Here is a 63,884-nt window from a genome sequence, read left to right as displayed (position 1 = left end):
TAGTTCTAGTAAAAAAAAAAAAAAAACAAAAAAATTCTTGATTTACATATTAGTATAGATAGAAATGAATCTGAAAGAATTCTGTATTTTGTTTTTACTTATTTATTACATTGACTTCTGACATATGTCAAAAATACTTACATATAATTATATACGTAATTTATATTATGTAAGGTTAATATTTCAAAACTATCTAAAATTGTAATCTATACTAGCTTTCTTTCTTGTTCAACATGAAAGAAATTTCAGTTTTTGCAAATAGTCAGAATAAATACTTGTAATTTTGATACTAATTAATGTATTTAACACATTAACTCAAGATTCTTCAGGTATTATTTTTCATATACTCAAAATTTTCTGAACTTAAACCTTTAAAATTTTATATAAACATCTCAATATCCTGATATATATTAATAATAGACCAACCAACGGCCGAATTAATCGGGCAGGAATTGAGTTACAAATATTTGTAGCTTAATTCCTGCCTGATAAATAAAATTCAACATCATATAAAAACTAAAAAGATTATGATTTCAAGTCAAAATCAAAAAGAAACATAATGTTATGCTCACAAATTCAGTCCTTGTCGTCACTTATTATAGTTGTTGGAGAATGTTTGACTGGCCTTATTTCAAGATCTGAGCTCGTTTCATCAAGTTCCACTGCACTTATGTGATCCATGGCGAATTTTCTGTTATGTGAAAGATAATTCGTTTCTAAATACCCTAAACTGTGCTGTAAAAGTACTGCGTTGTAAGAAAATTTCCGCGTTTTTCCAACCGCGTTGGAGCGAAAACACGTTGTAAAGGTACCGCATTATAGGAGGCCTACCTGTATATACAAATAAACTATTCTTCAATTTTAACTTATTGATATTATTCCTTCCTATTCCAGTTTTCCTGGCTAGTCACAAATCTAGTATAAACCCTTTCCTTGTACCTTATTGTATTCACATAGACTCTATGACTAAAATAGTATTATTGACATGGAACAAAATTACCAATAACCTTCACAAAGACTGGTAAATATTGAAATGCTGTTATATTATGAATATATGGATTTTCTCTAAGGAAAAAAGAAGTTTAATAAAATCCGGTTATTTAAAAAATTTAATTATATATTATTTTTGAATTGAAGAATTAGCTCAAAGTAAGAATGAAAAATGTTTTAAAAATATTCTGAATAAATATTAAAGTTTTTTAAAATGAAAATATTAAATCAACTTTTCATTATATTTGATGCAATAGACTAGATCATTAATTCACTGATTTAATAATTATATGATTAATATTTTGTATGTTGATGTAACATTTAACAAATTGTGGAATATAATTTATAATAATAATGAGTTTTGGAAAGGATTCAGTTAGTTATAATTTAGCATCTCTGATATAAATTCTATGATGTATTTAATTTTTATCTTTTAATTAAAAAATTCAATTGTTTGTATTATATATTAGAATAAAAATACACTGTATTAGTATAAATATTGCTAGTGAACATTGGATGTAGTTAGAATGCTTCTTAGTTTTACTGTGGTACAAATAAACTTGTAAATGTTTGATAATTTTAAAATGTCACAATAAAATTCTTTTCACACCATTCAGTGTGATTGACAGATAAGAATATTTAAGCACTTATTATTTTCAATTTATATTTTGCTACACTGTATGTAACAATTGTACGAAGGTGGATCCAAAAAAAAAGGTTACAAGGGTAATAAAAAATTATTAATAATAGACAGAAAATACAAAAGGGAATTAAGAGGCGTATTTGCCAATTACTTTTCCACATAATCACCAAATCTATTTAGGCATTTATCTGAATGCAGGACCAACTTGTATAACCCGGCTTGGTAGAAATCACGTCCCTGCCTGTTGAGCCAGTTCTCGGCAGCTGTTTTCACATTCAAACCTTGTTCCAGATAAGTGTTTCTTCAATTTTGAAAAAAGGAAATAGTCACTGGGTGCCAAATCTGGGCTGTATGGAGGGTGGCTCTCGACTTCCCACTCGAACTTTTGCGGCAATTGTTGTGTTTTGCAAGCAGTACGGGGCCTGGCATTGTCATGCAGGAGGATGACACCATCGCTCAGCATGCCAGGACGTTTCCATCAGATGCCCATAAGAAACAAATCACAGTTTGCATCTCCAAGCAAGACCACTTTTCTAAACATCTTGTCATTTCAATCGTTCTGATGCGTCAGCAAACTTACATTACCTATCCACACAACCTCTGTAAGACAATACCATCTGTCTCCACTCTGGGGAAAAATATTCCCTCCACATTAATTACTTTTCAAATGCTGCTGCTTGTAACCTTTTTTGGATCTACCTACATATAATTCTTGTAAATTTTTATACATTTGTAGACACAAAAATGAAAAGTTACAAATACACAAATTTATACTATCCAAATGCCAAATTGTTTACAGTTATTCATTTTTAATAAGAATTTTATTATTACTATTATTATTATTATTTATTTATAAATAATGTAAAATAACCTTTCTAATTTTATTTTAATATTGGCATATAGTTAGAAATCCAAATAAAATTGCAAGATAAACTTAAAGATACTCTTATAAATCTATCAGTCTATTTTACTGATTATTATTAAGCTTTTTAACTATTATTTTTTAATTTATTGAATCTAAATATTAATCTTTACAAAATATGCAGTATCTTTATAAAAATGAAGTATTTATTTATCCAGCTTCTGTTTAAAGATTATTATTAGAACAATGAACTGAATTATTTTTATCGCCAAATTTACATCAGAGATGTTAAAGTATCAATAACTAAATAAACAATTGTTTTTCAGAACTTAGAAACTATAATTCCATGATAGCCAAACTGTGTGGCACTTCTAAATCTTTTCTGTGGCTCCTGTATACTTATGCAATTTCTGTTTATAAACTTTGTACATACTATTTACACATATGTAATATTTTTGTATATTTTCTATTATGTAGTGTGATATACACATTGATTTGTAAGTGTAACTTGCAACTTAACTGTGGAGACATATTTCTAAAATAATGCAACATGCTCCTTACTATCTATATTTGGAACCACATGTAGTTGCAAATCATTATATTCAACTGTGAAAGTTACTAAATCTAAATATCATTTGCAATTAACAAGTCAATTCCAAAAGGAATTAATATGCAATGAAATTACAAAACACAAACCAAATTTTAAACAGTTAATATCCTAACTACAAAACCATAAACCCAGTAAGTAATGAAAAAGAAACATTGATATGTACTGTACAGGTATACCTCGACTTACGTCGGTAATTGGTTCCAGGAGAGGCGACGTAAGTCGAATTTACTTGTGTAGTTACGACGTAAGTTGTAGTTTCGACTTACGTCATAACTAAATGCCAATAATGGAGGAAACGCCAATAATGGGCACTTAAAGACTGCTAAATAAGACGACAACACAGAAACACAGATGTTTTCATGGTTCGTTCCCTAGGATTTATGATGATTGTATTAATATTTACTGTAAATGCACATATTTTAATATGATTTTATGTGCTTTCAACGCTTTTCTAGAGATATTACGACTTCAATGTTTATGGTGGACGGATTTAAAGTCGAATAAACTGACTTAAACTTGATTTTTATTTTTCCATATACTTTTTTGACAAACGACGTAAAATCGGGAACAACGTAACTCGAGAGGGACGTAGTCGAGGTATACCTGTATTTAGATACAAAAGAAAAGAAATTAATTTTTTAATAAATATATAAACTTACTTTCTCAGTTTTTTAGATTGCCTTTCGAACCCAAATGCAAAGAATACATACCCAAATGCATGTATTCTTAACATAACTGATATTTATTATACAACAGTTATAGCTAGAGAATTTATATATATATATGTATAATTTCAATTACATTACAACACAGGATTCAGTATGCAAATATTTTTGATAGGCAATGTATGGCTCCTATCATGACAAGTGCCCCTACTATATGCCACAATGGAAAATAATAGTGAAACGTCGAGTTACAGAGTTATAGCTTTATTTTAATAGTAATTTAATGATATCTATAGTTTTTCTCTGTTGACTATTTACATATCTAAGTGCTTGAAATGCAATATTTAATTAATAAAGTCACAGTACATACAAAAAAACTATATAAATCATAACAACAGTCATTAAAAATATTTAAATGAAAGAATGTTTGCTTTAATGAAAAATAAGATCCCAAGCTAGCAAGATTTTATTTCTGTGGGCATTCTACAGAAATCTTTAGAGGGGAATGCAGGAAGGAATCTATGTGTCTTATTAAATGTTTTACTACCTGAGATACTACCTGGCTTTGCTTGCTAGTTTTTACCGAGTAAAACCTCAGATGGGGGATGCAGCTGCATTCAGCACATCCTTAAATTTGCCCCTGCTTATAAAATATATTGCCAACATGAAGTTTTTTGTTGATATGTACAAAATTGATGCTGCAGAGTATGCTGTACATCATTATTCTTTTTTGTTTTTTGCTTATATAAAAGTAATTACAATGTTAGCTAAGTGTCAGTGATACTCAGAGGATAAATTCTTGCCCCTTAACCATTATTATTATAGAATCTGTTACATATGAACGGGTATTTAACATACTAAGTATATAGTATGGATATATTTCAAAAATGTATATTTCACTTTATACAAAAAGTATTATTAAATATGTTATTTACATAAGAGCTATTATGAGTGGTTTTTATATTTATTACTGTGATATTTAAATGTGTCAACAATACCTCATTTAAAAGTAAACTCATCCTATCTTTAATAAGAATCCCAATTAATTCTTTAAACTTTAATTTATTTTTATTATAAATAATAGCTACATAAAATTTATTTTGTCATTAACAAATGTTAAATTCTTAACTTGAATATATCTGAAGCTAATTATTAAAAGCTCAGGAATTTATTTTCTCTTCTCTCTATTTTTTAAAATTCTTGTTGTAAAAAAGCAGGATAATATTCAAAACTATTATTAGGATAATCATCAAGGTTGCTGTAAGCAAAACAGTGGCAGCTGCCATAAAGCACAGAATAAATATAACCCGGTTACACGTACAGTACGTGCCGTAGTCGTACAGTACGTATAGCTTATGTGAATCGATACTAATTTTTACATCACAGCTGGATCAATACCTTTACCTGTGAACAACCACATTTGTTTAGTGATGTCATGGGTTTTGTGTGTGACATCATACCGTAACGATTGGACGCTTTGGAGTAACCACACCTCCTCTCGAATCCCAAGGTCATTTGAAGGTCGATGCGGCACAACTATGTCAATCAGCTCTTGTTCAGGGTCGGAAAGCGCTGTCTTCACGGTCGCCATCTCAGTTCAAGGACGAACCTCGATGCTTCTTCCGTGTAGCGGCCTTGGATCGAAAACCTTTGTTCGCTCGTTGCGGATGCCATGCAACCACGTTCTAAATATTGGTAGCGTCGAAACTTTATCGATTCGTTCTAGTCTACCTCCATGTTTAAATGTTAAATGCCGTCGCGCGGATAAATAAAGCACACGAAAACCAACCAATACCGTTAGAGAATTTTAAATTCAAAATTTCTTATCCTCAGCGGGCATGCGGAGACTTCCTTAGCATTGTGAACGAGATTGCGAAGACAGAAAATATTACTTTTTACAATACCCCCGAACAAGATGGCTTCACTACGCATTTGGGGAGCATTGCTGGTCTGCATCGTACACTAAGTGGGTCATCGTCGATACATATTTAAAATAAATAACAACGAATTAAACTTAATTAGAAAATCGATCAGATTATTTTCTACTTCGGGTTTTGTTATTAATAAGGTTAAATAAACACAAACAAAAAGGCAAAATAAATTTTTCTATGCGTGTAATTTGCGTCGCCCTTTGCTTTATGGGTTATTATGTCTGTAGGTCGTTACTGGTAAATAAAACGTATCTGTGTCATGTTCGCCATTACAGAAATGTCGATTGGAGGTCAAATAAGGGAAAACGAGAACGCTAGTATTTCTAATTGGTACACATTACCTTTACACAAGGTTATGTTTCGTACAAATGTAGCACAATCCATTTAGATTTAGGTTGATTCCGACACAAAGTTTTGGTTTTATGAAGGACACAAACACGCCTGATTGATATCGTATCTAATTTTCCATTTTTCCTCATTTAATTATTACTTAAGAAGAGTTTTTATTCTACGAGACGGCGCGAGTAAATTTAACTTTTCTTTTTCTCTTTTAAATTTCATTTGAGTGAACTTTTATATGCGGCATTTACATTTCTGCATTATTGAAACAATTTATTTCATTTTTCCCCATTGAAGAAGCAAAACTTTCTGGAATTCTGTATAGTTTTAAATTATTTAAAGGCGGATTTTTTCTAGAAAATTCGTAAATCGGTAAATCAAAAAGCATTTTTTAAAATGGTGATACTGTATTGTATTTAAATTATATTTTTAAAATGCAATGATTATTCCATTTCGCCTCAATCTACAAAACAAGCAGCAGAACACCAGTAGCAATGGGCTTATAGATCCATTAACACTGCTCCTCATACTTCTATACACAAAAATTTGTATATTTTTGCGATATAATTTGCCAAATAAAATATTTAATGATTCTTAATTTTAATATAATATAATTATGCAAATTTTAAAAAATTTTAAAAAATTTATAACAAAAACAATTCTTTTCCGATTAGGATCAATCTGCGATTCATCACAGTAAAACTCCAATTATCCGAATTAATTGGAACTCCGGGCCATCCGAATAAGTGAATGTTTGCTTAAAATAATCAATTTTTTTAAATTTAAACACCCAGTTATGTATTGTACAGTACGTGTGTACATAATTAGACTATGTACAGTACACGTGTGTATAACAAAGTCGGAGGGAACTCCGGATAACTGGAGTTTTATTGTACTTTAAAATAAAATTTTTGCTTGTTTTTTTAGATTAAAATCTCTAGAAATCCCCGAGTAATCCACTGAGAAACTGAGTCCCAAAACAAAGGGGATAAACTGTAGAATAAAAATATACCGACGAGATAATGCAGGTGTCTATTGAACTTCTCTCCCCCCTCCTCCATTCTGCAAGCAGGAAAAACATCGTAGCATTGCTCATAATATATTAATTCCGAAATAATTATAAATTTAGTTGGCATACAAGGTTAAAGTATCACCGCACTCTTATCGAAAACAATTAGAATAAGCACTTAAACCCACTTCCCTCTTTTTAATATAAAAATATGCCACTGAATTTGAAATGGGAGAGTTCATTTTACTTCAAAGGATGGGGAAAGTGAAGTCAATTTTCCCCCAAAAATAAAATTGAGATAAAAATCTCTCTTTTTTTATACGTTAATATTGAAAAAGGAAACGTTTAAAGTCGATAACCTTTGTCCTTGAACCTGCTGATAATATAATTACGCCTTCTAATGAAACCAGTTTAACAGGTCATAAACTTGATTACATCACATTGAAAATGGTATGTCACACGACACCAAGTAAACACTGTGTAGCGAATATCTAGTCTCTTTTTTCTGTGCGTTTATTATTAATTAATAATAATATTTAAAAAGTCGAAACGAAACAATAATTAAAGCTTTTTATTTAAATTATTTAGATGGTTGAAAAATAAGTTTTACATGCTTTACAGAACAATTTTATTGGCATTAAACAATGTCAAGAGATTAAAAACACCACTGCGCTCTCTCTTCTAAACAGAGCGGCAGAAAATAAAATTTGACGGGCCAGAAATCTTTTTATCACAGTGTTTTTAAACGACATTTAAACATTGGAAACCGAGATAATTTTACGTTGACATAAACTGAAAGAGCTGAATACTATTTACAAAAGCGGCTGTGACATGATTATTGTCAAATTGACTTGATTTGGATGTTCGAATTACTCGTCTTTTCCGGTGGTCAGGAGTAATAAGGCCTTTTGTAAATTATCTATTGCTGTTGATACATCTTCATACTGTAAGGCACTGCCAGCCCATTTGCAGTACTTCTGAGCTTTGTGAAAATCTTCGGGACAAAGCACTATGCCATCTGAATGAGATAATGACAACCAATTACTAAAAAATAATTAAATATTTACAAACGGAACAAATAAATTTTAATCTCAGATAGTTTAACATGCTTCTCTAGCAACAGTTACTTCATTCTGGAGAACAATTAAGCTCAATCCAGTTCTGATTTGGCTAACTTTCGTCATGCATAAATATAATTCTTTTAATGTTTTAAGAATACAACAAAGATATACATACTAGGAGTTTTAGTTGGTGTGTAACTACTCCCTCCTGACGGAGACGGCAGAGTTGAACCACTAGGTGTAGACGGAGGTGCGTGTACTCCTGGTGCTGGAGTGAGTAGAGAATTAGGAACACCGGAATTAGGAGTAGGTAATGCAGGAGGAGACACGTAATTAGTTGGCTGATTCCATTCACTTGTTGATGGATTGTTCCAGGATTGTTCTTGTGTATCTTCTGAGAATTCATCTGAGTCTAAAATAAATATCAGACTTTAAAAAATTGGTTTATATCTCTAAAATACAAAAGCAAAGTAAAAAAAAAAGTTCTACAGACAAATGACAAATTGATAACAGAACAAATTAAAAGCAATGAATGCACTTACATAATTTTAGTACAGAACTCTTAATAAAAAAAATAATTAAAATGTAAATAAAATTTATTTTATAGTTTCTGCATTTTATTTGATCCAAAAAATAAATTACTATAAATATTTCTAATACTTTATTTTAATTTGAAATAATATATTGCATACAAATGCATACAAAATGACAGACAAGCTAGTGTTCACTCTCACCTCTTCAGAGCTACAAAAGCAAAATTTAGGAAAGTGTTGACAACCCAACAAATTGAAATAAGAAATTGGTATAAGAAATCGAAAATGCAGAGGGAGTCAGGAAATAAATATTTATCATGCAGTGGGCAAATTAAACAAACTGTAAAGCCCCCAAATAAGGGGAAAATCATTACACATTCATTTGTATGAGGTGCAAAATTATGCACATGATTATGCTGATAATGCTGTTTTCTGTTGATTTAGGGAAAAGTCTGCAACAACATTTGCAGAAAGGCTGGCTGTAACATGTTGTATTTGCAGAAAATTAAATTGTTCAAAGATTTTAAGCATTTATACACAATCAGCAAACATGCTGCATCAATGGAATCTGTTCCAATCACAAAGAGGCAGAGAAAATTCAACTTCAGGTATGATTATTGTTTACTCTATTATCTCATGACTGCATTTTTGCAAGTTTGTCATAACAATATTCAAAACAGTGATACAATCATACATACTGTAGTTTCACATAAGTACATCAATAACTTGCATGTTGCAGATAGTGTAAACGTCAATGCTGAGTAGCAAGAAGTTTACCAAAAAAACTGACATATTTTCTGTTATGCAAAGACATCTGCAGACTATACAGCAAAAATTAACTTCTGGTGCTAATCTCAGTGACAAGAGGGGTACTCATTTGAATTGACCTCACATCATAAAAGATGAAATAAAAGATGCAATCAGCTTGAGAAACATTACTCTCATCGTAAGTGTGCTACAGATCAGTTCTACTTGACACCTGACCTGCTGCTTTCACAAATGCATGATAATTTTAAGAAAAATGTGAACCCCAATGTAAGTATTTAATATAATTTTAAAGATAAATAGCTTAAATAAACATCACTAAGCCCAATGAGTATATAATGAAATACCAATGATTGCCTTAAAACTTGGGCTATAAATTGGCTAATTAAATGATTGGTATAAAGTAATTTGTTACTAGAGGTAGATGTTAGGCACCATCTCTTATCTGTCTACCTCTAGTAACAAATTACTTTATACCAATCATTTAATTAGCCAATTTATAGCCCAAGTTTTAAGGCAATCATTGGTATTCCATTATATACTCGTTGGGCTTAGTGATGTTATTTATATTATATATATATATATATATATATATACCTTGCCGGGGAGTATGTTGGCTGGCTGAGTGCTGTTGTGGAGTTGTTCTTAGGCCATGGACGTAGGAGTCGTCCCCAGCCAGCTGTATTTAACCAGTAAGGTTATATCTAAATTAATATACTTCTGGAAGTGAAGACTTGCTTGGGGTCCAGGTGGTGTAACTGGCAAGTGCACCGCACGGCAAATGGAGCTTGCGGGTTCAAGCCCCACCCTGGGTCAGTTCTTTTATTCCAGAAGGTTCTAAATTTATTTAATATTTACTTAAATTATAATTATTAACTTACATAAGAGATGGCGCTTAATGTCTACCACTAGTAACAAATTACTTTATATCAATCATTTAATTAGCCAATTTATAGCCCGATTTTTAAGGCTATCGTTGGTATTTCATGATAAATAGCTTTTCTATTTAGTAAAGATTAAAGGTAAAATACTGGCTCTAACAACACATTTTCCTGTCTGAATTTAATCTAAAGTTTGGTCCAACACATGTAGAAAATGCGATGATATGAAATTAAAAGCAGCTAACTCTGAATAGAATGAAGAAAAAATAAGAAAAGAAAGTGAAGAACATCATGTCAAAGCTAACACAATGCTAAGAAAAACTTAAGAATGATACAAAATTTTCACAGCAGAAAGAAAACGCAATAGTTTTGCATGCAGATATGCAGAAAGTCCTATTTACACCACATTCTGAGATGTTTTACCTCCGGCAGTATTCATGTGATAATTTTCGTGTCAATCAGCCTACCATAGGAAACAGCACTATGTACTGTACAGTACAGTACCTGTGGCATGAATCTATAGGTAAAAGGGGTTCAACAGAAATAGCTTCTTTTATTATTGATTTATTATTAATGGCTTCTTTGAATTTTATAACATCCAAATATGAAAAACAATGATTTGAGGATAAAAGTTTATCTTATGGTCATACTGTTATATTGAACAAAACAATAACTGGACAATGGTTGCAATGGTGCTTTACTCATCAAACAAAGTTTTGCTCCATAGTAGAGCAAAAATTTCTGTCTACAGGGCACAGCTTTCTGCCATGTAACAGAGATTTTGCTCACATTGAGGAAAAAAAGTATGTTTTAGCACCAATGATGCCATCAGACTGGTTCACTATTATCAAAGACAGTCAAGTGGCTAATCCTTTCCCCATCAACAAGATAGCTCAGGATGACAAAGGGGCTCAGTACCTTAGAAAATGTTTCGTGAAAATGTCTGAAAATTACCGCAGCAGTGGGTTCAGATTAAGTCCAATAAACTTACTGTCATTAAAATAAGAGCTTCCATGATGTTTTGCAACTATGCAATGCATTTTTCTTATTGTCATTGAACAAAGGTCATGCACACAGGCAAGTTCTGGATCTCTTTAATGGACTGCAGATTATCCATCTGCCATCAGTAAACTGCTTCCAATAAAAAGTGCAAAGAAGAAAGAAACTTACACATAGATAATAGGTCTGAGTCCAGAAAAAGCAGACTTTTATAGATCTCTGAAGTCTGGTAATAAAAATGATAATACTGACTAAATCCAAATAAAGCATAACTTTCGTTTTGACAATCTGTGCTTTCATTAAAGATATTTATAGGTTTGGCTAGCAAGAGCTATTATGTCACAAGCAATGTTTTTCCATTAGCACATCTTTTTTGTTAAGTACTCGAAAACATTCAGCTTTTAAAATGCTGTGGCATAAATAAGGAAGTAGACATCAGTTACAAGAAAAATAGGTACTTTAAAGGCAGAACCTCATGTTGAAACCAAAATATATTAAACTTTTAAAATGTGTGCAAAATGAGCATATGCAATTTTTTATTACACAGGATAATTATTACACAGGATAGAAAAGACAATAAAAGCAAACTATTTTGCAATGAAACTGACCCAATTTTCTGCAGCATTGTTGTTCCTACATCTTTAATTGTAATCAATCATTGTTTTAACTGCTCCAGTAAAGTTTAGGGTATTTTTGGTTTTTCTCATTTTTCTGGAAATGCTACTTTGGCATTTGAAACATTATTTGACACAAGCCTTCAATTAACACTTGTAATGTTCAGAATGACAAAGGACCTCAGACTGTTTGTTTACCAACTTAGTTTACTGACTCTGCTATACTGTGGTGAAGTCGGTAAATTAAAAAGTCCAACTCAAACTCCAGCAAATTTGCAATGTGCAACTCAAACCTTACTCTTTTTTAAAATGTGACATTATGACTCCTTTTATAGGAAAGATAAAAATATTCAGGTACTCAGTGTTATCTAAAATTTCTCTATAAAAAGTCATACTAAAATTGATGGTGAGAATCAAAAAGTGGATATGAATTTATCTTGAAAAAACTTAAATACGGTAAGACCTCTTTTAGCGCTTACGATACGTTCCTAGGCGACAAAGCACTAAATGAAACAGCATCAACAAGATTGTTTTAACACATAGTAAATAAGAAAAGGAAAACATGACCAAAATTAAATAGATTTTACTTTAATTTTAAGTTAATTTTATATTAATTTGCATAATAATATATGTTGCATAACAAACATATGGACACAGAAATATAAAGTTCATTTTTGTCTTGAAGGTCCTGGCTCTTCTGAAATTCTTGATTTTTTTGCAATGAAGTCATCTAGTGTCATTTGTCACTTTCTTTTTTTTTTTGTTAAGCAAATGTCAGTAGCAGGAGATTGCATTCAAAATGCCTCATCTTACTTTTGCACTCCTTTCAAAACCTGGATCATTCGCTATAATTTGATCAACGATTTCGGTTATTGTTACCAAACTTTTACTAAGGAAATCTGTAGCAAGTTCTTTGGATTCTTGGTCAATGATAAGCTCTTCTCATTGATAATCCTTGGATACTCCAGCCATATCTTCCACACTCTGTACATTCATTTATCATTTAATTCTTGCCAAGTGAAGGCGATATTGCCCATGGCATCCATGACATTATATTTTTTCCAAAACTGCACCAAACAAACACAGATTTAGGGGAAGTACAACGCTACATTGAATTGCCACCTTTTGCTGATTGGTTCATGTTTGGGAATAATCGTATTAAATACAAATCAATGAAATGCTGTGATAATTTGAATCAGTATAAAATTTTGAGCTTTCTTTTTTAGGTTTTGAACACTGATTCAATATAATGAGCAATTTTAGCTCATTATATTTAATCAACGTTAATCGAGGAAGTGCTAGTGCGTACATAGAGAAATGCACTTCATCTTAATAGCCAAAAGAATTCCACATTTATTAGTTATATGAAAAACTGATTTAAATTTATTTCATAATTTTTCATAGTTTCAAGAAAAAATTAAATACAATAAAATGCAAATAATAACAATTTGATGAATAATGTAATAAATTAGTCCATAAAACAGTTTCTCCCACTCCAGCTACAACAGGAATAATTAATTTCCTCCTGACAGTTGACTAAACTGAAGTATACAATAGGATTTTATAATATGAAATTTGGAAAAAAAATCAAATGTCTTGAACCAACGGGTGCAATCGTGCCGCAAGAACCAGTGAATAATAAGCTGAAACAATCCTATTAATTACATTTTTCAGTTTTCTCTCCCTCTTTTAGTTTGTTGCAGTTAGATTCTGATCTTGGTTTTACTTTTTTCATTGTATTGATTATTGATTGTTTTAAGAGCAAATTATGTTATCAAAGCTATAATAAATAGCCATAAGTAACTCAAAACCAATAGAAGGGTAGTGTGAAAAAAATTAGTTAGTTCAATTAATAATAAAAAAAAAAAAAAATTGATATCCAAAGAAAAACATGAGATGTAAAAATTATGACACCCAAAATGGAAGTCAAATTTTTTTCTTGGGAGTTTTTCTTTGGTAAAAGGTAAGCTTGGTGCTTTGAAATGATACCATAAGCATTTATGTTCCAAGTGCAATCCCATGACTAACTACAAGTGTTCATTAGTTTTATCCATTTGGCCACTGGTGGGCCTTAAATTAATAAATCTATTTCCTGAAAGTACAGAGCGTCATGTGAGATATGCATAACATTTTGCTATGAAATAGCCTTCATTAGGTTAATATCATTTTGATAGAAAATGGACATGTCAATAAATTTAGATAAGAAATTTCTTTAGACACTAATTAATTAAAAAGTATTTTTCTTACTTCACATTTTACCAATAGTAAACTTTTGAGATCAGAGTCACTAGAGTTGAGAGAATTTTACCAACTGATCAAAAACATCAGACTCTGGTGACTCCACAACACTGTTTGTAAATGATAAAATTTTGTAAAGATGCAAATAAATTAAAAGCTTAAATGAATTTGAAACCATGCTTAATAAATTACTGTATCAACCACATCACAATTGTATCTTTTACCACTAAACAATGCTTCATGTGAGAACATTTAGCAGAGAAAATTGGACAAAATGTTCTCAACAAAGCTGCTTGAAACAGGATAAACTAAAGCCTTGGTATCATCTAAAATGGCCCATTAATTGTTCGGTTTCCAAATGCAAAACTATTGAAGTATTTGATTGTATGAAAGAGAAGAAACAATATAAAAAAATTATTTCTAACATTCTCTTATCTTATACTCTCAAATCTGTTTTTTGCACAATTTGTTTTGTGCAATTTTTTTGTGCAGTATACCAATTTGATTGAAATTCATATACCGCACAAAAACAGATTTGAGTGTACTTTAATACTGTATTTGTATTATTTTAAGTATAAATATTTAATTATATGAATTCAATGACTCAGGAAATAAATTTTTTAAATTTGACTTAACTCACATTTCTATGATCCAAAAGTCAAAATGACTCAATAGTTTAGGTGTAGTGCAAGCTGTATAATGATCAACTATTAATACTGCAATGTCTAAATATTAATTTGTATGATGTAATTTGTAATTTGTGGGATAATGTACAATTTATTAATTTGATATTTCTTAATACTTAAATGAATTTATTAACTAAAATCAGCTAATTTGATTATGTTACATATTATACAGTATTAGCTATTATAAATATACATTTCATCTTATTTCATGTAAATATTACGTGTCTATGTAAATGTAAAATTTTATAAATTTAAAAATAATCATTTTAATAGTGATCATCTCAAAATATAATTTAAAAAAAGTATTATTTTTAGTTTACATTTATATTTAATAGCATAATTTTATATTAAATACATATTTTACCTTGATTAGCAGGACCAGGTATAGGAGTTTCCCCATTTTTCAAACAGTTGTGAATATATGTAGCTTTCCATTTGGCATATTTCCTATTGTGTGTAGCCTGTTAAATTAAAACAATAAATAATTAAATTTTATCAAAACAATTTTGATAAAATTTTTAAAAAATGTATTGTTTTATATACAATTTCACTAAGCAATAATTGCATCTCAATCTTCATCAGCTATGATATAGCTTTTGCACAAAGTTTTACTTTTAAACATAAAGATTTAGTCAATAACATGATTAACTTTCCATAAATAATACACTCAGAATTTTCAGAGATTGCAATATATTATTATCTACCAATAACATAACTAAAATTATTCATTAATAAATCAACCAAAATCAATACCATTATATATATTTTTCAAAATTTATTAATTTTTTGATATCTAAAATAGCCAATTATCCTGGAGTTTGATTAGCTGTTTTGCATGGCAATGAGTCCTATTTTAATATATGTTTTGCTTGCTCCCACAATTTCAGCAAATCATTTAATTATTGATAGTTTTATTGCCATTAATGATAAAAAAATTTACATAATTAAAAAATACAAAAATTCATATTGAAAAGTTTACAATACAACAAAAGGTAGAGAGAAAAAACATGACAGAATATTAAAATCATGTATAATAGTTATTCCATTATATGTGGGGAGATCAATAAGTTAGTTTCAGCAGTTTGGTACAATAACAAGAATTTATTTACAAGAATATGAGATACACAGAATGATAGTCCCCAACAAACCTGATACATAGCAATAATGATAGTCCCAATTCTATTTTTAAACATATCCACCACCATCTCTAACCAAACATTTGTTCATTTGTTCCACTGGTATACCAGTACCTCAAATCCCCTTGTGAAAAAGATTGTATCCAGAGCATGCAACATGTGCCTTACCTTGCTCACAACTTCAACATTGTTCTGAAAGTAATTTCCTTGCAATTTCTTCTACAGTGTATGGAACAAGTGAAAATCATTTGACACCAGGTCCGCACTGTAAGGCAGAAGTTGAAATCATCCCAACCCAGTTGCTGAAGACATTCTCATATGGCCATGGCAGTGTGTGGGCTTGTGTTATCGACCAACAAAATGACACCTCACTCAGAGACCTGGATGTTTTCACTTGATGGCTGATTTCAGCTTGTGGAGGGTTGCTTAATAATGAGCACATTGACAGTTGATCCATGTTCAAGAAAACAGTCAAGATGACATTTCCTTGCCCTTGGCATCCCAGAGAACAGTTAAGAAGACCTTTCTTGAAGAAACTGTCATTTTAAAAACTTTCTTCAGAGAAGAATTTGTGCACCTCCACTCCATGGATGCAACTTTTGATTCAGAGTCCAGAAAGGCATTTCCATCCATCTGATAATGAACGAGGTATTCCAAACATAATTCCATTTCCATCAATCATAATGATTCAAGCTGTGAATTGGCAAGGCAGCCATCTTACAGCAGTGGAAAAGCTTTTCAGTACCCTAGTGTTTTCTAAATGATAATGTTAGGACTGCCAAAGGATATTTCAAACTATTCAGCCAGTTCATGCACTTTGATCCTTTTATTTTCTTGAATCAAAGAATTCACACATTCAGCATTTTCTTTCTCAGAAGACAGATGGCTGGTTTGATATTCATTGCACAAATTTGTTTGCCCAGTGGAGAACTCAACACCATTTTCTGCACAGTCTGTTCAGACATTACAGCTTCAACCTTCTGTGAATTTCACTTCTGGATTGACCTCTAGCCCATTTGTACCAAATTACTGCCTACACCTCCTCACTAGTCCAGTTCTCTAACACTTGAATTCCCACCATCTCTTCCTGCCAACAATACAGTAGACAGTAGACTTGAAATGGCTAAAACTTCCAAAAGATGTCTGCTGTGCATGACCAAGACATGACAAACAACCCATTTAGATGACAAATACTGCTACTTGGAAATATAGTTGCATTTTTATGAATCACTAAATGTAGATATACCAGATCAGTAAAACTTATTTATTGATCTTCCCTTGTTGAATGAAACAACTGATGCCTAAAACACACTACTGTAATAAGTTAGAATAACCTAATATGTTTTGAATGTATTTATGTTATCAAGGACAAGTGACAAGACATGAAGAAAACTAAGTTAATTTGACATTATACAAATATTTTTATCTAAGTGATCTTTGCACTATCTGATTGTTATCTAGCTCTAAAATACATAACAAAAATAATGTTACTTTTCTCATTTTTTAAGAATCCATTTTTGCACAGAAACTCATTATAATTATAGCAGTCAGTAATCAACAATCAATTAAATGTATTTGAAAGATGTGTGTTTAAATTTGTAGCTATCAGGTTGGCCAACTGAAAATATTACATCTATGTGTTCTAGTTAAAAAAGTTATTAACTTATTCTCTTAGAATAATAATTAAATACAACAAATATTAAGTGGTACAAAAATATTTGTGGTATAAGTGGTATAAAGACCCCTGATATTTAAAAAAACTTTTGAAAAAGTATGTGTGGAAAAAAAGTGTTTCATCACATCTAGGCATTGAGAAGATCTAAAAGAACAAATATATATTAATAAATTGCCAAAGTTTTACATTCAGAGAATCAATAAATAATTGCAAGTATGTGCTGCCTGGGTGCAATTTATACCTGCTTAATAAACAAAACATTAATGAGTGTTACAATTATCTGAAATTCTTTTTTCTCAATGTATTTTTCATGTTTAATTTGGCATCCCTCAATATACTGTAGTTGTATGAGCCTGCCATTTTACATCAGGATGATACCAGTCAGTTGTTTGAAAATTGGTAAACTCAGTTTTATGTCCATGTTTTTAATCTCTTTCCATGATCATGTGTATGACAGGGATGGCAAACCTGTGGCACGTAAGAGAAATCATCTGTCATGTAATGTATCATATGATTTCTGTCTTTTTCAATCATTCTTTCTGTTTATCACCTGATCATCTTTTTTTTCAATCAGATTTTTTACGTTTATTCAAATTAAAGCATATTCGTTTAATTTCTTTAAATATCATTATTTGAAGTCTAAGACATTGGCACGCATTAACATCTTTAAAGCTAAGTATGCTTACAATATGGCACGCGGTCTCAAAAAGGCCATTCCTGGTGTATAACCATAGAGGAATGAGACTAATCTTTGCTTTCTATTCTGATAAAATTTATTTATTTTAAATTCAATAATTCAGAATTCAAAATTTTAATTCTTAACTTGATTTCCATTTTGGCAAAAAGAAGTACTAATAATTCAGCTTTATCAACTGAAAAGGCAGTATTAAGGTTATTCAAAATGTCATTGTAATTTATAAAAAGTCTTGATTTGATAGAATTTCAATAATTTCTAATTCAAAAATTATGCATTTTTAATCCATATCATATAATTCATTGAGCATTTCATTTATAATACTGACAATTATAACTGAAATTACTTACCAGAAATAATTTTAATTTATTTTTTAGCAGAAATAAAATATGTAGAGTGAGCTTGAGTGACTACAGTTTGGACTGTTGTTTTGAAGGGTAAAGTACAACCAACTGTATTGTGGTAAAAGGGTTAAGCAAATCAAAAAATATTTAAAAAAATACTTTAATTGCTGTTTTGAATACCAAACATTAAAAATTAATTGTATAAACTGTACCAAAATATGATATTTTAACTTGCAAAACATAAGAAAAATAATATATTGGGTACTGACTGAAATGATATACTGGAAAAAATTCCCTCTCTATTCATTTAATATAATTGCATTTAATTTATTTTCCAATTTTAATGTAATGTATAATTATATAAAACAGCACAAAAATATTGTTATCTGGATCATCAAAAATATCATTTTACTCACCTCATCAGTCAATTCACCAAATACTGCAAGAACGTCAAACAAAAGCCCAGCAGTATAGAATGCTTTCACAACATTTCTAAAACAAATTGATTAAATACTAATTAAATTTACATAAATATTAAATCTTATCTAAATAATGTTAAAATCCTAAAATTACATATTAAATAATATATAAACATAAAATATTACCGTAAAAATATAAAATATCAACATCTTAAATATTCAGTATGTTGTCAAAAACTTATATATTTTATGGTGAGCTTTAAAATACTGAATAATATAAAAATTCTGAATTGTAATGTGTCACATTCAACACTAATAAATAAATTAACATAATCTTTCACTAAATTTTAAAATTTTTGTTAAGTATATCACAAATAATTGCAATTAAAAAGATGTCATCCATTAAAAATTTTTAATAGAACATTCACTTCTATTTTTGTGCATATATCCTTCAAATTTTTTGTATTGAAAAAGATAATTTGAAGGGGATATACTTTATATGAAGGGGCATGTTATATGCTGATCTTACATTACAAGTACAAACTTTCATTATGAAGCAATAGCTTCTCCATTAGGTACCATGTTTATGTTGAAGTCATGTGAAGATATTTTGTTCTAGCAGTCTTCTACTAGTTATACACATTCACTGCAATCCCATCTTTGGAGAATATTCTACAGAACTGTAGCTCTTTTTGAACTTAAGGGTTGGTTGGAGTTGAGTTTGTGGCACAAGGGCCTAGATAGGCCAAAGAGTGCCAGGTCTAGCCAGTTTTGTTGCCAGGTTTTTTAGGTTTTAATATGTATGAGGATCATTCTAAAAAAAAAGAACATTTTGATCTGATGAGCCGCACAGTTCTGCATGCTGCTGTGTTGAAAAAGAACTTACTTCAGCAGTTTAAGTGGGAAGTTTTTAAACTTCTTCCTTATAGCCTGGACTTGGCTCTGAATGATTACCATCTTTTCCCAAAATTAAAGGATATTTTGGCCGGGAATCACTAGGGAAGTGACAACGAACTGAAAAGAAGCCGTTAATGATTAATTCAAAAACTTGGCAGTAACTGAGTGTGTACAAGGCATAGAAAAGCTGGTGATAAGCTATGACAAATGTTTAAATTTGTATGGCGACTATGTAGAAAAATAACTAAGGTATCATATGTGTTGTAAAATAAGTTTTGTTTCATTATCTTAAATAAAAATATCTAGAGAAACAAACATTCTTTACTATTAGAATGACCTTTGTATGTTCTAGAGTTCTGTATATAAGTTTATTGCCTTCAGATATGTCATTGTAGGTTGAATTTGTCCATTATCATCTAGTATAGCTTGGTCATCTAAAAATATATGTTGTCATAGTACTCGCTGTTCTGTACTGAGGGCATGTTAGTATGTCAAATAGTATATGGGGTTTGGCAAGCTGAGCATATCAGTTGAGTATCCTTTGTTATAGATAGTTATGTGTTAATCTTGTGTGTTCAGTTTTCAGATGGGTGCAAGTACTATTTCTTCTTTCCAGTTTTTCTGGTGGCTAGTGTCCATTTTATTAACTCTGATTTGATAGTGTGTAGTTTATTGTTTAGTTGTTTGTTCCAGTCCTCTTGTCATTTGTTGTATATGTATTTGTTGATACAGCTGTATAGGTCTTTATAGTATGGTCTGAAAGTTCCTGCTTGGTTTCTGTTGTCTTGTTTTGCAAGTTTGTGTGCAGTTTCATTTCCTTGGAGTCCAGTATGTCCAGGTAGATATAATCATCTATGGCTGAGTGTCATGTTGGAGTAGGCCAATGGACATTGAATATATCCCCAGTTGGCATCATGGGTAACTGTTGGATGATTATATCTATAGTTTAAATGTGTCTGGAAGGGAAAAATTGCTCAGAGGTCTTGGTGGTGTAATTGGTCAGTGCACCAATGGTAAGCAAAGGTTGTGGGTTTGACTCCTGCTCTGGACTGATTCTTCTTTTCTTCCAGACTATTCTAAAATTAAATTATAGTTACTACTTTCATTAAGAGATGGTGCCTAAAGTTTACCTCTAATTTTCTAATCATGTAATTTCTAATTAATATTTGTAGCATAATTCTGCCCAAATAATTTGGCTGATGGTTGGATGATTATTAATACATAGAGTTCTTGGGAAGTTTATATATATACAGACTATTAACATAGACATAATCAAATAGCAAATATAATACACCAAGAGTTGCACAAAAAAACAAATTATTAAACACCCAGGTATCAACTCTACCAGGTACTACACAGGTACTACTAGGTCATTTTCTAAAACTCCACAGGCAGTTTTAGAAAATAACACATACACAAACTATACTAGGACAAAACCATAATCACAGATAAAACAATTGATCACAATAGACCTGACATCACTCTCATTGATAAATACAGTAAGATCACTTATATAATAGACATCTGTGTTCCAAACATTCATAACATAAAAATTGCTCAAACTGAAAAAAATCAAGTACAGAACACTCCATTCACTCAAAAAATAAGACAGATGTAGAGGATGTATTTATTGTACTTGTTATCCTCTCTTCTACTAGTGTTATACCACGTGTATGTGGTATAACACTAGTAGAAGAAAGGATAACAAGTCTAAAAACATTAAACCTTAATAAAAACATACATGGAACTACAGAAAGTTTCAATATTAAACATGTGTCACATTGTTAGGAAGTTTCTAGATGTTGAAACACGTATCAATAACACAGCTCAATGTTACACTTGCCTTGACTTTAGTCTGGCATAGCACTTGGCACCAGTATTGGCTGAGCATGACATTCACAGTATAATAATAATAATAATAAGACATAATCAAGTAGCAAATATAATACACCAAGAGCTTGCAAAGAAACACAAATTAGTAGACATTCACGAACCATACTACAAATACATTCCACAGACAGTATTGGAAAACAACATGCACAAAATGTACTACGACAGAGCCATAATCACAGATAAAACAATTTACCACAACAGACCAGACATCACACTCATTGACAAACACAATAAAATCACATACATTATAGACATATCCATTCCAAACACTCACAATATACAAAACACATGCACTGAAAAAATTAGCAAGTACACAGAACTCGCCCAGGAAATAAGGCATCTGTGGAGGATGGATAGGGTGCTTATTGTACCTGTTGTTCTCTCCTCTACAGGTGTCATACCACACACACTACACAAAAGCCTGGGGACATTACAATTGAATAGAAACACATACATCACACTACAGAAGGCCACTATATTGAATACATGTCATATTGTGAGAAAATTCCTGAATACAGACACACACACTGATACACTTCTTTAATTTCTGTTTTGGTTACTATGCCTTGACTTTGGTCCGGCATGGTACACAGCCACCGGTGTTAACCGAGTATATCTCACTTAACCCAACATAATAATAATAATAACTCTCCTGTGGTCACTACCTGGTCGTGGTGGGAGAGCCCAGTAATTTTACTGATCCATAGGGCAATGCAGGCTGGAGCACAAGCTCCTGGTAGGGACACCCATGCCAGTAAGGTCTATGGGGAGAAATGAAGCTAAGAGTGACCACACCCACATTCTGTGGTGATATTTATTATGGTAATAACTAGATCAAAGTGTGATACCGACTCGGACGTCGCCCGGGTTAACAAGGTCCGCGTTCGTGGGTTAGGCAGAGGCTCACGTTCGAAAAATAGGCCACAGTCTCCCTTGGTTTCCGGTGGCGAAAGCAGCACCGGCCCAAGCATGGCTACTGCAATGCCCTCAACAGATGTGAGGAACCAACCCAGCCTTGGTGTTTCTGTGGCAATGCATCCACAGACCACAAAGGCTGGAAAACCACGCCAACGGATGAAATGGACAGTAGAAATGAACGAGTTTATCATCCGTACTTACTACACAATCACAAAACTCGAAACAAACATGACAGCATACAGACAACAACTACACCATAGATTCACACAACAGTATCGTCATCTCACTGTCACCGAACAAAGGGTTGTTGATCAAAAAAGAACAATTATACACAACAACCTTATTCCACAAACAACACTTGAACTTATCAAACAACAGGTTGCTGATCAAATACATCAACAGACAGAAACATCTAACATTAATGAAGATCATGTAACCTGTCAGGATAATCCAGCAACAAGCATTAATAATAACACACATACAACAATTACCACTAATGATACTACAGACACTTCCTCATCCATCACTGATAACATAGACATGGATTTAGTTAATACACTCTCACTTATATTTCAGGAAACACTCACTAAATATACAGGCACAGATCCCACACAACGACCACGAATACCAAAAATCAACACGTCAAAAGAAGTAGGAAAAACACTAAATTACGTAAACACTCACTTACTACCACACTACATTCATTCAATTTCTACACTCGCAGACATTCATACATTAGTTTATGCTGGGGCAGTCACAGTAGTGACACACCATGGACTGAAAGTACAATCACAGACAAACACACAGAAAACAAAATTCTATCACAAGCCTGCCTGGCAGAGAAGAATAGAAATACAAATAAATGACATTAGACAGCAATTAGGCAGGCTGACACAATACGCTAAAAGCAACATAACACCCAAATTAAGGAAACAGCTCAAAAACATTTTCAAGAAAATAAAAACACACACAAAACATGAACATCACAACACACACATTACAGAATACATTGATACACTAAAACAAAAACTTGCTGCCAAAGCACGTAGACTCAAACGATACAAAACATGTACACTACGAAAACAACAAAATAAATTATTTACAAACAATGAAAAACTCTTTTACAGACAAATTAATAACAAAGCAAACACTGATACACAGCACAGTGGCACACCAACAGAAGAAGAACTCACAACATATTGGTCTTCTCTTTGGTCCAGTGCTGTCACGCACAATGCTGATGCAGGCTGGATCGAGGAGGAGAACAGAAACTTACACAACATACCAACTATGCCCTGTGCTGAAATAAACATACATGATTTCCAATACACTGTTAACAGAGCACACAACTGGAAGACACCTGGTGTAGACAACATTCACAATTTCTGGTACAAAAAGTTTACATCACTGCACCAGGAACTAGCTAAACATCTAACACACACCATCATCAATCCACAAGACATGCCAAATTTTCTTACTCAGGGCGTCACCTACATGAAACCTAAAAACAACAATACCACAGACCCCACACAATACAGACCAATTACATGTCTTCCAACACACTACAAATTATTGACATCCTGTATCGCAAACAAAATATACAAACATATTGAAGAACACGACATTCTAACAGAAGAACAAAAAGGTTGCCGTAGAAATCACAGGGGATGCAAAGAACAGTTACTCATAGATTCAGTCATTCTACGGCAAGCACACAAACAACACAGAAACATACACATGGCATATATAGACTACAGAAAAGCATTCGACAGCGTTCCACACAGTTGGCTGCTACATATTCTACACATGTACAAAATACATCCATCACTCATTGCATTCTTTCAAAACGCTATGCAGCACTGGAGAACAACACTACATCTCAAAGTTAGTAACACTTCCATACAAACAAAGCAAATTTTTATTAGGCGAGGAATTTTTCAAGGAGATTCCTTGAGTCCTCTCTAGTTCTGCTTAGCCCTGAACCCATTATCCAACATGTTAAACAACACGCAATATGGTTACAATATCAGACATGAAAAAACAACACAGTTTACACTGTCACATCTCATGTACATGGATGACATAAAACTTTATGCATCCACACAAAAACAACTTCATCAACTCCTACAAATCACACATTCATACACCAAGGACATACAAATGGAATTTGGCCTAGATAAATGCAAAACACTTCACATAGAAAAAGGAATCCTGAAGAAAGAAGATTTTGTGCTTGGAAATGGAGACGTTATTGAATCCATGGAAGAGGGCAAGTTCTACAAGTATTTAGGATTCCAACAGGCCAAACTAACAGAACATACACAAATAAAGCAAAGATTAATTAAAGAATACCAAAGTAGGTTAAATGCTATTCTCAGAACACAGTTAAATGCAAAACATACAGTCAAAGCAATAAACACATATGTCATTCCAGTACTCACATATTCTTTTGGAGTTATACATTGGACTCACACAGATCTTGAGCAACTCCAAAGGAAAACAAGAACAACACTTACTAAGCATAAACATCATCATCCTAAATCCGCCACAGAAAGATTAACCCTTCCACGTAAAGATGGCGAACGTGGCCTGATTGACATAGTTAACCTTCACTATAAACAAATACAATCACTGCGAAAGTTTTTCTACAAAAAACAAGAAACATCACAATTACATAAAGCAGTAACTCTAGCAGACTCAAATAACACACCATTAAACTTACACTCACATCATATGGACACAACGCAACATATAAAAAGCACAGACACCATTAAGCAATCGTGGGCTCGAAAGGCACTCCATGGCAGGCATCCTTATGATCTGGCCCAGGATTTTGTTGACAAAACTGCGTCAAACAGCTGGTTAGCACGGGGATGCCTCTTTGGGGAGACGGAAGGATTCATGATCGCCATACAGGATCAGGTCATAAATACTAAAAACTACAGAAAACACATACTCAAAGATACAACACTCACAAATGACACATGCAGAAAATGTCATGTCATGCCAGAAACTATACAACACATCACTTCTGGTTGCAAGCTCTTGGCACAGACAGATTATCTACACAGACATAATCAAGTAGCAAATATAATACACCAAGAGCTTGTAAAGAAACACAAATTAGTAGACATCCACGAACCATACTACAAATACATTCCACAGACAGTATTGGAAAACAACACGCACAAAATGTACTACGACAGAGCCATAATCACAGATAAAACAATTTACCACAACAGACCAGACATCACACTCATTGACAAACACAATAAAATCACATACATTATAGACATATCCATTCCAAACACTCACAATATACAAAACGCATGTGCTGAAAAAATTAGCAAGTACACAGAACTCGCCCAGGAAATAAGGCATCTGTGGAGGATGGATAGGGTGCTTATTGTACCTGTTGTTCTCTCCTCTACAGGTGTCATACCACACACACTACACAAAAGCCTGGGCACATTACAATTGAATAGAAACATATACATCACACTACAGAAGGCCACTATATTGAATACATGTCATATTGTGAGAAAATTCCTGAATACAGACACACACACTGATACACTTCTTTAATTTCTGTTTTGGTTACTATGCCTTGACTTTGGTCTGGCATAGTACACAGCCACCGGTGTTAACCGAGTATCTCTCACTTAACCCAACACAATAATAATAATAATAATAATAACTCTCTCATGGTCACCACCTGGTCGTGGTGGGAGAGCCCAGTAATTTTACTGATCCATAGGACAATGCAGGCTGGAGCACAAGCTCCTGGTAGGGACACCCATGCCAGTAAGGTTTTTGGGGAGAAATGAAGCTAAGAATGATATTTATTATGGTAATAACTAGATCAAAGTGTGATACCGGCTCGGACATCACCCGGGTTAACAAGGTCCGTGTTCGTGGGTTAGGCAGAGGCTCACGTTCGAAAAATAGGCCACAGTCTCTCTTGGTTACTGGTGGCAAAAGCAGCACCGGCCCAAGCATGGCTACTGCAATGCCCTCAACAGATGTGAGGAACCAACCTAGCCTTGGTGTTTCTGTGGCAATGCATCCACAGACCACAAAGGCTGGAAAACCACGCCAACGGATGAAATGGACAGTAGAAATGAACGAGTTTATCATCCGTACTTACTACACAATCACAAAACTCGAAACAAACATGACAGCATACAGGAGAAAATTCCTGAATACAGACACACACACTGATACACTTCTTTAATTTCTGTTTTGGTTTACTATGCCTTGACTTTGGTTCGGCATAGTACACAGCCACCAGTGTTAACCGAGTATATCTCATTTAACCCAACATAATAATAAAATATGAATTCTAAAAATTTCTCTTGTTTTTTATTTACTGAATTAAATTCATAATAATTTACTTATTAAATCTTGCAGATCTATCTTCATTATCTGCCCATAAAAAAAGCTTTAGTGCATAATTTTCCATGTGTGCTTGGGCAACAACTTCGTTAAGTATAGCTTCATTATCAGACTTCTCTTTTTTTACCTAAAAAACACATAAGTATAATATATATAATAAATTTTATTTTTATATTATTTCAATAAAATAAATAAACCATTTTTTAAATATTATGGATTGACATTTATTTTTATTTAAAAAAATAAATAAATTATGTTTATTATTTCAATATAAGTAAGTATTTTTGTTAAAAATATAATTTTTTCTTTAAACATAAACTCGGCACTTAAAATAGTTTGTGATTAATATAAAAAAAATTAACTAAATTTGTCAATAAATTTTGCAATATTAATTTATAAAAATTAAATATCAAATAAAATTTGAATTGCAAAAATTTTAAAGATAGTAGAGAATTATAAGACTGGAATTCTCTAAAAATGTCTCTGAAATAAGAAAAATAATGTCACGAATATTCTTATATCATTTCTCTTTGAAATAAAATCAAACTGTGAAAAATGTTTTATTCAAAATCAACAATTTTCCATTCTAATAAAGACAGCAGAAACTATTCAAAGTCAGGATTGATTAATTATCATCCTTCATTTAAAAAATTAATTACCTTTTCCAACCAATCCAAAGCTGCTGTTAAGAATGCAACACTCTCCTCTGAAGTTTTATCAATTTTCAATGCTGACTGACAAGCATAAAAATAACCTGAAATATAAAATTCATATGATATTTATAAAGCAGAAATCAACATTAATATTGAATACAAACCAATAAATATTCATTAATATTTATATTAAACAATATAAATTTCTATTCATATAAAATTAAATTATACAATAATTACCAATGAATCTCATATTTAAACTATTTTGGTAATTTTACTTAGCTTAAAACAAAGCTAAGATGTTATATTTTATTTACATTTCAACAGCTATACCCTATGTACTGATAATCAGCTAAAAAAATAAAACTTAAAAATATAGCTGATTTCATAAACAACCCTACTAACCCGATACAAAGCAACAACACTCCAACAACTGCCATAAATTCATTTGTGATTTATAATTATTTTATTCCGAATTATAGCTCGATGATTTATGGCAGTTGTTGGTATGTTATAGCTGATTTCAATATGTAATTGATTCGAATACTGTTCAAGGAGTTGTCACATCCACAAACTCTAAAAATACAGGCCATCAATAACTTTATTTTACCCAGATGCATTTCAGAAATTAAATATTTTCCTCCTTAGTGGGCTTTCTTTCATACAGGCTAAACAAGGTACAAACACTTTTTCAATACTTGCATGATTTTTCAATATTCCAACTGTCTTTTACTCATTTCTTTAATAAAATCGTTTTTTCCTTTCTACGTTCTTTTCCTTAATTATAATTTTATCCACAGTTATTGCTGTCATTACCTTCATTCCAACTGACAATAATGATGGCAATTAAAACAATGTAATTAATATTTTATTGTACTAGTATCCTAGAAAAGTAGTGTTTATTATATAACAGGCTATGGTTGTTGATGTTTATGCATAATATGTCTGAACACAAGTTTGGAAAAATGAATCACAAGCAACACTAAGATGCTAGTGGAACGAGTGCTAAACACAGACTGATGGTAACATGCACACAACCTGGGACTTCCCCTCTTCTTGTCACTAGTTAAGCGAGTCATGTTTTTACAATTTGTTTTGCTTGTTATCCGAATTACTCCTTATGAGAGATGCTCATTAAACGAGGTTCCATTGTACGTCACAAATATAAAAGTACAGAACATATACTTCTTCTGGAAAACATTATAGGTAATAGAAAAACAGCAATTGTTATTAATTGGAAAATTGTTAACACCTTGATGTTTCCATAGTGCAAAGATGAACAATGTTACTGAAGTATGTAAGCAACAAAAACTATGGATGAAATCAGAGCTTTTTTCTAACTAGATGAGAAAGACACCCATCTAATTGCTGAAAACAGAAAAATTATTCTTTTTATCAACAGTTGCAGTTCACATTCAATGTTTCTTACTCTGAAAGCTATAATAGTTCAATTTTTATCACCAAATACAACTTCTAAATTGCAGTCTATAAATCAAGGAATCATTCAAAACTTTAAATTATGATACAGAAAGCTTATCATGTGAAAGATGTTCCATGTTATTAAAGATAGATCACATAAAGTTGAAATGAACCTGCTAGATACAATGCTAGTAATCAATAAACTTGGAATGATGTCCCACAAAGCATCATTGCAAATTGTTTTACAAAAGGAGATTCCATTCAACAACTTGTTCATGCTTTAGATAAATCTGAATTTCCATCAGAATCCTTCAGCAACATCAAAGACTGGGAAATCTCGTTATAGAATTGAGTGATGAAATATCATTTGAAGATTTTGTCAACATTGACAACAACATATCTATCTATGAACATTTAACTAAACACAAAATCAATGCAGAAGTAAGGAACCAAATGCAAGAAACAAGCAATGAAGACTAAGTAGATTCAGGCAAAAACAAATATCCTTTATTGTAGTTTCTAGAAAGCTCCTTAAGAGCTTTAGCTTTAAAGGAGCTTTTTAGAAACCACATCATTCAAAAACAAAATGCTTTTGAAATGATCAACTATATCAAAAAATTGTTGGGTACGAAATAATAAATCATCAGTGAACTCTTGTAACAGACTTGTACCAGACAATTATCATTAGTAGGAACTAGAAGAGAAGGCAGAGTAGGTAGAAGAGAGTTAGTATGGGAAATACTGTCCCTTGCCACCCTATGTAGCTACATCCCCGAAATTTTACTTTTTTGAAAATTATAATAAGCTCCAAATGTTATATAGTAGACTGATGTTAACTTTAAGCTGAAGGACAGAAAAATTTTTTAAATAATGAAATTTTGAATTACAGAAGCTATGATTATTTCAATGAGATAATTATCACAATTACAATTATACACAAATGCTGGATAAATCATTTGCAAAACATACAACTATTAACCTTAATTTTTAAATCCAGCAATCTTTAATTAAAGATTGCTGGATTTAAAAATTAAGGTTAATAGTTATAAATATTACAATAGAAATAATATAGTTAGACTTAAATATATATATATATATATATATATATTTAAATACACATGTACAAAATAACAAAACGACACTATTAACGGAAAATCAGTTAGAAGAGTTTAATGATAATTTATTACTTTTTATCCAACAATTTTTTGATGCAGTTGACCATTTCAAAAGCATTTTGTTCTATGAAAGATGTAGTTTCTAGAAAGCCTGAATTCAATCTGAACATTTTTAATATTTTTTTCTCTCTAGAAAATTTTGTGTTAATTATTGATATATAATTATCTTTATCACAAACACAAAAAATGTTTTGATATAACAACAAAATTCTTTCACATTAAGACTTCATCACTTCTTTATTTTCTTGAACAGAACATATTTATTTTATATTACAGATAAGTTCTGTTTTATATTGATATCCTTCTATATCAAATAACTCCTTTTTATTTATCCTACAAAATATTTCTCTTTCATAAAGATATTAGATAGAATTAAAAAGAAACTGCTTTTGGTAAATGATTATATGCAAAATTAATCACAAAATATTATGAACAGTAATTATAAAGACAATCAATGCAACAATAATCTAATGAGTGATTAAATATATATATATATCTCAAGGACAAACCAACAAGAATTCATATAAATCTTTATTCTTAAAGTGACCTGGACTAAAGTTCGTATGTGCATTACTTAGACCCTAGAATCAACACTAAGCTATATAGGGAGATGGACAAGTGAGACATATCGTCAAGCGGGTGCAGCACATATTGGCTGTATTGGCATCAGAATCAGAGTTGCCTTTCAACAAATATGAAGGTCCATCTATTGAGAGACAGATCAGCAGAGAATTTTTGCTAAACAACTTTTGCATCTTACTGTCAGTGATGGTAAATTCACTGATGATTCAGATACTAATTTGATAACACTTACTATGGATTTCTGCAAACTATTGTCATCACCCAGAGATTTGACTGACAATGTCTTTGAAAATATATCTTACAACTATTGGGTTGGCAACTAAGTGATTGCGGATTTTGTCAATAGGTGGCCTTAGCACATTTTTTTGCTTTGTCATCGTGTTCAAAGCATCTAACCTATATTGTTTTCTTGTTGTTTGGACTTCCACCTTTAATTTAGTAAAAAATTGTATCGATTAGTTATTTAGTTTCGTTTTTATCCCAATTTAAAAATGGAAGAACAAGATTTGCATTTCAGACATATTTTATTGTATTATTTCCGAAAAGGCAAGAACGCATCACAAGCACACAAGAAGTTATGTGCCGTATATGGGAATGAAGCCTTGAAAGAAAGGCAGTGTCAAAATTAGTTTGCCAAATTTCGTTCTGGCGATTTTTCACTAAAAATGCTCAATGATCTGGCCGTCCAGTTGAAGTTGATGAGACCCATATCAAGGCCATTATCGATTCAGATCATCATAGCACAACTAGGGATTGCAATCCAGCAGTGTTTTGAATCCAGCTGGATTTTTGCTGGATTGAAATCATCCCAGCTGGATCCAGCGCAGATGTATTTTTGATGCAATAAAGTGTTATCTGTCTCATCTATCTATCCTGCAATTTATGTTTTTTTTTAAATAAAATAAAACATTTTTAAAAAATACTTAAGAAACTTTTATTATTTAGACTGGTCACTATAAATCAGTAAAACTTCTTACACATTTAGGTAGTAAACTTAACTTTGTTTCGGTTTAACACTTGAGATAGAGATAATTAACTTTAAACGTTTAGTTAGATTATAATTATAATGTAATGTGACCATAGGGCCGGTATCTCTTTGATACCACGTCAGGATGACACCACTGTATCCTTAGATTGATACAGAAAATCAATTGCGCGAGCGGTTACGTATGGGTTAGACCCGGAATGAAGCGAGTGGAGAGGATGACGGAAAGAACGCACCCAGAGATTTATATATAAAAATATACCCGTTTATTTTCGCATACATCTAATTAGATACAAACGATTACTTTACAGACGATGATAAGTTACATGACACGCGATCCGCGAACATTAATCTACGCAGATTTGAGAGAGAGAGAGAGAGAGAGCTTACAAATATTCGCGTGTAGGATAAATACCTTAAGATATGTAGTCGGATGTCGATGTAATAATCGATGATATCCTTATAGACGATGATCTTGTAGTAGATCAGTAATCTTTAAGTTAAATAATAGCAAAGGTAATTCTACTAATTAATTTATATTAATTTATTATATTATAATAATGTAAGGAATGATAATCAGTGGCTAAGTAGCTATCAGTCTTACCAGTTTTCATATATAGGATCTACATTTAGTCTGTAGTTATTTATAAGTATATAAAACTATGTACTGGAAGTAGAATAAGTTAAATAAACTACACCTTTATCAATCCAGCAAAATTTAATAAAATAATAACGTTTTCAATTGTTTTTAACGATTTTCCTCGGTTACAAAAAAATAAAACATTAAATATAGAACATAAAATGCGTTCGGAATAAATATAAAAATTAACGGAAAATGCCCAAACGGACAAAATATAGATAAATAAACAAAATAAATAGCGGAAAAAATATATACAGGGTGGTTTTTTTTAAACTGACGGTACTCAGAAACATCTGTAGAACAATCCACCCGTACCGGCAAATTTGGGTACTACTTTTTTCTTCGCAGAATTTCTTTCTCATGTCGTCCTTAGTCACTCTCCCAAATTTGGCGACAGTCCGGCTGTTAGATTGTTCTACAGATGTGTCTGAGTACCGTCAGTTAAAAAAAAAAAAAAAAAAAAAAAAAAACACCCTGTATATAAGATCCAACGAAACCAGCATTGTCCGTTAATAACATTAATTAATGTAAAAGGATCTCCACGTGGTAGACAATGAGTCCGCATCTCTATGGTTTATACAACCAGTTGTCATGTGCGCCTTGCAGATTTCCAATCTCTCAAGATGTTTGACCGTTTGCCTATTCGTCGTCGTTTTTATAATTGCCGCTTGATCCCATTGGACGTTAACATCCTTCTGTCTTGCGTATGATGCCAGCGCAGTGTTGTCAAGGTTCTTACTGATTGTATATTTGTGCTCTTGAGCCTTTGTTTTAAACTGCGCATCGTTGCACCCACATAAACAAGCTTGGAATTGAAACGTTGGTTGTGTAAAGGCACCAAATATATACCCATTGTTGAATTCCGATCCTCTTTCTTTTTATCGTTTCTTAAAAGTTTGAAAACAGTGGGATTACGTCGGTATACAATACGAAAATTATCAGACCTGGCAGTACATCTATGTATCTTGTTTAAAAAAAATGGGATGTAATTGAGAACTATTATTTTTATATTTATTCCAAACACATTTTATGTTCTATAGTTAATGTTGTATTTTTTGTAACTGCGGACGATCGTTAAAAGTGATTGAATACGTTATTATTTTATTAAATTTTGCTGGATTGATTAAGGTATAGTTTATTTATAAGTAATTTAATTATTAGTGTTAGTAAAGTAGTGAGTAAGTAATTAGTAGCAGTCTAGTAGTTAGCAATGCGACAATGTAGACTTTTGCGCAATTATTTAGAAAGTTAATTGAGTATTTGCGGATCTGCAGCGCTGGATCCAGCAGGCCGAAGAATGCACTGGATCCAGCTAGATTGCTGGATGAGAGATCCAGCAATTGCAATCCCTAAGCACAATGCGGGAGATTGCAGAGAAGCTCAATGTATTGCAAACATGTATTCAAAAAAAAATTAAAACAACTTGGCTATGTTAAGAAACTGGATTTATGGGTCCCTCATCAGCTTAAGGAAATTCATTTAACACAACGCATTAGCATCTGCGAATCACTTCTGAAACGCAACAAAATTGATCCATTTCTGAAACGACTGATTACTGGGGATGAAAAGTGGATAGTTTATAACAATGTTAATCGGAATAGATCGTGGGTGATGCAAGATGAACAAGCTCAGACAACACCAAAAACCGAGATTCACCAAAAAAAAGATTATGCTGTCAGTTTGGTGGGATTATAAAGGAATTCTGTACTTTGAACTTTTACCAAGAAACCAAACGATTAATTCAAATGTGTACGTTCAACAACTCGCCAAACTGAGCAATGCAGTTTAAGAAAAGCAGCCAGAATTGGCAAATCATAAGGGTGTTGTTTTCCAGCATGATAATGCAAAGCCCCACACATCTTTGGTCACTCGCCAAAAATTATTGGAACTAGGTTGAGATGTGTTGTCAATCCACCATATAGCCCTGACCTTGCGCCTTCAGATTACCATTTATTTCGTTCCATGTAGAACTCCTTAAATGGTAAAATTTTTAATGACGCTGATGATGTAAAATCACATTTAGTTCAGTTTTTTGCTGGCAAAAATCAGAAGTTTTATGAACATGAAATTATGACACTGTCTGAAAGATGGCAAAACGTCATCGACAAAAATGGACAATACCTAATTGAATAAAGTTATATTTTTAAGCAAAAATTTTGAATTTTCCTTCTTATTTAAAATCCGCAATCACTTAGTTGCCACCCAATACATAAACCATAAATGGATAAACAAAAGAGCAACAGTGGCATTTAAAAAAAAATGAGTTGCTGAACTGAATTCGCATATCCAAGTGCCTGTTGGAGTTTTAAATTCCTTGAAACCAGCTGAACCACAACTCATAACCCAGAACTAAAGGTTGGAGCACCAATAATGCTTTTGTGAAATTTGGATCCACCAAAGTTATGCAATGGGATGAGAATGATCATTAAAAAAAATGATGCTCAATGTCATTGGGGCAAAAATATTAACAGAAAGTGCAGTGAGAGAGGTGTTAATTCCAAGAATACTCTGAGAGAGGTTGCGGCCAAAGTTCAAACTTTAAACTTGTACGGCAAGCAGAAGTACATGTTTAATGTTTGAATTCCAAGCAAAACACGTTGCGTTACACATTTATGTCAAGCATCGATTTATGAGGTATTGTTGAAAAAATGGTGGAAACATTCGAGAGAGATGAAGGTTACCAGCAAAGATAAATAAACATATTAAACTATTTCTAGAATTTACAAACAAATTATGATGTTGATGGTAGAAGATGCCATAAAAGAACAAACCTACTTCTACAGTGTTATGATAAACTATTATGAATACAAATATACAGACACTTCACATCACTTGCAAAAAAATTGAATAATTAAATAATTTCTGGATTAAAATAGTCTGTTTCCTTACAATGTTATTCATAAATGCTTAAATAATCATTATTTTAATAAAATAAATCGCAAATTTTAACCCAAAACACAGTAACATGCAGACATTTAAGCTGAACTTCTACTCGCCATGCCCGACATTCCAAATGCCATTGTCAAACTTTTAGGCTCAACGTTCACGTTTTAGAGATGAAAACTCTGGCCGCAACCTCTCTATTAATTCCCATAGATACACCATTTCAGTTTAAGTGGTCAGATTAGCTTTTGCAACGACTATAAAAAAAGTGCAACAACAATCATCAAAAGCGGGTTGGTGTGAACTCGGAAAGTCCATTTTTTTCTCAAGGCTACCTACACATAATCTTTTATGTTTGTCCTGTTTTACAGGTGCTTTTTCTTAAAGTTTGATGGTATCAGTAAATATCCCGCTAAGCACCAAGATGAGAGCCCCCACCTAAAGAGGAGTCATAATGATGCCCGCAGTTCCAAAAATGAGCCATGATAACTGTTCGCCGACCCTTTGGCTGCAACCGAGGGTTTGCCCGTTATGACCCAACAACAGATGGGTGGGGACCAGGAAGCAGTCTCAATCTTGGCCAAAAAGGCCAACACAGCTCCCTGTTGCATTACAGATTGTAAGCAACTGGCAATAACAAGTCTGTTTTACAGGTGCAACGCCTGGTACATAAGCTATTATCAATATCATTAGTAAAAACTGAAAAAAATCTAAATTTAAGCACATTATCTTCTATCAGTGATAGTGTGTTAACAGTTACGTATCATTTTTCTTTAACTGTTAACACAGTTATATATTATATACTTTTTGAAAGGTATTTTAATATAATCAAATATATAAGCCGATATTATCATCGTAAAACATAAATAATAACGATCAATTTATTTAATAATATAAAATCCAGGTTTACACTTCGCACACAGTTCTGGATACAATTGAATTTAGTGTGTGATTCATTAATTGTACTACGTCACACTGTCTGTTTTGAAAACGTCTTTGAAGCGTTAAGGATACTTACACCAATAGGAAACGACAATATCTCTCTGACGGTGTTCCATAGATGCTCTGATATAAGGTTGAACTGCTTTTAGCGACTCTGGCACTTTAATGTTCGCCATGATGTTTAGTGGTAAACAAGACTGACTGTGACGTCATTCGTGAATTTATTAGCAAAATGTTAATACTTATTTCTAAATTTGTATAAATTTATATTATCAAACTAGAATGTATGAAAATAATTTGTTTAGAAATAAATAAAGTGTGTGTATTTTTATTTTATTTTTTTTTGTTAAAAGAAACTTTATTGCTTATTGGAATCAAAAATATTTGTTTTAATTATTTTTATATTTTGTAAATTGATATGAAATTCTAAAATATTTAATTGCTTAAAAGATGCTAAATATTTTATTACTGTGTAATTTGTTTTTCTATTTTTAACTCAAATTCTGATACACTGGCCCGCAACAACGGCGGCCGGATGGCCGAGCGGTTAAGCTGTCAGCCTACCGCTCTAGAAGACCGGGATCAAAGCCTGATGGTCGAAAAATCCACAGTAGTAAATGATGCATTCGACGTCTTTTTAGTGTTGTTAGCGACAACAGCGGAAAAAAAAATATTTCTAGTAATTGAGGTTATTCACTAATGAACCAGAAAGCAGTAGCGTGCCGTGACATTTGATGACAGGGAAGCTGTGTTTCTGTAAGAAGCCGACTTCCAGGGGCAATCAGTTAATTGCGCGTCAGTAATGGTCTAGGGCAGGGATGGGCAACCTGCGGCCCTCGGGTCACATACAGCCCGCATTCATATATTTTGCGGCCCGCGACGCATAAATTGTGAATAAATATATCAATTTCCCAGCTTCACCCCTTAAGCATCGAGGCTTTGCACTTTTTCCTACAATTAGTATTCGTTTTAGAAATACGAAGTGATTATAAAAGAGTAGCATTGAGAGCTCTCTATAGGAAAAGCTATAAGGCAAATCTCAACCAAATTTGATATAAACTGTCTTGAGTATGCGGTTTCGATGTTCGGGAAAAAACTTTATATTAAAATTCAGCTGTAGGAGATAATTGCGGCTGCTGATCCCTTAATATGAGTATTACGTACGTTTTCTAACTAATTTCGGGCGTTAAAAAAGGAACCGCAACAATTTTGTTTTAATTACAGATGTAAGATATGAATTGACGATTAGAAGATTTTAAAATGTAAGGCACATGACAAAGCACATATCTGTTGAATATTTGTGGAGAATGTCTTAGGAGTCATTTTATAGCCAAAATTGGTTAAGATTTGCCTAAAAGTCCTTTCTACAAAGTTTTGAACATCTCTTTATCTACAATAATACTACAGTATATATATATATATATATATTATATACATTAAATCCTTTCCGCCTTTTCGGTACCGAGAGGGCTTTTATAGGAATGGCCCGACATATTCGGATGGACCAACCCCGATGAATTCCTAAAGTTTCGTGACCTTTCCGGACTTGATTCCGGGTCCTCCAGAGGTGTAAGCATATCAATTGACCGTCAGGCTATTACCCTGTTTATTAACGATTAAAAAATTTTGCACTTTGTAAAATATTTGTTTATACAGTAGACCCCTATAACACGGGTTCATATAACACAGATTTGTATAACATGCAAAAAAATCGCGATCGTGTTCGTATAACACGCTAAAAGAGACTCGTATAACACGGTAAAACGTCATGGTCGACTCATGTCACGACAGGATTGGTCGAATCTGGACCAATAGCGGACGTTGCACAAACTGTGAGTTTAAACGAGCAGCGGACTTACTACAAAACATTTATTATTCAACGGCCATAAAAATTATATTTATATTAATGATGCCTCCAAAGTTCAGCGAATTTTTCGCAAAAAAATAACTTATCAGGAAACACGCGCCCGCCGTTCGATGAGCAGCTCCGCGACGAATACAAGCTTAAACAATGGCGTCGTCAACGGTGCACACTCGGTAAGTAATCCTACAATTTTTTGTTTATAGCATAGCTTATATGGATTATTCCCAAAAAGTTATAAGTGTTTTGGAAATGTTCGAGTCAAATTAGTCTTCAATCGGTTAATTTCATGGAAGAAAACTTTTCAAACAGCCGTAGACCCTAAACTGCACACGTGCCGGGCTGTGATTGGCTCATGTATTTAAGTGACTCGTACAACACGGAACATATGTACAGTACCATGTTATAGGGGCTCTACTGTAATTGACAATACTGTCTTGTTTATAAAATTGTACTGCCTGTTGTTTTAACAGCTTAGAGGTATGAAGGATTACATGTCAGAAATTGCAATTTGGCGCAGAGTATTAGGTGCCCAAATCGCGCGTATAAAAAAAAAAAACTAGATTTGTAATACAGTACTCATGGGACCGAGAACCGAGTCTAAATAAAATACAAAATGGGGGCACTACAAACAGGCAGTAAGGCGAGATTTGCGCATGCGTTGCTGGTTGGGATGTTGGAAATACGAATATTGTGAAATCGAATTTTGACAAACACATGCGTTGGAAAGTTCGAAATGCGAATGTTGCTAAATCGAATTTTCACAAACGAATCTTTGAAAAAACCCATTTACCTGTCCCGTTTTATTCCCCATATATTTCTGGTTGCCACGTGCTAACCTTGACCGATTGACCGGAACTTCATCATCGGAACTTTTTGAAACTAGATGGAGCGTCTTATAATATATATTGATTGATTATAACGAGTAAGTGTACAATGTGCGTGCCGCTAAAACTCAAAAACGAGTCCCGGTACGATCAAGGGAATTATATGGTGTGGTAGCCCTCTATCCCCCATTCACGAAGAAGGTTTCCGTTTTTACCTGAAGGGCGTGCTGTTGAAGATATAAGGGCTGGAAGTTTCGCCCTCTAGAAATTTCTAGAACAGTCCAGAACATTCGAAAGTATTCGAGAGCGTTCCACAACATTCCAGAATGTCCTGGGATGTTCTGGAACGTTCGGAAACATCCCGGAACATCCCAGATAATTGTGGAACATTCCAGAACACTCTCGAATGTTGTGGAATGTTCTGGAACATTGTGGACCATTCGAAGCCTTTTTTGTATGGGTGGGACTACCCATTGGTGGGGTATATAAAGCAAGATCCGTCGTGGGTTCGAACGTCAGTTTCTTATCAGTGACGAAGGGAAGAACCGAAAAAGAAGTGAAAATTCCAAAGTAGTGCAGTGAGTGAATAAAAACAAACAGTGAAGTGTGAGTAGTCAAAGTGATACAGTGACTGAATATAATTCAGTATAAATGCCACGCGTTAAATCGATGTGAAGCCGGTCTCTACATCTGGGTTAATATTTCAGCCGTCGTAAGATTTTTTCTTTATAGGTGATTAGTTTTATGTATTATATTTGCATTTTGTTCGTTTCTTCTTCGGGAATCCGAAAAGAATGTTTCGATTTTATGTATCGTTACAAAGATAAACTTTATTATCGCTTACGAAGACCCACGGGAAACGTTTTTATTTAGAAACAAACATCGAATTTTCAAACGTCGACTCTACGTCCAAGGTAATGGCTGGAAAGGTACGGAAACTCGTTCTTTACGTAAGCGAGAGATTCGTTTATACGGAGTATTATTTACGCCGTAACCGATTGGATGCCAGAGTCTGCGCGTGTGACAATTAACCAGTGTAACCGCTACGACTGGCGTACGCCTTCCCGTAAGAACGTAGCGTATGCGATATATCTGGGCTTGGACGACCCGGGATATAATCTTATAATCGAGATGGGTTGATGATAATAATATTAGTAAGCGCAAAGCCCAAACGGTTGGGAGTTGAAAGTTAAAATTTGGTATGCAGTTACGGTACATCACGAGAATGTACACTAAGAAGAATTTTTGGAAATGCCCCCGCGGGGGAGAGAGAGAGGCTTAAGGATTACCCTAAATAACTCGGCTTCTACTGTACTATTTTAGATGCGGATTTTTGCGGAAAATGAAACATATTTTTAGACCCATCTAAAAATTTTCTAATACGTTTGGGAAGAGAGGTAACCTAATTATTGCACTCGGTAAAAACGGGTAAAATCGGCTATAATGTAATAATCTTAATCATGGCTATGGTTACTTTTTACCCGAGCAACGCCGGGTTCATCCGCTAGTTTTTTATTAAAACTAACTTGCCGTATTTTATGTTGCCGTTTTACTTGATTTTATTTGTTATAGTGGATAACTTTGAATATTTTTCGAAATGTCATTTGGAATTTTCGATTATAATTTATTTTTTAATAAATGTGAAATCTTTCTACGGTAACAAAAATTGTTAACAATGGACAAAATATTGTTTTATGTAACAATGTATTTGCGATTATTGCAAACAAAACTATTGTTAATTCAGGAGATTCTCGACAAAGTAAAAAAGTAAGACGTTTTAAAAATATTCTATTAATTTGTTCTATATTTATCCAGTATTTCTATAGATGTTTCTTTTTAATTCTTAATATAATGATTAAATCGAACATAAATAATTTATATTCGATAGAATGTCAAAGAAATGCAGTAAAAATAGGTTCTGCGAAATAAGTTTGATTTGTTTGATCCAAAATCTGTAAATTTTTAACTTCAACTGACATATATTTTCATTTGGCTCTTAACGACCTTTTGGTTCTAAGAGGGCCTTTTTAACAACGCTTGTCAGGAATCCGACTGGATAGTGAGGGGGCCCGACATACTCGAGACAGACCAACTCTTTCCAAAATTTCTTCGAATGTTCGCCCGAATTCGATTCCGAGTTCGTCAAAGCTGTAGGCAGCTCACTGACAGACCTTAATTACTTATCAATGACATATTTCTTGTAATATTTTATAAAATAATTACTTTAATAGCTGAAAGTTTTAAGTTCGATAGAACAAACCAAAGTATCTTAAAAGATGAATTTGAACTTTCGTACTATTTGATTAGATTAATGGAATAGAAGTACATGGGCTTCCGAAACGTGGGTACCTCCGTCCTCCGAAGAGGGTTTTCTATGAGAAACTGGCCTGTATTTATGTGTCAGACACGCCAAGAAAATCCAAAAAATTCCACGTGTTTAGTCCGTTGGTCAGGAGCAAACCCACATTCAACTACCAAGTGTTCAATAGTCAGCAGTCATTGGTTTTATCCGCTCGGCCATTAGTGAGCAACTTTGTATTAACTAAGAGTATTGGAGTATTCGAGTTTTATTTTAATTTTCTCGATAAGATTTCACTTATTATTAGAAAACTTATATTTTAATTTCAATCTGATAAAAGTTTCTATCAATAATTGCAGCAATTTTAAATTTTTATGTCATATTTCTAATTTTTAATTTGATCTCTGGCGTGTTGAATCGACATAAATTTAAATGGGCTGTAAATACTGTTTTTAAATTTTGTAATACGAATGACATACCTACACATCAAGGCTCTGGAGTTTCGGTGTTTTAGTCGGAGTCGGAGTCGTCAAAAATTTCCCCGATTCCGACTCCTTTTTATTTTTCCAACTTGTTATGTATATAAAAAACGAAAAAGTATTTGAATCGTGTCATATTCGACCCTCTGACTTTTTTGCAAATCTATACGTTTGGAAATATCTCGAACCCCGAAAATGTCAAAACACGGAAAAATTCGCACGTGCATGCGCTTATTTTGGCGTCTAATTTGTTTAATTTCTTTATTCTATTCTGAAAAATTAAACAATACCTCAGAATGAGTAAAGTAACAGAATTTGGCACAGTATCGTGTGTATAAAGGGGGTTAATGCTATTAAATTTTGGTTCTTAATTAAAGGTCGACAGGGTAGAGACATAGAAGGGGTCATGTGTCATATCTAGTGTGGTCGGACTTAATGAATATTTTATTCGTTATTAGCATTCGCATTCTTATAATATAATCGAGATGGGTTAATAATAATAATAATAAGGTCCGAGTTCAAACGGTTAGGAGTTGAAAGTTGAAATTTGGTACACAGTTAGGATACGTTAAATACGATAAATTTTCCTGTATAAAACACGAAGAAATGTTTGACTTTCAAATAACGCAATGGTTTGAAATTTCTTAAAAGTATTTCGTAAGTTCAGAATATACTTTAACGGTCACTTCATTTAAACAGAATATTTTGTTATGATATTAATATTACTGGAGCGTTATCCTGTAAATAAAAAAACCAATTGTCTGGAGTCTCCAGCAGCAAGGAGCGTTAAACTAATCTCTTCCAAAAAATATTTCTACCAAGAAATTACTTCAAAAAAATATGTGAAATCAACACTATACTTGGCCCCCGAATTCAAATTTGCATGGAACCCTTGAAGCTATAACGCGCTATTGAGAAACATTACATTTTTGTTACACGTCTGAGTATTGAGTTACAGTTTGTCATAGATATTTTCATTAAAGACTCTACCAAATGCTCAATTATAAGTATTAATCTCAAGTAAAATTATTATTCATTACTTTCATACAAAGCAGAACACGTTAAATACAAATAATTTCGATTAGCAAATGTTTAAAATCATTTTAATATAATGTTCACTATTATTATACATTCAGAAAGAACACCTAACAAAAAATAATACAAATTAATTAATAATACTAAAAATGGTAAAAGCATGTAATACGATATCATTTCAGGAGTAAGAGTGTTATTTTCAGGTTACGGTGTTACTATCAGGACGTGGTGGGATGGCGAATGGCCTCGCTGTTTCTATAAAATGCCACAAGAGTCCTACGACGGTAACACAACGTGGCGAGATCATGCCGCCACTAAAATAAGCATGAAATCCATCGGACGTGTGCATACTCAGGTAAGAGTGTTATTTTCAGGTTACGGTGTTACTATCAGGACGTGGTGGGATGGCGAATGGCCTCGCTGTTTCTATAAAATGCCACAAGAGTCCTACGACGGTAACACAACGTGGCGAGATCATGCCGCCACTAAAATAAGCATGAAATCCATCGGACGTGTGCATACTCAGGTAAGAGTGTTATTTTCAGGTTACGGTGTTACTATCAGGACGTGGTGGGATGGCGAATGGCCTCGCTGTTTCTATAAAATGCCACAAGAGTCCTACGACGGTAACACAACGTGGCGAGATCATGCCGCCACTAAAATAAGCATGAAATCCATCGGACGTGTGCATACTCAGGTAAGAGTGTTATTTTCAGGTTACGGTGTTACTATCAGGACGTGGTGGGATGGCGAATGGCCTCGCTGTTTCTATAAAATGCCACAAGAGTCCTACGACGGTAACACAACGTGGCGAGATCATGCCGCCACTAAAATAAGCATGAAATCCATCGGACGTGTGCATACTCAGGTAAGAGTGTTATTTTCAGGTTACGGTGTTACTATCAGGACGTGGTGGGATGGCGAATGGCCTCGCTGTTTCTATAAAATGCCACAAGAGTCCTACGACGGTAACACAACGTGGCGAGATCATGCCGCCACTAAAATAAGCATGAAATCCATCGGACGTGTGCATACTCAGGTAAGAGTGTTATTTTCAGGTTACGGTGTTACTATCAGGACGTGGTGGGATGGCGAATGGCCTCGCTGTTTCTATAAAATGCCACAAGAGTCCTACGACGGTAACACAACGTGGCGAGATCATGCCGCCACTAAAATAAGCATGAAATCCATCGGACGTGTGCATACTCAGGTAAGAGTGTTATTTTCAGGTTACGGTGTTACTATCAGGACGTGGTGGGATGGCGAATGGCCTCGCTGTTTCTATAAAATGCCACAAGAGTCCTACGACGGTAACACAACGTGGCGAGATCATGCCGCCACTAAAATAAGCATGAAATCCATCGGACGTGTGCATACTCAGGTAAGAGTGTTATTTTCAGGTTACGGTGTTACTATCAGGACGTGGTGGGATGGCGAATGGCCTCGCTGTTTCTATAAAATGCCACAAGAGTCCTACGACGGTAACACAACGTGGCGAGATCATGCCGCCACTAAAATAAGCATGAAATCCATCGGACGTGTGCATACTCAGGTAAGAGTGTTATTTTCAGGTTACGGTGTTACTATCAGGACGTGGTGGGATGGCGAATGGCCTCGCTGTTTCTATAAAATGCCACAAGAGTCCTACGACGGTAACACAACGTGGCGAGATCATGCCGCCACTAAAATAAGCATGAAATCCATCGGACGTGTGCATACTCAGGTAAGAGTGTTATTTTCAGGTTACGGTGTTACTATCAGGACGTGGTGGGATGGCGAATGGCCTCGCTGTTTCTATAAAATGCCACAAGAGTCCTACGACGGTAACACAACGTGGCGAGATCATGCCGCCACTAAAATAAGCATGAAATCCATCGGACGTGTGCATACTCAGGTAAGAGTGTTATTTTCAGGTTACGGTGTTACTATCAGGACGTGGTGGGATGGCGAATGGCCTCGCTGTTTCTATAAAATGCCACAAGAGTCCTACGACGGTAACACAACGTGGCGAGATCATGCCGCCACTAAAATAAGCATGAAATCCATCGGACGTGTGCATACTCAGGTAAGAGTGTTATTTTCAGGTTACGGTGTTACTATCAGGACGTGGTGGGATGGCGAATGGCCTCGCTGTTTCTATAAAATGCCACAAGAGTCCTACGACGGTAACACAACGTGGCGAGATCATGCCGCCACTAAAATAAGCATGAAATCCATCGGACGTGTGCATACTCAGGTAAGAGTGTTATTTTCAGGTTACGGTGTTACTATCAGGACGTGGTGGGATGGCGAATGGCCTCGCTGTTTCTATAAAATGCCACAAGAGTCCTACGACGGTAACACAACGTGGCGAGATCATGCCGCCACTAAAATAAGCATGAAATCCATCGGACGTGTGCATACTCAGGTAAGAGTGTTATTTTCAGGTTACGGTGTTACTATCAGGACGTGGTGGGATGGCGAATGGCCTCGCTGTTTCTATAAAATGCCACAAGAGTCCTACGACGGTAACACAACGTGGCGAGATCATGCCGCCACTAAAATAAGCATGAAATCCATCGGACGTGTGCATACTCAGGTAAGAGTGTTATTTTCAGGTTACGGTGTTACTATCAGGACGTGGTGGGATGGCGAATGGCCTCGCTGTTTCTATAAAATGCCACAAGAGTCCTACGACGGTAACACAACGTGGCGAGATCATGCCGCCACTAAAATAAGCATGAAATCCATCGGACGTGTGCATACTCAGGTAAGAGTGTTATTTTCAGGTTACGGTGTTACTATCAGGACGTGGTGGGATGGCGAATGGCCTCGCTGTTTCTATAAAATGCCACAAGAGTCCTACGACGGTAACACAACGTGGCGAGTTCATGCCGCCACTAAAATAAGCATGAAATCCATCGGACGTGTGCATACTCAGGTAAGAGTGTTATTTTCAGGTTACGGTGTTACTATCAGGACGTGGTGGGATGGCGAATGGCCTCGCTGTTTCTATAAAATGCCACAAGAGTCCTACGACGGTAACACAACGTGGCGAGATCATGCCGCCACTAAAATAAGCATGAAATCCATCGGACGTGTGCATACTCAGGTAAGAGTGTTATTTTCAGGTTACGGTGTTACTATCAGGACGTGGTGGGATGGCGAATGGCCTCGCTGTTTCTATAAAATGCCACAAGAGTCCTACGACGGTAACACAACGTGGCGAGATCATGCCGCCACTAAAATAAGCATGAAATCCATCGGACGTGTGCATACTCAGGTAAGAGTGTTATTTTCAGGTTACGGTGTTACTATCAGGACGTGGTGGGATGGCGAATGGCCTCGCTGTTTCTATAAAATGCCACAAGAGTCCTACGACGGTAACACAACGTGGCGAGATCATGCCGCCACTAAAATAAGCATGAAATCCATCGGACGTGTGCATACTCAGGTAAGAGTGTTATTTTCAGGTTACGGTGTTACTATCAGGACGTGGTGGGATGGCGAATGGCCTCGCTGTTTCTATAAAATGCCACAAGAGTCCTACGACGGTAACACAACGTGGCGAGATCATGCCGCCACTAAAATAAGCATGAAATCCATCGGACGTGTGCATACTCAGGTAAGAGTGTTATTTTCAGGTTACGGTGTTACTATCAGGACGTGGTGGGATGGCGAATGGCCTCGCTGTTTCTATAAAATGCCACAAGAGTCCTACGACGGTAACACAACGTGGCGAGATCATGCCGCCACTAAAATAAGCATGAAATCCATCGGACGTGTGCATACTCAGGTAAGAGTGTTATTTTCAGGTTACGGTGTTACTATCAGGACGTGGTGGGATGGCGAATGGCCTCGCTGTTTCTATAAAATGCCACAAGAGTCCTACGACGGTAACACAACGTGGCGAGATCATGCCGCCACTAAAATAAGCATGAAATCCATCGGACGTGTGCATACTCAGGTAAGAGTGTTATTTTCAGGTTACGGTGTTACTATCAGGACGTGGTGGGATGGCGAATGGCCTCGCTGTTTCTATAAAATGCCACAAGAGTCCTACGACGGTAACACAACGTGGCGAGATCATGCCGCCACTAAAATAAGCATGAAATCCATCGGACGTGTGCATACTCAGGTAAGAGTGTTATTTTCAGGTTACGGTGTTACTATCAGGACGTGGTGGGATGGCGAATGGCCTCGCTGTTTCTATAAAATGCCACAAGAGTCCTACGACGGTAACACAACGTGGCGAGATCATGCCGCCACTAAAATAAGCATGAAATCCATCGGACGTGTGCATACTCAGGTAAGAGTGTTATTTTCAGGTTACGGTGTTACTATCAGGACGTGGTGGGATGGCGAATGGCCTCGCTGTTTCTATAAAATGCCACAAGAGTCCTACGACGGTAACACGACGTGGCGAGATCATGCCGCCACTAAAATAAGCATGAAATCCATCGGACGTGTGCATACTCAGGTAAGAGTGTTATTTTCAGGTTACGGTGTTACTATCAGGACGTGGTGGGATGGCGAATGGCCTCGCTGTTTCTATAAAATGCCACAAGAGTCCTACGACGGTAACACAACGTGGCGAGATCATGCCGCCACTAAAATAAGCATGAAATCCATCGGACGTGTGCATACTCAGGTAAGAGTGTTATTTTCAGGTTACGGTGTTACTATCAGGACGTGGTGGGATGGCGAATGGCCTCGCTGTTTCTATAAAATGCCACAAGAGTCCTACGACGGTAACACAACGTGGCGAGATCATGCCGCCACTAAAATAAGCATGAAATCCATCGGACGTGTGCATACTCAGGTAAGAGTGTTATTTTCAGGTTACGGTGTTACTATCAGGACGTGGTGGGATGGCGAATGGCCTCGCTGTTTCTATAAAATGCCACAAGAGTCCTACGACGGTAACACAACGTGGCGAGATCATGCCGCCACTAAAATAAGCATGAAATCCATCGGACGTGTGCATACTCAGGTAAGAGTGTTATTTTCAGGTTACGGTGTTACTATCAGGACGTGGTGGGATGGCGAATGGCCTCGCTGTTTCTATAAAATGCCACAAGAGTCCTACGACGGTAACACAACGTGGCGAGTTCATGCCGCCACTAAAATAAGCATGAAATCCATCGGACGTGTGCATACTCAGGTAAGAGTGTTATTTTCAGGTTACGGTGTTACTATCAGGACGTGGTGGGATGGCGAAACTATGAGTTGTTACTATTTGGTGTTTTGTGATAGTTTAGTTATTTGTTGTTTTCCAATAGTTTAAATTTTATTATGTTATTTATTTAGTAATATGAATTTAATTTTAAATTGAATATATCTAGGCTATATATTATACTTATAGAGTATTTTATATATATTTTTTTAATATACTAATACGTTAGTATGAATCATTTATGTTTTGAAACTAATTATATATTCGTTGCTACATTTAGTTTTAAATGACAAATTTGTACTGAGAATTGCGATAAGAACAATTTATTAGAATGACAGGCATTGATTTATTTCGCAAATGATTTCAATTTACTTAATAAATCGAATAGCAACGAATATCCAGTTTTATTCTCTGATTGTTACTCTGTCAAACAATCAGGGTCAGTTTCTGGAAGCTAAAAAACTACCACAAAATGGGTGTCGCCTTGACGTGGCTTTGTGGCTTATTGTATGAACTTTTTATCTGTTTTAAAGGTAAAATTTCACACAGACTAAGAACACCCGACAGAAATTTTGTTTCATAGAAGTTGAGTGTAAGAATGTGTGGTAGATGTGGACTGTTTACAGAACCCAATGATAATTTTACTTACTTTCACAACTTTTCTTAATAAACGAAAGTAGACGAGGATACAAAACAGACTTTCTAGGTATTCGAACTCCGACACTCTATTTGTTGTTCATTCCAGTGGAAAGTTGTGTTAATATGTTTTTAATGGCTAAAAATTATGAATTCAGTTTTTGATATGTTAGAGTTTAGACCTGCTCCGCTTCCGGATTCACTGATTTTGTCTAGTAGATGCTGAAGATTTCTGATAATGTTTGCAGTTTGAAAGTGTCGTCCGCGTACCGCATATGGTGTTGATGCATATGCCATTGATCTTGATACCTAATTCTAACCCGTCCAGAGCTTCTTTGAAAATACGGTCAAAATAAAGATTAAATAGAAGAGGTGAGAGGATGCAGCCCTGACGTACTCTCTCTGTATTTCTATTTCTGATGTTACTATCCTTTCAATTCTGACCTGTGTTTTTTGCTGCCAGTACAGATTTTTTTTATCAATCTGATATCTTTATCGTCCAAACCAGCCTGTTTGAGCATCTGTTTTAGTTTGTCTTGGTTAACCCTGTCGAAGGCTTTTCATAGTGAATAAAACATGTAAATAAATCTCTTTTTTTATCTAGGCATTTTTTAAGTATAATATTAATTCCAAAAAGTGCTTCACGTGTTCCGAATGTTTTTCGGAAGCCAAACTGTGTGGTATCTATGTCTATTTCACACTTTGTTCTAATTCTGGCAGGAAGGTTTTCGGCATATGATTCATGATACTAATTAGGCGGACAGCCGGATGGCCGAGGCAGCCTACCGTTCTGGGCACCCGGGATCTAATCCGGACGGGTCGAAAAATTCTTAGGAATTTTTCGGGTCCGGATATATAGGGGCCCGTTCCTCACCACTCGGCTGCCCCATTGTAGACCAGGCCGAACTCATAATGGACTTGCTGAAAGAGACCCTCTTAGTGCCCACAGGGCGGAGAGTTAAAAAAAAAAAAAAAAGATACTAATTAGGCAGTAGTCATTGACATTTTTAGGATGTTGTTTATTCGGAAGTGCTACAAAGGTTGACTGTAACCAGTCTTCTGGGACCTGTGTTGTACATCTCGATGATCAGGTTTACCAGATCTACGTTGTTTTCATTGATAAGTTTTATTAAACCTTATTTTATAATCCAATCCTTTTTATTCAGAAATTTGCTGAATATTTTTTCACTTTCACCATGTTAAATCACGGGCTTACGGCGCCACATTTCCGAATGCTTCCTTTTTGTAGAACAAAGAAACTCGATGTACTTTTTCATTTGTATTTTATCTGGGCCAACGGCTTTACGATTGCTTGCTATTGCTATTGCTATTGCATGCAATACCTCAGATTTTAAAATTTCAGGACCTTCATAGGTGTCCATTCGCACTTCCGTTCTGGTATCCTTATAATCGAACGTGGGAAAAGTTCGAGGATTCTCAAATTCTCACACCCAACAGAAGTTGTCGCTCGGGTTGTTAACTAAAATTATCTTAACATACTGTCGATTATAAATTCCAGCTGCTCATTGCGAATTTTATCAAAAGTGGATTCGGAAATAAATATTTTACCCCCGTCTGAGGATAAGAGTTCGATTTTCTGAGAACCCATAATTGTGAACAGCTGGAAAAAAGTGCAATTTCAATAACAATTCGTAACAATAAAATTGCCAATTGTTGCAGCTTTTATTATGATGTCGTTTGGAGAGAAAGCGTATTTTCGTAGTAAATTGAAGTTTTTATTATAATTTTTCCGCCTTGTGTTCACTATGAGGGATATTTTATACCATTGTTTTGTAGATTTGTTCAGGCCCACAATCAGAACGGCCCGATATATTTGCAACAAATTACTCGTCAAAAATTCGTGGGGTTACACACACGGATTTTATCACAGATTTTCCATGACAGTAGCTCGAGGTTTTAATTGCCTGGAGTTTTCGTTCGTCTAGCAGCAAACATCTGCATCTGCAACAAATGAATGGTAGAGGCGCCCGAACGTTGAGGCCTTCCTCTTTGTCGTCGGCATCTTCTTTTCTTAAATTCAAAGAAAGCTTTAAGATTTCGTTTTATTTTTAAATTAGTTACTCATTTTTATCACAGTAAACACTTTTACTGATGAAAAAATTATAATAAAAATATTTGTTATTAAACAAAAATTTTTCTATAAAGTCCGTGGAGTATCTAGTGGAAAGAGTTACAAAAAAACGGGATCCCGGCTGTTTTTTAACCCGGGGAATTCTTCTCATCCCGGAAAATCTCCCAAATTTTTTAAAAGTTCACTTTTTTCTTATTTTGTGTTAATGAAGGTTGAAGAAATTTTGCAAATACTAGTTTGGCCTGAAATCGGGTTTGGCCGGTAACATATATATTTTAAAATTATAACGTTTTTTGTAAAAATTACAACTAGTTTATTATTTTGTTAAAATTTTCCAATAGATGGCGTAGGCTACATGTAAAACCGGCAATGAAACGCAGATAGAAATCAATCGATATTGTATGTGTAATTAACTGAAGGATGTGGTAGTCCAGAGTTATAAACGCTGTGTTTGTGATAGATATTTGTGACGTTACTACCGGTCGGAATTTTAATTCCAAAATACTAAATAACTTATTCCTTGGGCATCCCTGGGGTAATCCAATTTTTATTTGCAAATTTCAATTTCGATTTCAAGTTGTTCCTAGCGTACCGCTAGGAACAACTTGAAATCGCGCCTGTTACTCCTGCAAACGCGCGCAGGCAGACAAATCGGTGTAATGCAAGCCTTTACCTGCAACAACATGTGGTAAATTATTTACGGCTGTTTCTCGTTTAATTGTTTGGGTTAACGAAATGAAAATATTACATCAAGGTCAAGCAGATTATGGACGGGATTTTGTTGTATATACCAAATATTTATTTTAATTGGTTGATATTGTAACAGTTTTAGAAAAATAGAAGACATTTATATTTAGCATTTGTCGATTTTAAAGCCGCATTTGATAGTATAAGAACAAGATATGATAATGAGCAAACATTTTTAAAAAATTTGATAATGGATATTTATAGGAAGGCTACTCCAAGGGTAAAAACTATAAATGGATATATATATGTTACAGTAAAAACCCGTTTTTAGTTAAAACGCGTTTTAACTAGTTGAAACTAGTTTTTACTGGATGTCATTGTTATAACTAGAATTTACTGCTAGTCAAAAAAGAATTTTGTCTAGTTAAAACTAGTTTTAACTAGACAAAACGGATCTTAAGAAAATAAATTAGTAAAAACTGTTTCGACCAAGGTCATTCAGCTAACACGTTCCAATAGTGTATGATGAATTTCGTATCGCTTTAACCCTTTTCCCCCGACATCTTGTTTACGTTTATTTTGCGATCCTCCTAAGGCAATATAGGTCAGTCAGGCGATATTATTTTAAAAGTTCACCAAAAATCAAATTATCATTATATCTATATGAAAATAATCACTTACATTTGTTAATATCTTTAGTTTTAAATACGATATTTTTCAATCCATTCTATTAGAAAAATCTATAAGAAAAAAAATAATATATATCAGAACTGACACATAAACTTGATGATTTGTAACATTTTGTGAAAATTAACATTGTCTAGTTACATAGTTGTTTGCTGGCACTGAGCCAGAAAAACGTAGAATATTGTTTTGTACAATTCGATATAACACTTATGCATGTATGTTTATTCGTTGTGAAATTATCGCACATTATATCAAACATTTGTCTGAAATCAAAATTTTATACTGCTATCAACTAATATAATGAATTATTATACTTTATTCACTTCATATCGAACGAGATTATATCTGTTGTTAATAAATCTTACAAAAATCGATATTTACCAAAGTAACGATGAATCGGTACCCTCGAAATTTTGGTTAAAAAGCCAGGTACCGATCGATCGGTGCCTTCAGGGACAAAGGGTTAATTAATGTTAATAACACAGATGTGTGACCAATATTTTCAATAAATATCGTATTAAATAATACAAATGTTTTAATCCCAATCATTACCTCATTTATTTCCCCCAAACATATTTATGTAGCTAAAATTAGTTTTAACTAATGTTAAAAGTTAAAACTAGTTTTATCTAAAATCAAAACATGTACAGCAGTAAATTCTAGTTTTAACTAGACAAAACGGGTTATAACAATGACATCCAGTAAAAACTAGTTTCAACTAGTTAAAACGCGTTTTAACTAAGAACGGGTTTTTACTGTAACATATAAGTAGTAGTCAAATGAGTAGCACGAATCACAAAATTCCCATAGGATAACATGTATGAGTAGCACGAATCACAAAAATTTTAAATCCCATAGGATAACATGTATGAGTAGCACGAATCACAAAACTTTCTCGTACGATAACATGTATGAGTAGCACGAATCACAAAATTTTCTCGTACGATAACATGTATGAGTGGCACGAATCACAAAATTAGTTGATAATAATTTTTAGATCGCGAAATTTTTGACTTACCTTCTCGAGTAAATAACACACGCGTTTATAAGTTCGATATTAATTTAAGTGTTAGAAATTATTTTACTTTGTCGAGTAAATAATTTTTAGATCGCGAAATTTTTGACTTACCTTCTCGAGTAAATAACACACGCGTTTATAAGTTCGATATTAATTTAAGTGTTAGAAATTATTTTACTTTGTCGAGTAAATAATTTTTAGATCGCGAAATTTTTGACTTACCTTCTCGAGTAAATAACACACGCGTTTATAAGTTCGATATTAATTTAAGTGTTAGAAATTATTTTACTTTGTCGAGTAAATAATTTTTAGATCGCGAAATTTTTGACTTACCTTCTCGAGTAAATAACACACGCGTTTATAAGTTCGATATTAATTTAAGTGTTAGAAATTATTTTACTTTGTCGAGTAAATAATTTTTAGATCGCGAAATTTTTGACTTACCTTCTCGAGTAAATAACACACGCGTTTATAAGTTCGATATTAATTTAAGTGTTAGAAATTATTTTACTTTGTCGAGTAAATAATTTTTAGATCGCGAAATTTTTGACTTACCTTCTCGAGTAAATAACACACGCGTTTATAAGTTCGATATTAATTTAAGTGTTAGAAATTATTTTACTTTGTCGAGTAAATAATTTTTAGATCGCGAAATTTTTGACTTACCTTCTCGAGTAAATAACACACGCGTTTATAAGTTCGATATTAATTTAAGTGTTAGAAATTATTTTACTTTGTCGAGTAAATAATTTTTAGATCGCGAAATTTTTGACTTACCTTCTCGAGTAAATAACACACGCGTTTATAAGTTCGATATTAATTTAAGTGTTAGAAATTATTTTACTTTGTCGAGTAAATAATTTTTAGATCGCGAAATTTTTGACTTACCTTCTCGAGTAAATTATTTTACTTTGTCGAGTAAATAATTTTTAGATCGCGAAAATTTTGACTTACCTTCTCGAGTAAATAACACACGCGTTTATAAGTTCGATATTAATTTAAGTGTTAGAAATTATTTTACTTTGTCGAGTAAATAATTTTTAGATCGCGAAATTTTTGACTTACCTTCTCGAGTAAATAACACACGCGTTTATAAGTTCGATATTAATTTAAGTGTTAGAAATTATTTTACTTTGTCGAGTAAATAATTTTTAGATCGCGAAATTTTTGACTTACCTTCTCGAGTAAATAACACACGCGTTTATAAGTTCGATATTAATTTAAGTGTTAGAAATTATTTTACTTTGTCGAGTAAATAATTTTTAGATCGCGAAAATTTTGACTTACCTTCTCGAGTAAATAACACACGCGTTTATAAGTTCGATATTAATTTAAGTGTTAGAAATTATTTTACTTTGTCGAGTAAATAATTTTTTAGATCGCGAAATTTTTGACTTACCTTCTCGAGTAAATAACACACGCGTTTATAAGTTCGATATTAATTTAAGTGTTAGAAATTATTTTACTTTGTCGAGTAAATAATTTTTAGATCGCGAAATTTTTCAGACTTACCTTCTCGAGTAAATAACACACGCGTTTATAAGTTCGATATTAATTTAAGTGTTAGAAATTATTTTACTTTGTCGAGTAAATAATTTTTAGATCGCGAAATTTTTGACTTACCTTCTCGAGTAAATAACACACGCGTTTATAAGTTCGATATTAATTTAAGTGTTAGAAATTATTTTACTTTGTCGAGTAAATAATTTTTAGATCGCGAAATTTTTGACTTACCTTCTCGAGTAAATAACACACGCGTTTATAAGTTCGATATTAATTTAAGTGTTAGAAATTATTTTACTTTGTCGAGTAAATAATTTTTAGATCGCGAAATTTTTGACTTACCTTCTCGAGTTTATTACTTTCGAGTAACACACGCGTTTATAAGTTCGATATTAATTTAAGTGTTAGAAATTATTTTACTTTGTCGAGTAAATAATTTTTAGATCGCGAAATTTTTGACTTACCTTCTCGAGTAAATAACACACGCGTTTATAAGTTCGATATTAATTTAAGTGTTAGAAATTATTTGATACTAATTGTTCGACGTCGAAATAATTTTTAGATCGCGAAATTTTTGACTTACCTTCTCGAGTAAATAACACACGCGTTTATAAGTTCGATATTAATTTAAGTGTTAGAAATTATTTTACTTTGTCGAGTAAATAATTTTTAGATCGCGAAAATTTTGACTTACCTTCTCGAGTAAATAACACACGCGTTTATAAGTTCGATATTAATTTAAGTGTTAGAAATTATTTTACTTTGTCGAGTAAATAATTTTTAGATCGCGAAATTTTGTGACTTACCTTCTCGAGTAAATAACACACGCGTTTATAAGTTCGATATTAATTTAAGTGTTAGAAATTATTTTACTTTGTCGAGTAAATAATTTTTAGATCGCGAAATTTTTCAGACTTACCTTCTCGAGTAAATAACAACACGCGTTTATAAGTTCGTATTAATTTAAGTTTAGAAATTTATTTTACTTTGTCGAGTAAATAATTTTTAGATCGCGAAATTTTTGACTTACCTTCTCGAGTAAATTTTATGTTTACTTTGTCGAGTAAATAATTTTTAGATCGCGAAAATTTTTGACTTACCTTCTCGAGTAAATAACACACGCGTTTATAATTTCGATATTAATTTAAGTGTTAGAAATTATTTTACTTTGTCGAGAAATAATTTTTAGATCGCGAAATTTTTGACTTACCTTCTCGAGTAAATAACACACGCGTTTATAAGTTCGATATTAATTTAAGTGTTAGAAATTATTTTACTTTGTCGAGTTAAGATAATTTTTAGATCGCGATGAGTCAACTAGCCATGTCGAACGCGAAATCTTGTCAGATTAATTTTTGACACTTACCTTGTCAAGTAACTAGATCGTTTTCGCACAGCACACATTTAAGTGAGATAGATCACGCCGTTTATAAAATATTTTATTTATAGTAAGGTTGGTCCGATATTAAATTTAAGTGTTAGAAATTATTTTAGCTTTGTCGAGTAACATAGGATTTTTTAGATCGCGAAATTTTTGACTTACCTTCTCGAGTAAATAACACACGCGTTTATAAGTTCGATATTAATTTAAGTGTTAGAAATTATTTTACTTTGTCGAGTAAATAATTTTTAGATTCGACGCGAAATTTTTGACTTACCTTGTCGAGTAAATAAATTTAAGTGTTAGAAATTATTTTACTTTGTCGAGTAAATAATTTTTAGATCGCGAAATTTTTGACTTACCTTCTCGAGTAAATAACACACGCGTTTATTAAGTTCGATATTAATTTAAGTGTTAGAAATTATTTTACTTTGTCGAGTAAATAATTTTTAGATCGCGAAATTTTTGACTTAACCTTCATCGGTAGTTAATAACACACGCGTTTATAAGTTCGATATTAATGTAAGTGTTAGAAATTATTTTACTATGTCGAGTAAATAATTTTTAGATTCAACGCGAAATTTTTCAGACTTGGCTAAATAACACACGCGTTGAGTAATTTCGATATAAATTTAAGTGTTAGAAATTATTTTACTTTGTCGAGTAAATAATTTTTAGATTTCGCGAAATTTTGACTTATACCGTTCTCGAGTAAATTTTTCAGATTGGCTTACCTTGTTGAGTAAATTAATTTAAGTGTTAGAAATTATTTTACTTTGTCGAGTAAATAATTTTTAAATTCAACGCAAAATTTTTCAGATTGGCTTACCTTGTCGAGTAAATAAATTTAAGTGTTAGAAATTATTTTACTTTGTCGAGTAAATAATTTTTAGATTCAACGCAAAATTTTTCAGATTGGCTTACCTTGTTGAGTAAATAAATTTAAGTGTTAGAAATTATTTTACTTTGTCGAGTAAATAATTTTTTAGATCGCAAAATTTTCAGAGTAAGTTGGTTGACGTACTTTTTGATATAATGTACGAATCGTTCTAATCACAAAATTGTTAAGTAAATAAATTTTCAACTTTTATAAATAATTTTTTATACTTTGTCGATAAATAACTTTTAGATGCGAAATTTGTTTGAAACTTACCGTGGTCTCGAGTAAATAACTAACACACGCGTTTATAAGTTCGATATTAATTTAAGTGTTAGAAATTATTTTACTTTGTCGAGTAAATAATTTTTAGATCGAGAAATTTTTGACTTACCTTCTCGAGTAAATAACACACGCGTTTATAAGTTCGATATTAATTTAAGTGTTAGAAATTATTTTACTTTGTCGAGTAAATAATTTTTAGATCGCGAAATTTTTGACTTACATTGTCGAGTAAATAACACACGCGTTTATAAGTTCGATATTAATTTAAGTGTTTAGAAATTAATTTTACTTTGTCCGAGTAAATAAATTTTAGATCAGCGAAAATTTTGACTTACCTTCTCGAGTAAATAACACACGCGTTTATAAGTTCGATATTAATTTAAGTGTTAGAAATTATTTTACTTTGTCGAGTAAATAATTTTTAGATCGCGAAATTTTTGACTTACCTTCTCGAGTAAATAACACACGCGTTTATAAGTTCGATATTAATTTAAGTGTTAGAAATTATTTTACTTTGTCGAGTAAATAATTTTTAGATCGCGAAATTTTTGACTTACCTTCTCGAGTAAATAACACAATCGCGTTTATAAGTTCGAATTAATTTAAAGTGTAGAAATTATTTTACTATTTGTCGAGTAAATAATTTTTAGATTGCGAAATTTTTGAACTTACCTTCTCGAGTAGAAATTATTTTACTTTGTCGAGTAAATAATTTTTAGATCGAGAAATTTTTGACTTACCTTTCCGAGTAAATAACACACGCGTTTATAAGTTCGATATTAATTTAAGTGTTAGAAATTATTTTACTTTGTCGAGTAAATAATTTTTAAGATCGCGAAAATTTTTGGACTACCTTCCTCGAGTAAATTATTTTACTTTGTCGAGTAAATAATTTTTAGATCGCGAATATTTTGACTTACCTTCTCGAGTAAATAACACACGCGTGTATAAGTTCGATATTAATTTAAGTGTTAGAAATTATTTTACTTTGTCAAGTAAATAATTTTTAGATCGCGAAATTTTTGACTTAGTAAATAACACACGCGTTTATAAGTTCGATATTAATTTAAGTGTTAGAAATTATTTTACTTTGTCGAGTAAATAATTTTTAGATCGCGAAATTTTTCGGACTACCCGTTCTCGGAAGTAAATTATTTACTATTGTCGAGTAATAATTTTTAGAGCGAAAATTTTGACTTACTCTCGAGTATAACTTATAACACAACGCGTTATAAAGGTTCGATTATTAATATTAAGTGTTAGAAATTATTTTACTTTGTCGAGTAAATAATATTTAGATCGCGAAATTTTTGACTTACCTTCTCGAGTAAATATCACACGCGTTTATAAGTTAGATATTAATTTAAGTGTTAGAAATTATTTTACTTTGTCAAGTAAATAATTTTTAGATCGCGAAATTTCTGACTTAGTAAATAACACACGCGTTTATAAGTTCGATATTAATTTAAGTGTTAGAAATTATTTTACTTTGTCGAGTAAATAATTTTAGAATCGCGAAATTTTTGAACTTCTTCTGAGTAAAATTAATTTTTACTGTTTGTCGGAGTAAATAATTTTAGGAATCGCAGAAAAATTTTTGACTAAACCTTCTCCTATGTTCGTCGCGAGAATATGGAGTAAACACATTCGCGTTTATAAAGTTGATAATTAATTTAATGTTAAAATTTATAATTTACCATTTGTCGAGTAAATGAATTTTTAGATCGCGAAATTTTTGACTTACCTTCCCGAGTAAATAACACACGCGTTTATAAGTTCGATATTAATTTAAGTGTTAGAAATTATTTTACTTTGTCGAGTAAATAATTTTTAGATCGCGAAAATTTTCAGAGTAAGTTGGTTGACGTACTTTTTGATATAATGTACGATCGTTCTAATCACATAAATTGTGTAAGTAAATAAATTTTCAACTTTTATAAATAATTTTTTATTTATCAAGTAAGTGTGGTAGAATTTATTTTACCTAGTCAACTTGCTAAGTGGAGCGCTAAACAAATTGACTAGGTAAAATAAATTTGTATTACAAAGAAATTTAAATCGCCTCGTCCCAGCGAAGACGTCTTCGTTCCACTCGATTGAGGATGGTTTCTTATCTACAAATAAATATTATTTGAGTACATATAGTAATTGCATACAAAACAATATTCGGATTCGTTTTGTGGCTCATCTGTAAGTTTTCTAAATAAATATATTATTTTAAAATAAGCACCCATCTGTAAGTTTTATCTAGAAAACATCTTTGTAAATTATTTTACTCACCATTAGCAGGCATGATTTTTTCTCGGAGAATACATTTAAAGAGCTAAACAGGAGAATAAAAATATTTTAAACAATGGTTGTCACCGGTTTTAACTAAATAAATAAAAGTTAATTTACACAATGCTTCAAAATTATTGGTTTGAAGCCTGCCTGCGTCCCAGAGAACCTCCGGTTTCATAATGTATTACAAATACCTTTTGACATACTTACTATAAAATGTGATTGGTTGATTGTCGACATATATAAATTTTTAACATACGTTAGAATTTATTTTAATGCCAGGATCGAACATGGAAGCATACGGCTTTATTTTTACCTACGACAGCGACAGAAATTATTCTGTTTCTCCTCGGTTGTACAAGTCTCTGGACGCCTGTATAGCTGCGGTAAATAATTTTTCGCTCGATATTCCCGATAATTTTCCCGTTGTTTTGCGTTATTTTAAAGTTAACGGAGATATATGGAAGGAAGATGGAAAGTTCGGTTTTGTAATTGTTGATGAAGACGGAAGAATTAACGACGTTAGTAATAAATTATATTATTCGTTCGAAGATTGTTCGGATGTTATGAGAGAAGTTTACGTTGAAAAGAATAAAAAGAATATATTAATATTTAGAGAGATAAATTGCGGATTGAAACATTATAAATTTGCTAAAGTCAGTAAAATCGATTGACATGTATTTTAAGCACCCGAGTAACTGCATAATCGCCGGACCGTCGCAATGTGGAAAGACTACGTTAGTAAGAAAAATTATTCGTTGTAAAATTTATGAAAAACAGTTAAAGAAAGTTTTATGGTGTTATTCTGTATACTTACCGTTTTTTCGAGATGAAAAAGGTATTACATTTATGTACGGCCTACCTGAATCTGTGCAAGGATGGGATTTAGTAGTAATCGATGATTTGATGCACGAACTCAGTTCAAAAACTGCGTTTCTGTTCACAACAGAGTCTCACCATTATAATGTAAGCGTGATCCTGATAATGCAAAATCTGTTTCCGAAAAATAGAATTATGAGAGATATTACTTTAAATACGCATTATTTGATTTTGTTTAAAAATAATCGAGACGAAAGTCAAGTAAGCTGTTTGGGACGCCAAGCTTTCGCAGGAAAATGTAATTTTTTTATGGACGCATATAAAAAAGCGACAGAAAAGGATTTTGGTTATTTGCTGCTGGATTTTCATCCTAAAAGAGACAAGAAACTTTCGGTGCGGGATTCGTGTTTTCCGGACGAACAAGGTATTTATTGGTATACTTACCGATAAAATGAAGAACGTAAAGAAAAATTATCACATGTTGGCGCATTTAGCCAAAACTACTCCCTCTCAACGAAGAGCGATATTGAAAGAGGCCACTTCCGACCAAGTTAAAGTTTTGTGCGAAATATGCGATAATTTTCTGAGAGGAAATATACCTGCTGACGTTCATAAATTACGAAAATATAAAAAAGTAATCAGGAAATTAAGTGAAAAACGTGTTCCTTTAAATATCAAGAAAAAAAATTTTGATTAATCAATCGGGTGGATTCCTTCCTCTTCTACTGGCGCCGTTATTGTCTATGGCAGGAGGATTAATCGGTAAAGCAATAGGAAAAAGAATCTAATGGCGAAGCAAATGGCTCTGGTCCCTCCCGAGTTGTTAGCAGGATATCAAATTAAACCTGAAATAAGGGGGGGGGGGGGGGGGGGGGGGGGGGGGGAGAGGGGGGGCGGGTGAGGGAGGGGCGGGGTAGGGGTAGGAGCGGGGTGGATGGGGCCGGTGGGGTCCCTCCCGAAGTGCGGCAGAATATCAAATTAAACCGAAATAAGAATTGGGAAGTAATTCGAAGAATTACTCGAGAGTACCGATTTATCCGACGATAGTAAAGTTAAATTATTAAGTCAGTTGATTTCGAGATATCAGAGAACCGTCCATAAGCCGAAGGAGCCTGTCAGAGTATCCGTTGTGCCCGATGAAAAACCGCCGGAGCTACCCGAAGAAAAACCACCTACCTCCGATAACGGTGAGGATGCGTTTATTAAACAAATAACTATATCTGTACCCCAGCTATATCAAAAATACATTCCTCATTTAATCGATAAACTGAGACAAAACGACTACGGATGGAATACAAAAGGTGAATTAACAGTTAGCGGCACTCCAGTACCACGAAGCCACATAATTGATCTGTTATCTCATTTGTTTCGCAATCGAAAAACATCTATTGCGCCTATCGGTTTTAACGTGTTTTGGGAAGCTGTAAGAAAACTAAATTTTCCTAGAGAGTGGATAGGAAATAAAAGTTTGTCGACTCTACCCGAAATCGGCGAAAAACCGCGATATCAACCGATACAAGTCGAAAGTCCCGAAGAAATTTTTTCTACAATTTCTCCGAGAGTATTTTACCAGTGGAAAAAGTCGTCGAAAAAGAGGAAGAAGAGTCCGGAATGGAGAAACTACTGAGACGGTTATATTATAACCCCAAATCTTCGGCATCGTTTGGAGGAGTGAGTAAACTAGTTAAAGCTTCTAAATTTCCGAGATCTACTGTCGAAAAATGGCTGTCTTCTCAACCTGTTTATTCGTTGCATAAACCTGTAAGGGTTAAATATTCGCGAAGAAAAACTAAAGCTTTTTATCCTAACGACCTATGGCAAGCCGATTTAATTGTGTTAAAGCAATTTTCTAGATATAATAACGGTATAAAATATTTATTAACAGTAATTGATGTATTTAGTAAATATTGTTACGTTGTGCCAATAAAGGATAAAAAACCTAAGTCTGTTGCCGAAGCGTTTCAAATTATTTTTAAACGCAATGTTCCTAAAAATATGCAAACCGATAAGGGAACCGAATTTTATAATAGATTAGTAAAAAATTTGTTTAAAAAATATAAAATTAATCACTATTCGACCCATTCGGATACTAAGGCTTCGGTGGTCGAGAGATTAAATAAAACTTTACGAAATAAAATATATAGATTAATTACTTATCGTAATTCTTATCAATATATCGATAAATTAAACGATATTGTAAAAGGATATAATAATAGTTTTCATAGAAGTATCGGGATGGCTCCATCTGAAGTTAGTCTTTTGCATTACGGTTCGATTTTTGATAGGCTGTACGGTATAAAAAGGAAAAGTAAATTTAAATTTAATATTGGTGATTTAGTTCGAATTTCGAAAATACGTAAAACATTTAGTCGCGGATATCTGCCGGGCTGGACGAAGGAAATATTTGTTATTCACGACCGATTTCTATCGCATCCTCCGACTTACGTATTAAAAGATGCGAATAACGAGATTCTAGAAGGAAGGTTTTATACCGAAGAATTACAAAAGGTAACAAAATGATGCAATCAGATTTTTTCGTGACGCTGATAAGTAATGCAAGTATGGACCTGTTTCCGGGGAATACGCAGTCGCATTTCACAGTGAAAATGAGTCCTCCTATTAATTTACACGGAAATTGGACCGTCGGTCTTGCCGAAGCTATTATTCCGAGAAACTGGTTTAATATATCTAATCATAATAATCAGTATATTGTGACGATCGAAGAAAGCGTGAAAGAAGAAGACGAACCTTTGCCGGATAAATCATATTTGATTCCATTAATTTCTATTAAAGGCGATAAAACTGAATTGTTTGATATAATAAATTCGAACATAGTTAGTCTAACAAATTCTAATTTGGCAGAATTTATTTTCGATAAAAATAATCAAACTGTGGATATAAATATAAAAGACGAGCACGAGTTATTTATCACCGTAAAGGATTCGTCGAAATTACTTTATATGCTAAACTTACCTAACGAAGATACTGTATTAAGGGGTAATTCGACTCATAATTTTCGACTGTCGACTCAGGACTACTCTAACGAATATTTTAATTTAGTGGAGAAAAATAGAAAGAGAGAAGTAATTAAGAAAGTTTATAAAGACGAAAAAATCTTTATTCCTATCGGATTATACTCGTCTCCCGAAAAATTTCTTAGCATTTTTAAGTATATAAAACTGGCGTTGCTGCCTAATAATAAAATTATTTTAAAAGTTCCGTGGAATATTTCTGTAGAATTTGGAGATGAATTGAAAGATTTTCTCGGATTTACGGCTACAAAATTTCCACCCGGCGAATATATAAGTCGCTATCCCATCGAAATGTCGGCGGGAATTTCGGAAATTTTTATTTACTCGAATATTATTTCTTCTCATCACGTAGGAGATATAACAGCGCCGTTATTAAGAGTTATACCCGTTATGGGCACGAAAGAAGATCAGATAGTCAAAGTTTATTCCAAACCTTTGTATTTTCCTATTAGGAA

At 33.4% G+C, this 63,884-nt stretch overlaps 1 protein-coding gene across 1 annotated transcript; it reads right to left on the bottom strand.

Moving 5' to 3' along the window:
- Positions 1-7,605: 7,605 nt before the first annotated feature.
- On the bottom strand, positions 7,606-36,684 carry Vta1 (vesicle trafficking 1). The gene is made up of 7 exons (XM_067278533.1): positions 36,553-36,684; positions 27,857-27,951; positions 27,197-27,324; positions 19,092-19,167; positions 15,191-15,287; positions 8,286-8,522; positions 7,606-8,067 (listed from the first exon to the last, which is right to left on the bottom strand). The coding sequence occupies exons 1-7, from the start codon at positions 36,650-36,652 to the stop codon at positions 7,919-7,921; spliced, it is 882 nt and encodes a 293-aa protein (XP_067134634.1). The 5' UTR covers positions 36,653-36,684; the 3' UTR covers positions 7,606-7,918.
- Between the last annotated feature and the right edge of the window lie 27,200 nt (positions 36,685-63,884).

The sequence above is a fragment of the Centruroides vittatus genome, unplaced genomic scaffold, assembly GCF_030686945.1.
Source record: "Centruroides vittatus isolate TY-2023 unplaced genomic scaffold, ASM3068694v2 contig_808, whole genome shotgun sequence".
NCBI lineage: Eukaryota > Metazoa > Arthropoda > Arachnida > Scorpiones > Buthidae > Centruroides > Centruroides vittatus.
The sequence above is the reverse complement of the archived record's forward strand: the minus strand, read 5'-3'. Positions and strand labels throughout refer to the sequence as shown.

Bases quoted from the DNA above. Each gene is read 5' to 3' on its own strand.
- Vta1 (XM_067278533.1), bottom strand. From the start codon at position 36,652: ATGGCGAACATTAAAGTGCCAGAGTCGCTAAAAGCAGTTCAACCTTAT. The intron at 19,168-27,196 runs GTAAATTATTAT...AATTTGTTTTAG, and splicing joins AGATCTGCAAGATTTAATAA to AAATGTTGTGAAAGCATTCT. The intron at 8,523-15,190 runs GTAAAATATGTA...TATTTATTTTAG, and splicing joins ACCTGGTCCTGCTAATCAAG to ACTCAGATGAATTCTCAGAA.